Source organism: Lissotriton helveticus, chromosome 4_1 (assembly GCF_964261635.1).
Source record: "Lissotriton helveticus chromosome 4_1, aLisHel1.1, whole genome shotgun sequence".
Classification (NCBI taxonomy): Eukaryota; Metazoa; Chordata; class Amphibia; order Caudata; family Salamandridae; genus Lissotriton; species Lissotriton helveticus.
In genome coordinates this window covers 25,652,767-25,724,855 of record NC_136063.1, presented here as the reverse complement: position 1 = coordinate 25,724,855, position 72,089 = coordinate 25,652,767, and the positions used below count along the sequence as shown (strand labels likewise).

At 42.9% G+C, this 72,089-nt stretch overlaps 1 protein-coding gene across 1 annotated transcript; it reads left to right on the top strand.

The window, feature by feature from the left end:
• Positions 1 to 34,575: 34,575 nt before the first annotated feature.
• Positions 34,576 to 65,663, top strand: LOC144826921 (lymphocyte antigen 6E-like). The gene is made up of 4 exons (XM_078685382.1): positions 34,576 to 34,780; positions 46,293 to 46,412; positions 54,975 to 55,166; positions 65,414 to 65,663. Exons 1-3 carry the CDS (start codon positions 34,729 to 34,731, stop codon positions 55,163 to 55,165), a joined length of 363 nt encoding a protein of 120 aa, XP_078541508.1. The 5' UTR covers positions 34,576 to 34,728; the 3' UTR covers position 55,166; positions 65,414 to 65,663.
• Positions 65,664 to 72,089: the final 6,426 nt, after the last annotated feature.

The following is a 72,089-nucleotide window of genomic DNA, read 5'->3' as shown; positions in this document are numbered from 1 at the left end:
CCTCTCGATGACCAGACAAGTCAACGCCGTCTCCTCATCGTGCTTCAACACCCTGCGTATGCTTCGCAAGATCTTCCGCTGGATCCCGACCGAGACCAGGAAGACTGTCACCCAGGCACTCGTCACCAGCCGACTGGACTACGGAAACGCCCTCTACGCCGGAACCACAGCCAAGCTACAGAAAAGACTCCAGCGCATCCAGAACGCCTCCGCCCGACTCATCCTGGAGGTCCCCAGACGCAGCCACATCTCCAGCCACCTGAGGAACCTGCACTGGCTCCCCGTCGACAAGAGGATCACGTTCCGGCTCCTCACCCACGCACACAAGTCTCTCCACGACCTGGGCCCCAAGTACCTCAACGACCGCCTGACCTACTACACGCCCACCCGCCAGCTACGGTCCACCAGCCTCGCCCTTGCAGCCGTACCACGCATCCGAAGAGCCACCGCCGGAGGAAGATCCTTCTCTTACCTGGCTGCCAAGACTTGGAACTCCCTCCCCATCCACCTTCGGCTGACCCAGGACCATCTCGCCTTCAGGAAACAACTCAAGACCTGGCTGTTCGAGCAGTAGCATACCCCTCCCCCCAAGCGCCTTGAGACCCTCCCGGGTGAGTAGTGCGCTATACAAATTCACAAGCAGATGCCGGACCCCCCAAGCAGACGGTGGAGTCTGCAGAATAAGTGCTTGCCGCTTTTATCGCTTTTGCCGGTACTTCAAACTTCTGCTTGCCGTGATTGAGCAGGAGCCGGAGTGCTGCTTACAGCCATGTAATTAAGCAGGAGCGGCTCCTGCAGTACTTCGGACCAGCAGGTAGTCAATACGGCTACTATTACACCCGTTATCAAATGTATTTCCTCCCCACTGATCTGAGGGGGTTCGCCCATTTGCCGCTCTGAGGCCTCTTTCTAGACACATAGCTTTTAGCTGGATAGCAGCTGCTGTCCACTTTTTAACAACAGGAATTTCAAGTTTAGGGATGCCCCAGCTAATGTCTTGATCAGCCGATAATTCCTGGTCTTCTTGGCCAAGCGGTTCAAAAGTAGTGTTAAAATCTCCGGCCACGATAGCAGCTATTTGGTGTGGAAGATCTTCTAATTGGGAATCAAGGGATGATATAACTTCAGAACTGTGTCCCCGATTTCCCCTCTAGCATAAACAATAAAAATGGCCACCCAGTAGTCATTACTCCATCCTAATTTGACCATCATGATATCATTGTTTGGGGACCATATTTGCTGGATTTTGCAACATAAATTCTGACGTATCCATACCACCAATCCACCTACGGGACGACCTTTGGGTTTTTTAATTGCTGGAATATAGAAATTTAGAAAGCCCACCCGGAAGACAGGGGACACTGCCCAAGACTCTTTCTCCCCTGAGGCGGAAGCTGGGGGAACCTTGCTTTACTCTTTACCTACTTCAATCTCGCAGTATCAGCACGTTTTTGACTAAAAATTACGTGTTTTAAAAACTGTAAAATATTTTAAACAGTACATTTTTAAATTTGTTTGTTCTACCTCGGGGTGAGATTTGCTTCGCCCAGAGGCTGCCCACTCAGCTGGTCGTCACAGCGCGGCTGTAAACAGGTGCTGGGACTTCACCTGACCCTCCTCAGCCGCCATCTTGCAGAGGGAAGGTCAGCGGTGTAGCTGCTCGAGCCCTCCCGCCCTCCCAGGATACTTAAGGGTGGCTCTGTTTGCTCTCGAGTAATTTGCACTCTCTCCCCTGAGGCGGAAGCTGGGGGAACCTTGCTTTACTCTTTACCTACTTCAATCTCGCAGTATCAGCACGTTTTTGACTAAAAATTACGTGTTTTAAAAACTGTAAAATATTTTAATCAGTACATTTTTAAATTTGTTTGTTCTACCTCGGGGTGAGATTTGCTTCGCCCAGAGGCTGCCCACTCAGCTGGCCGTCACAGCGCAGCTGTAACCAGGCGCTGGGACTTCACCTGACCCTCCTCAGCCGCCATCTTGCAGAGGGAAGGTCAGCGGTGTAGCTGCTCGAGCCCTCCCGCCCTCCCAGGATACTTAAGGGTGGCTCTGTTTGCTCTCGAGTAATTTGCACTTTCTCTCCTGAGGCGGAAGCCGGGGGAACCTTGCTTTACTCTTTACCTATTTCAATCTCGCAGTATCAGCACTTTTTGACTAAAAATTACGTGTTTTAAAAACTGTAAAATATTTTAATCAGTACATTTTTAAATTTGTTTGTTCTACCTCGGGGTGAGATTTGCTTCGCCCAGAGGCTGCCCACTCAGCTGGCCGTCACAGCGCAGCTGTAACCAGGCGCTGGGACTACACCTGACCCTCCTCAGCCGCCATCTTGCAGAGGGAAGGTCAGCGGTGTAGCTGCTCGAGCCCTCCCGCCCTCCCAGGATACTTAAGGGTGGCTCTGTTTGCTCTCGAGTAATTTGCACTTTCTCTCCTGAGGCGGAAGCCGGGGGAACCTTGCTTTACTCTTTACCTATTTCAATCTCGCAGTATCAGCACTTTTTGACTAAAAATTACGTGTTTTAAAAACTGTAAAATATTTTAATCAGTACATTTTTAAATTTGTTTGTTCTACCTCGGGGTGAGATTTGCTTCGCCCAGAGGCTGCCCACTCAGCTGGCCGTCACAGCGCGGCTGTAACCAGGCGCTGGGACTTCACCTGACCCTCCTCAGCCGCCATCTTGCAGAGGGAAGGTCAGCGGTGTGGCTGCTCGAGCCCTCCCACCCTCCTCCGCCCAATCATGAATATAATCATTAGACCATCCCATCCGCGCAGCAGGCGGGCGCAGCGGGCGCGCCGGCGGCGCCCGAAGGCGCGCCAAAGGCAAGCCCGTCTGCGCCCGTCCGCGCCTGGACCGGGCCGAGGGCCATGACCCCTGGACCAATTTCCAAAAATCACCATTTGGTCTACACTCACTCTTCCTTGCTCAGTCTCAGACCGCCCATAGACCCGGCTTGTACATTATCAGATCTAACCAGTACTGCAAAGGAAGTTGTATGGTGTTGTCCACATTGCCTACTTACGACATCAACTAACTGTGATAGAATCCACACAAAACTGCATACTAAAGGCATGGATGTCTCGATGACCATGGCCCTCATCAATGCACGATCCCTATGTAAACATAGTCAGGAAATAGCAGATCTCATAAATGATTTTAATCTGGACATCCTTTTTATCACGGAGACGTGGACTGACGACTCGTCAGAACCGGATGTCGTGATTGCCACACCTAGCGGTTATTAAGCCTACAGACAGGATAGACCCAGAAAAAAGGGTGGCGGGATTGCTATCATAGCCAGGGAAAGGTTCGGGGTTATGATCTCACATACCCCGGATACCTCATGTGAGGCCCTAGTGTTTGCAATTAAACTCAGTCCCCTTCAATATTTTAAGGGGTTACTTTTATACCGACCCCCAGGAGCCAGGACTGACTTTCTAGCCAGCTTAAGCACAATTTTGGAGTCTCTCGCGCTCGAGGACTCTATCACGGTGTTGGGCGATATGAATTTTCACTTAGATGATAACAACCATAAAGACACCTTGGCTCTTATTTCAGACATGGAAACCTTGGGGCTTCAACACCTGGTTACATCAGCTACTCATCGGGCGGGACATATCTTAGATGGCATTTTTTCTAATGTTCAGGGCCTCCAGGTATCGGATATTCTACCGATGCCATGGACAGACCACTATGTGGTATTCTGCACTCTGACAATAAATAAACCCTCGAACAAGGCAACCATTCCCTCTGGCCTGGGCTCCTTTAAAGCTTGGCATAATATTAATCAGCCAGACCTAAGAAATCAGCTTGACAGCACACGCCCGTTGATTTCGTCTGACTCTACTATGGCCACACAACTATTCCAGGACTGGTTGGGCCATGCCATTAATCTCCTGGTCCCCACTAAGTCAATATCCAAGAACAGGTCTACTCCAACCGCACCGTGGTATACGGATGAATTAAAACAACAAAAACAACAAAACAGGCATTGTGAAAGGCAATGGAGAAAGACTTATGACCAAGTAAGCAGGACCCGCTATAAAGACTCATTGGCTGTTTATAAAACCATGATTATAAAGGCAAAAAAATCTTTTTACCAGGATCAAATTGAGCAGGCAAAGAACTCCTGCAAAAAATTATACGAAATTACTAGATCCCTTTCAGGCAATATCCCCGACCTGACTCCACCTCCATCCCAAGTTATGTGTGATGCTTTGGCCAACTTTTTCTTTTCTAAAGTCGACGACATCTACCAAGCCTTCACTTTTAAATACACTTTCACCAAGTACGTCACAACAATTCCCTCCGTCCCGAATACACCTTCAGCTGCTTTTTTACCTGTTTCAAACCACTAACTGAAGGCCATATACTAAATATCGTCTCCACAATTAAAACTGGATCCATGCTGGATCCTTGTCCATTCTCGGTTCTCCCTCCGGTGATGGATTCAATCATACCTGTTCTGACGCAAGTATGTAATTCAATCTTGTGCTCTGGGACATATCCGCAGTCCTTAAAATCCACACTGCTCAAACCGCTCCTAAAGAAACCAGGGCTGGAGAAGACTGAGTTAAAAAACTACCGGGCAATTGCCAGCTTGTCTTTTATAGCTAAAGTGGTGGAAAAGGCCATGAATATGCAATTATCAGAGCACATTGAGACACATAGACTGCTGGACGATACTCAGTTCAGATTTCGGAAATACCATGGTACCGAAACCGCCTTAATTAACGCCTCTGATGATGTGCGACTAATAAGAGACCAGGGTGGGACAGCACTTTTGGTACTGCTGGATCTCTCAGCCGCTTTCGACACGGTCGACCACAAGATCTTGGTCGATCGTGTCGAAAAGATGGGCATTTGCCTCACGGCAAGAGACCTCCTCGCCACGTTCCTCTCCGATAGAACCCCTGCCGTCACCCTTGGACCTTACCAATCTGCAAAGCTGATGCTGCCATGTGGGGTACCTCAAGGCTCATCCCTGAGTCCGACACTATTTAATATCTATGTGTCGGACCTTGCCAATGTCATCAAAGCACACGGGATGAGCCTAACCTCATATGCAGACGACACACAATTGGTTATGGCCATTAAGGATGACGGAGGGGAAGTCGCCCAACGCTTCCAAAATGGATTGACAGAGATAGGAGAGTAGATGGCAATAAATTTCCTGAAACTCAACTCAGAAAAAACTGAGGTTGTGATTTTTGGACCTCTCTCACCGAACTGGTCTGCTTTCTGGTGGCCTTCCACATTCGGTGCTCCCCCTAAGCCAGTATCCAAAGTAAGAAACCTGGGAGTCACCTTCGATGATGGCCTAAATTTCATGGACCATGCCAATAAAGTGGCCTCCACAGCCCACCATAAACTACGCATGATCCGGAAAATTAGTCCGTATCTTCCAGCGGCCGCCATTAAAACCTTGGTTAGTTCATTGGTTTTAACATCACTGGATTACTGCAATGGGCTTTTCTTAAACACCCAAATTAGAGTTGTGAGAAAACTGCAGTCTATACAAAATGCGGCAGCACGCCTGCTTTTTGGAATTCCAAAGTTTGTGCCCATCTCGGACGCTATCACACAACTTCACTGGTTTATGATCCACAACAGGATCAAATTTAAGTCACTATGTATAGTCTACAAAGCACTAAACAGGCAAGGTCCGCATTTCTTAACAGAGCAACTGCTGCCATATCAACCTTCTCGTCAGCTTCGATCCTCCAATCGTAACCACTTAGTGGTTCCTCGCGCTAAAACAGTGTCATGGGGTGATCGTTGCTTTATGGTCGCTGCCCCTAAACTTTGGAACACTCTGCCCCAGGACATCAGAACTTGCTCTACACTCCTCCAGTTTCGTAAGAGACTTAAGACGTGGCTGTTCACCCAATAACTTTTAACAAGTAGGTAACCTGTTGGAGCATTTAATATCGATCTGAAGTCTGCAAATTAACCAGCGCCAAGACGCCTTCGGGTATTTGTCGCGCTTTATAAATGGCAATAAATAAATAAAAAATAAATAAATAAAAAGACATATGTCATATTGGTCTATAAATGTGCACCAATCAGGGGAAAGAAGTTTATTACCAATCCCCGCAATATTCCAAGATAATATTGACAAATTCTCCATCGACGTGAGGGATATCATGGCATTACTTAATCTTGTTTTGTCTGGTGGGATCGCAGTCACACTGTCTAATGTCAACCGTGGAACAATAAGAGTGGGGGGTTCGGGGATATCAGAAGCGAGAGCTAAAGTCCTACTCCCAGCACCAGGATCAATGGTGGAGTTTGAGTGAGGCAATAGAAAGATGTCAGGGTCATGGATGTTTTTCTCAGTAGACACTTCATTAGATAAGTTGGCAGGACGCTGAATATTAACCTGATCCAAGGCCATATAATCTTGTGCTTGATGCTCACATACTTGAATATTATATGGGAACCCACCCAAAACGTCACCAGTCTCAGCCTGAAGTCAGTCGCATTCCTCCATGTCGGTTAGGGCTCCAAAACGGTTTCTCACGCCAAAGCCATCTAACAGACCTGGAGTCCCCCTCCCACCTGGGAAACATACAGACAGACAATTTGGCCTAATACTCTTATATTCCCTCATACACTATATCCTGTCATAGAAGAATTCTAGGGTTAGTGGTATAATCGCGGAACTCCTCTGCTGGGGCGGTACTGAGTTTGCCAGGACATTTGGTAATACTCCAGGGTTAGAGAAGTTAATGGCTACACAGTCACCCCCAAATCTTTTCTTGTGGTGACCCACCCAAGAGACCCTTCTAGCCATAATAATTTCCCTGGCAAGTTGCTGGCCTCCACTCCCAGATATCCTCATATTATTAACCAGCCAATGTAGCGCGTTATCAATTAAAGTAACAGATGATTCAACGTGCCCTGGACCCAATTTAGGGACGTTGGCCAGGACTAGAACTAACGGTACAGCCTCTGGTATGAACTGGAAAGATTCTCTCGCTTGATGGAACATGTGCCCATTTAGTGTGGGTGCTTGGGAATTTGGAAAAGGGCCATCTTTCTCTAGATTTGCTTGTAAATTGTTACAATTTTGAGGAGCATTGTTTGTAGCTGCATCCTCACTTAATGCAATGTTCGAGGTGACCGGTTGATGGTCTATAACCTTTGGTGTGGACTCCTGGGCATTCTGCCCCATGGGCGAATCAATCATACTGTGATTCTCCTGGGGTAGTGGGGCTGGGTTAATAGTAAGATTATTTGGGCGTGCTAGGCCACTATTTTGCTCTAGAACCATAACCCTTTCTTCAATAGAAGTAAGCCTGGTAATAATCGGACCCAAGCTTAGATCCAATTTTTCTTTGAATGATTCCCATAGTAAGTAGGGCAAATCCTCCGTGGATGGCTGATTATTAGGGTGTAATTTAATAGATTTAGCCTTAGATCTCAGATTCCTTACCACCCTCTGTTGTTTCACTTTAGTAGATTGTGCCTGGCCCCCAGCTCTAGTACATCTCTTGCTATTCTGCGCAGGTGATGGAGGGTTGGAAGCTATAACTTTGTCAATAGAACCTGTTGTAGATACATTTTGGGGCTGGTCTTGACAGTTTGATAGAGGACTGGGCATCTGGGTTGAATCTACTAGATCTCGAGGGATCCCAGGTGTTAACATTTGTTGCTGGGATGCAGCACCCTCAGGAACGTCATGTACAATAGCTACAATAGTTTGGGCCGGATCTATTGAGAGGCGTCACTCAGTTCATTCAATCTCCTCATATATCAGGCTGGTGACCTTTACTAGATATGAGTCCAGTGTAGCACTCCCCACCCCTCCCTGTTTTGTTTAAGTCCATCAAGTCTCTTCCTATCCATTATTAGGGAATTAATACCAACAGTATCTCTACTTTGTAGAGAATGTCCGTGGGGGGGGTGTAGCCCAGCTTCCTCCGGCCCCCAGACAGCCAGAGAAGGCCCGCCTTTTGTCCGGGCATAGCCCGGCACTGCCCACGTGGGTCCCGCGCTGCGGAGCACCGTTTGCCCTTTTGAGGAGTCCTGGCGCTGCCTGATGACTCCAATGGCAGGACTGGGGCTTCTGGGAGTGGTAGTTTTCTGCTTCACGGCACTCGGCGGACCCGGCAAGTTACTGGCCCCAAGACAACTGGGGGACCAAGCGTCAGCAAAGGAAAATCGATCCCAGCAGGTATGTGCAGGATAACAGGCCAGCGCGTCCTTTGCCATACTCTAACACCTTCCCCCCGAGTCCCACAAGTAGTGAGTAAATGTAAATGTAAATGTAAATGTAGTATACTTGTAAAGCGCACAGCTGGCCCAGCAACGGGGCGTCCCGGCGCTGTATAACTCTGGGGAACCCGTCCTGGCTTTCCCTGTGGGATGGTCCCTTGCTGGGAGTCCCCAAGGTGGAGCCAGGCATCCCCGGAATTGGTGGGGCCGTTGTGGAGATTAGGCAAGCTAATGCCCAGAGTTGCCGAGTGGAACCCCTGATTATAGTAAACACTGAAGCGAGAAATATCGAGTCCGCTGACCAAGGTCCACGACCCTGCCGCGTCGGGAATTGAACCCTGGTCCCGGGCTGACTTCTGCTCTCAGGCCTGCTGCCTCTAACCAGTGAGCCACACTACTCCAGTGGTGACGTCTGCGGTGCTTCAGAATTCTGCTTGCCGCCACATAATTGAGCAGGAGCACTGAGAGACCCCGACACCGCCAGAACCTGCCTACACGAAGGGATGAAAGACGTCGCCGAGTGGATGAAGGACAGCCGCCTGAAACTGAACTCGGACAAGACGGAAGTCCTCATCCTGGGATCTTCGCCCTCCGCCTCGGACGACTCCTCGTGGCCCCCAGCTCTGGGCAGCGCACCCAAGCCAACCGACCACACACGCAACCTGGGCTTCATCCTGGACCCCTCCCTCTCGATGACCAGACAAGTCAACGCCGTCTCCTCATCGTGCTTCAACACCCTGCGTATGCTTCGCAAGATCTTCCGCTGGATCCCGACCGAGACCAGGAAGACTGTCACCCAGGCACTCGTCACCAGCCGACTGGACTACGGAAACGCCCTCTACGCCGGAACCACAGCGAAGCTACAGAAAAGACTCCAGCGCATCCAGAACGCCTCCGCCCGACTCATCCTGGAGGTCCCCAGACGCAGCCACATCTCCAGCCACCTGAGGAACCTGCACTGGCTCCCCGTCGACAAGAGGATCACGTTCCGGCTCCTCACCCACGCACACAAGTCTCTCCACGACCTGGGCCCCAAGTACCTCAACGACCGCCTGACCTACTACACGCCCACCCGCCAGCTACGGTCCACCAGCCTCGCCCTTGCAGCCGTACCACGCATCCGAAGAGCCACCGCCGGAGGAAGATCCTTCTCTTACCTGGCTGCCAAGACTTGGAACTCCCTCCCCATCCACCTTCGGCTGACCCAGGACCATCTCGCCTTCAGGAAACAACTCAAGACCTGGCTGTTCGAGCAGTAGCATACCCCTCCCCCCAAGCGCCTTGAGACCCTCCCGGGTGAGTAGTGCGCTATACAAATTCACAAGCAGATGCCGGACCCCCCAAGCAGACGGTGGAGTCTGCAGAATAAGTGCTTGCCGCTTTTATCGCTTTTGCCGGTACTTCAAACTTCTGCTTGCCGTGATTGAGCAGGAGCCGGAGTGCTGCTTACAGCCATGTAATTAAGCAGGAGCGGCTCCTGCAGTACTTCGGAAAACTGCTTGCCACGTTGCCGTTTTTCACTGCTCTGCCGTTTTTACTGCACTTCTCCCCCTCGCAGCCTCTAGCGCTTTCTCTCCATTAATCAGACTTTCGGCATTGGGAGCTGTGAGCCCTCGGGAGGGCAGGGAAGGAATACCCTGACCCCCTAGGCTCCATGGGGTGACCCACAGTGCCTCCCAGCGAAAAAAGGAAAAAACAGCGGATACATTTGCGATCCTGCAAGACTCTCGTGTGGGGGCCTTGGGGCTTCCTCTGTGGCCTCCAACAATATTATGATATTATGGTGGGTGTGTTGGATTGGCACAAGGGCACCCTCCTTTAATGCACTGCGACCCGGGGAATGGGGTCCCTTGGGTTGAAATCAACCAGGGCCGGGGGACCGCATACACCCCTTAATTATGATGCCGGGCCCTAGGGGATGGGGGGGGCTTACCTCGCCTCCCCATCAAAAGTGTGCCTTACCCCGAGGATGGGGTCCCTGGGGCAGACATAGGCCTGAGAGGGGGCCTGGTGTGCACTCCTTCTACAGACATCTCTGCTCCCCAGGGATAGGGGTCTCAGGAGCTGAAATCATCCCAGTAAAAGGACCACATGCTCTTGTGAGCAGAGAAACACACATTTCTCCTGCCCAGCAGGAGCAAAACAAAATAGCTGCTCCTGATGAGCAGGAGCGATGCTGGCTCTGACAGCATCCAAGATGGGTGCATGCAAGATTCCAGCTGGGGCCACGAGGGCCGTGGGGCTCTTATTGCAGCCCCCAATTCGATTGGCCAGGAGAAGAAAAGGCCCCCCAGGAATAGGTTCTGGGAAGGCGGCCACAGGACCCCTCCCCTTTTAAATGGAATTCAAAATAGGGGACCTATTAAAGGTCAAGGCCCTCCTTCCCTTAACGTATATGTTTTGGTCCAGGGTCGCAAAGGTCACTATTGGCACAGGGTCAAGTCTGATTTGCATATGGCCATGTCTGAACTGGGGTGGTTTGCTGTGCATAAAAACGATGGATTTAGGCCCATATCTCTGTACTGGGGTGAATGTATGACATTGTTCTGCATTCTGTCCATCAACTGTTGTTTTTGCATTTGTCACCCCGAGTGGGCTGGGTATGCTCAGACGTGAGTCCCAGGCTCTCCACACCACTGGAGTCAAGCTATCCAGGCTGATGACGGCTCATAGCTAGAAACCAGTCCTAGGATGCTTGATTCCGGTCCAGGGAAGACATGGCTTGGAAGTTCGGGCTGGACTGATCCATTGAGGCACATGGTCAAGGCTGATTTGCATATGGCCATGTCTGAACTGGGGTGGCTTGGTGAGCAAAAAAACGATGGATTTAGGCCCATATCTCTGTACTGGGGTGAATGTATGACATTGTTCTGCATTCTGTCCATCAACTGTTATTTTTGCATTTGTCACCCAAAGTGGGATGGGTGTGCTCAGACGTGAGTCCCGTGCTCTCCCTGCCACTGGAGTCAAGCTATGCTGGCTGATGATGGCTGATAGCCAGAAACCGGTCCTAGGATGCTTAATTCCGGTCCAGGAAAGACATGCCTTGGCAGTTCAGGCTGGACTGTTCCCATGAGGCACAGGGTCAAGGCCAATTTGCATATGGCCATGTCTGAACTGGGGTGGCAGAGTGGGCTAAAGAACGGTGATGGATTATACCCAGATCTGTTGACTGGGTGTGAGTGTTTGATTGGTTCAGATGCTCCATCCATTACCACCCCCTTTTGTACCGCTTTGTTCGCCATAAGTTGTCAGGGTATGCTCAGACGTGAGTCCCTTGCTCACTTTGCCACTGGATTCAAGCAAGCCTGGCTGAAGACGGCTGCAATGCCATAAACTGGTCCTAGGAAGCTTGTTTCCGGTCCAGGGAAGATATGGCTTGGCAGTTCGGGCTGGACTGTTCCCATGATGCACAGGGTCAGACTGATTTGCATATGGCCATGTCTGAACTGGGGTGGTGGAGTGAGCTAAAGAATGATGATGGGTTAAACCCAGATCAGTTGACTGGGTGTGAGTGTTTGATTTGCTCAAACACTCCGTCCATCACCCCCTTTGGCATTGCTTTGTTCGCCCTAAGTTGGCAGGGTATGCCTAGACGTGGGTCCCTTGCGCACTTTGCCACTGGATTCAAGCTAGCCTTGCTGATTAGCAAGAAACCAGTCCCAAGATGCTTGTTTCCACTTCAGGTAAGACCTCACTTGGCAGGTCGGGCTGGACTGTTCCCATGAGGCACAGGGTCAGACTGATTTGCATATGGCCACGTCTGAACTGGGGTGGTGGAGTGAGCTAAAGAATGATGATGGATTAAACCCAGATCAGTTGACTGGGGGTGAGTGTTTGATTTGCTCAGACGCTCCGTCCATCATCCCCTTTGGTATCGCTTTGTTCGCCCTGAGTTGGCAGGGTATGCTCAGACGTGGGTCGCTGCTCACTTTGCCACTTTATTCGAGCTAGCCTGGCTGATGACGGCAGATTAGTCAGAAACCAGTCCCAGGATGCTTGTTTCCACTTCAGGTAAGACCTCACTTGGCAGATCTCTGAACTGGAGTGAATGTATGACATTGTTCTGCATTTTGTCCATCAACTGTTGTTTTTGAATTTGTCACCCCGAGTGGGACGGGTATGCTCAAACGTGAGTCCTGTGCTCTCCACGCCACTGGAGTCAAACTATCGTGGCTGATGATGGCTGAGAGCTAGAAACCGGTCCTAGGATGCTTGATTCCGGTCCAGGCAAGACATGGCATGGCAGTTCGGGCTGGACTGTTCCCATGAGGCACAGGGTCAAGGCTAATTAGCATATGGCCATGTCTGAACTGGGGTGTCTTGGTGAGCAAAAGAAATGATGGATTTAGTCCCAGATCTCTGTACTGGGGTGAATCTATGACATTGTTCTGCATTCTGTCCATCAACTGTTGTTTTTGCATTTGTCACCCCAAGTGGAGTGCTCAGACGTGAGTCCTGTGCTCTCCACACCACTGGAGTCAAGCTATCCTGGCTGATGACGGCTGATAGCTAGAAACCGGTCCTAGAATGCTTGATTCCGGTCCAGGGAAGACATGGCTTGGCAGTTCTGGCTGGACTGTTCCCATGTGGCACAGGGTCAAGGTTGATTTGCGTATGGCCATGTCTGAACTGGGGTGGCTTGGTGAGCAAAAAAACGATGGATTTAGGCCCAGATCTCTGTACTGGGGTGAATGTATGACTTTGTCCCTCATTCTGTCCATCAACTGTTGTTTTTGCATTAATCACTGTGCAAAACAATGCTGAAATGCGGAATGCAAGCTAACGCAACACACAGCCTCTCAAGGTGCCTGCGACCGCGCAGAGTGCATCTTTATGCAAAGAAGGGCTGAACGACTAGAAAGCGCACTTCCCCAGTGTGGCATCTCTCTTAGTTGGCATGAGAGATAGCTTGAAGTAGTGTCCCCCTCAAAGCCCCACCATGCAATTCCCACAGATCACATACATTAAGTAACAACAGTTAAAATTGTTGAAAGCAAAGGTATTTTCTATTTAAAAATGAGAAAAACACAATAGCAGCCTAATCACATTTATATCTGTATTTGCTGGAGTGGAGCAACGTTGTATTAAGTGTAAAAAAGTTCTTTGCTATGGAGAGCAATCGGTGGATGTGTTTGTGGTTGCTGTTAAAAACCACCATTGTTATTTTTTTTATTTTTGCAATGACTTCCTAATTGCATAATGTTTCCAAAGTTCACTCCATTCATTCTGTCGTTTATTTTTTTCAACACCCAAAAAATACAAAGAAATTATAAAAGAAAAAAAGAAGAAAAATAATGGCTCTTATTAGAACCTCTTATTTGGTAAAAAATAGACACATTTGCATTTGTTGTATGAATTGCGGCAAGTATAATATAAGGAGAAGTGCATGGCTAGTGCATATGTGATTGAATGAGTGCATGTGTAGTGTGTGGGTGACTGGAAGAGTGCATGGGTACTGGCTGGGTGATTGCATGGATGCAGGGGCAGTGCCAGAGTGATTGGAGGAGTGTATGGTTAGTGCCTGCGTTATTGCATAAGTGCGTGGTTACTGGCTGGGTGATTGTATGAATGCATGGATAGTGCTTGGGTGATTGGAGAAGTGCAAGGGAAGTGCCTGGGTGATTGGAGGAGTGCAGGGGTAGGGCCTGGTTGACTATATAAGTGCATGGATAATGGCTGGCTGATTGAAGGTGTGAATGGGCAATGCCTGTGTTTTTGCATGAGTGCATAAATAATGCCTGGGTGATTGCATGTGTGCAGGAGTAATGTCTGGGTAATTGGAGGAGTACATGAATACTGCCTGGCTGATTGGAGGAGTGCAAGGGTAGTGCCCGGGTGAATGGAGGAGTGCATGGCTAATGCTTGGGTGATTGTACTAGTGCAGGGGTAATGTCTGGGTGATTGAAGGAGTGCATAGCTAATACATGTGTCATTGTATGAGTGTAGGGGTAATGTATGTTTGACTGGAGGAGTGCATGGTTAGTGCTTGGGTGATTGGAGGAGTGCAAGGGAAGTGGCTAGCTTATTGCATGACTGCATAGATAGTGCCTGGGTGATTGCATGAGACAAAGGGTAGTGCCTGTGTGATTGAAGGAGTGCATGGTTAATGCCCGGGTGATTGCGAGTGCAGGGATAATGTCTGGGTGATTGGAGGAGTGCATAGCTACTGCCTGACTGATTGAAAGAGTGCATGAGTAATGCCTGGGTGATTACATGTGTGCAGGGATATTGTCTGGGTGATTGGAGGAGTGCATGGCTACTGCCTGAATGATTGAAGTAGTGCATGGGTAATGCTTGGGAGATAGCATGACCGCAAGGGTAGTGCCTGGGAGATTGGAAGAGTGCATTGGTAATGCCTGGGTGCGTGGAGGAGTGCATGAGTAGTGTCTTGGTGGTTGCATGAGTTCAGGGGTAGTGCTTGGATGATTACATGAGTGCATAGGTAGTTCCTGTGTGATTTTATAAGTGTATGGGTACTGACTGTGTGATTCAAGGAATGCTTATGTAATGCCTGGGTGATTGCATGAGTGCAGGGGACATGTCTGGGTGATTCAATGAGTGCATGGGTAGTGCCTGGGTGATTTTATAAGTACATGGGTGCTGCCTGAATGATTGAAGGAGTGCATTGGTAATGCCTAGGTGATTTCATGAGTGCAGAGGGAATGTCTGGTCAATTGGAGTAGTACATGAGTAATGTCTGGATGAATGCATGAGTGCAGGAGTAATTTCTGGGTGGTTGCATGAGTGTAGTGGTAGTGCCTGGGTGATTGGAGGAGTACAGAGGTAGTGCCTGGGTGATTTTAAAAGGGCATGGGTAATGGCTGGGTGATTGGAGGACTGCATGGATAGTGCCTGGGTAATTGGAGGAGTGCAAGAGTAGTGCCTGGGTTATTGTATGAGTGCATACCTAGTGCCTGGGTGATTGTATGAGTAAAAGGGTATGCCTGGGTTATGGCATGAGTGCAAAGGTAGAGCCTGGGCGATTTTATAAGTACATGGGTGCTGCCTGAATGATTGAAGGAGTGCATTGGTAATGCCTAGGTGATTTCATGAGTGCAGAGGGAATGTCTGGTCAATTGGAGTAGTACATGAGTAATGTCTGGATGAATGCATGAGTGCAGGAGTAATTTCTGGGTGGTTGCATGAGTGTAGTGGTAGTGCCTGGGTGATTGGAGGAGTACAGAGGTAGTGCCTGGGTGATTTTAAAAGGGCATGGGTAATGGCTGGGTGATTGGAGGACTGCATGGATAGTGCCTGGGTAATTGGAGGAGTGCAAGAGTAGTGCCTGGGTTATTGTATGAGTGCATACCTAGTGCCTGGGTGATTGTATGAGTAAAAGGGTATGCCTGGGTTATGGCATGAGTGCAAAGGTAGAGCCTGGGCGATTGCATGAGTACAGGCATAGGGCTTGGGTAATTGCATAAATGCATACATAGTGCATGAGTGATTTATTACGTCCAAGCGTACTGGCTGAGTCATTGGAGGAGTGCAGAGAAATCGCCTGGGTGATTGGAGGAGTGCAAGGGTAGTGCCTGGGTAATTGGAGCAGTGCATAGCTAATGCATTGGTGATTGCATGAGTGCATGGGTAATGTCTGGAGGATTAGAAGAGCGCATAAATAATGCCTGGGTGATAACATGAGTTTAGGGGTAATGTCTAGCTGATTGCATGAGTGTAGGGGTGGTACCTGGGTGATTGGAGGAATGCACAGGTAATGCTGGGTGATTGCATGAGTGCAGGGGTAGTGCCTAGGTGATTAGAGCAGTGCATAAGTAGTGCCTGGGTGATTTTATAAGTACATGGGTACTGCCTGAGTGATTGAAGGGGTGCATAGGTGATGCCTAGGTGATGGCATGAGTGCAGGGGTAATGTCTGGAGGATTGGAGGAGGGCATAGGTAGTGCCTGGTTGACTTTATGAGTACATTGGTACTGGCTAGGTGATTGGAGGAGTACAGGGGTAGTGTCTGGATGATTGGAGGAGTACAAGGGTAGTGCCTGGGTGATTTTATAAGTGCATGGGTACTGGCTCGGCATTATTGGGCAATGCTTGATTGATTGAATGAATGCAGGGGTAGTGCCTGGGTGATTGGAGAAGTGCAAGGGTAGTGCCTGGTTGATTATATAAGTGCATAGCTAGTGGCTGGGTGATTGAAGGAGTGCATATGTAATGCCTGGGTGATTGCATGAGTGCAGGCATAGTATGTGGGTGATTGGAGGAGTCCATGGGTACTACCTGAGTGTTTGAAGGAGTGCACGGGTAATGCCTGGGTGATTGCTTGTGTGCAGGGGTAATGTCTGGGTGATTGGAGGAGTGCATGGATACTGCCTGTGTGATTGGAAGAGTGCAAGGGTAGTGCCTGGGTGATTGGAAGAGTGCATAGCTAATACATGGGTGATTGCATCAGTGCAGGGGTAATGTCGGGGTGATTAGAGGAGTGCATATCTAATGCATGTGTGTTTCCATGAGTGCAGGGGTAATGTCTGGGTGACTAGAGGAGTGCATGGTTAGTGCTTGGATGATTGTAGGAGTGCAAGGGTAGTGGCTGGGTTATTGCATGACTGCATAGGTGGTGCCTGGTTGATTGCATGAGCACAAGGGTAGTGCTTATTTGATTATATAAGTGTATGGGTAGGGGCTGGGTGATTGAAGTAGTGCATGGATAATGCCTCAGTGATTGCATGACTGCATGTATAATGTGTGGGTGATTGGGGAGTGCATGTGTAATGACTGCTTGATTGAAGGAGTGCATGGGTAGTGCCTAGGTGATTGCATTAGTACAGGGGTAGTGCCTGAATGATTGGAGGACTGATGGGTAGTGCTTGGGTGATTGCATTAGTGCAGGGGTAGTGGCTGAGTGTCTGTATGACTGCATGGGTACTGCCTGAGTGATTGCATCAGTGCATGGGTACTGCCTGGGTTTTTCAAGAAATGCATGGTTAGTACCTGGGTGATTAGAGAAGTGGATTGGTACTGCCTGGGTGATTGTATGAGTACACAGGTATTTCCGGGGTGATTGAGGGAGTCTGGGTGACTGCATGAATACAGGGAAGTGCCTGGATTGTTGAAGGACTGCATGGGTAGTACCTGAGTGATTGAATGAGTGCAGGGGTAGTGCCTGGGTGATTGAAATACTGTATACATAGTGCGTCAGTGCACAGATGGCTGCATGGGTCGTGACTGGGTGATTGTAGACTTACAACTGAGACATGTGATGGGTTGCTGCTTTAAATTTGACTAGGCCCATATCCTGAGTAGTCACAGAATACTAAAATTGTAGCACAAATGTGAGGTTTATGACAAGGTGCACATTTTTGTACTACAGCTTCACCATTCGATGACTACTGAGGGTGTTGGGGCTACCCAAATATAAAGCATCAAACCTTCACATGAGTCTGTTATGAATCTCACCATATTCCTGAAAGCGTGTATGCATGTGTCTTTACCTTTTACCACTACTACTATGTAAGTTGAAACATACAAATAGAGATATACATCTCTTTTATACGTTTACCATCTTCAGGAGTACAACACATATAAGAATACATATGCAAGTAGAGCCATACATCAATCACAAGACCATTCAGACCTTAAAACTCAACAGACTACAGCTAACATTTTAAACAGAAGATGTATGTGGCATACTTAAAGTCAAGTTTTACACAGACTCTTATAAAGCACCATAGCCACTAATTCCTCACACAACATATCTTAAACATCACTTTTCTGTTCCTGCTTCTTTACAATTCTACTACTACTCAGATGAAGACCCAAACAAAATACAAAGCAGCAACCCTTCACATATCTCTGATGTAAGTCTCCACAAATTTCTAAAAGCATGGATGCATCTGTATATACCTTTCCCTAGTGCCATCATATATAAAAGAAATATACAAATAGATATATACCTGCATTTTATACATCTAGCATCTTCTGATGCATAACACATATAAAACTAAATCTGCAACTACAGACATGCCTCAGTCACAAGACCATACAGACCATAAAACTTAAGAAACAACACTTCTCATTTCAACTAGAGACCTAAAATCGTGTGGTGTATTTCAAGCATACCTTTCCACAGACAAATATAAAACAGCAATGTCTGTGCTGTAAGTCTCACCATATGCCTGAAAGCATGCATGCATACGTTTGTACGCCGCATAGATATAGGTGTCTATGTAGATATTTGAGAAGTGAGGACAGCTTTATTTTTCATCCTCCTGGAGTACGCGATGATCTTAAACTCATGGAAGCAGTCAAATTTGGGTCTCCCTTGGATCTGATCCCCTCAAAATTCATACTGCTAGGGAAAGAAGCAATTGCTCCGGTTCTCACCTATCTTTTGAACTTGTCTTTCAGTTCGGGTCAGGTTCCTAGCAATTGAAAACATGCCATGGTGATACCACTGCTAAAGAAACCTTCCTTAGACCCTGCTCTCCCAGAAAACCTGAGACCTATATCTCTGCTACCCTATGCTGCTAAAATTGCAGAGAAACATTTAAACAGTAAACTGTCCATGTTTCTAGAAGACAGACACGTTCTTGATGAAACACAGTCGGGGTTTTGGCCACAACACTGTACCGAGTCGGCCCTTCTTCTTGCTTCAGAGGCCCTGAAAACCACAGCCGGTGAAGGAAGAACTACTGCACTGATCCTTCTGGACCTGAGTGCTGCTTTTGCCATGGTCTCCCATGGCCTTCTGATGGAACGGTTGTGGGAGGCCTGGTTTGGTGGAGGGACATGGGAGTGGATTAAACATTTTCTGGAGAATAGATCCTTCCAGGTTCTACAACATCATTTTAAATCCAGAGTCTGTCCTCTGTCTCATGGTGTGCCTCAGGGTTTGGCTCTCAGCCCTACTCCTATTTAATATCTACATGCGCCTCCTGCCAGATATTGTACTGAGACATGGGGTAAACCTTGTGTCATTTGCCAATGATACACAGGTGATCGTTACCCTGGAGCAAAAGGAGGCAGGAACGGCATCTGATTTCAAGGTCTGCATGGGGGAACTTGCCAATTGGATTAAGATAGGCTGTCTGCAGTTGAATGCGAGAAATATGGAGGTGATGGTAGTTGGTAAGCAGCCCTCTCTTTGGTCATATTTGTGGTGATGGAGGAGCTGGGACTGACTCTGATCCCTAAGGCTAAGGTCAAGAATCTAGGAGTATGGTTCAAGGACACCCTCTCCTATTCAGAGCAGATATCAGCTGTGGCTGGTGCCTGCTTTGGCATTCTTAAAATGCTGCGAAAAATCCTGGACCTACTCCCATTAAATGTCAAACGTACTATTGTACAGGCCATTGTTAAGTCCCATCTCGATTATTGCAACATCCTGTATTTAGGGGTGACCCAAAAAAATCTGAACATCCTGCAGCAGGTTTAGAACGCTGCAGCCCGGTTAATTCTGAATTGTCCTAGGCGGTCCTCGGTGGTTAGGCCTTAGTGAAATTACACTGGCTCCCCATACAGGCTAGTGTCAACTTTAAGGCCGTGTGTTTTAGCCACAGGATCTTCAACAAGAAAGGTCCAAGCTTTTTGCACCCCTGTATTAGCACGTTTAGACCTGCATGTTACCTAAGGTCCTTGGGCACGGCAAAGTTAATTGTGCATAAGGTTTGGAAGGTACGGGCTGGTGGGGGCTCTTTTGGCTTCCTTGAGGCTGAGGCCTGGAATGACCTACCTGTTGATTTAAGGATTTAAGGATGTGCCGTCTGAGACTTTGTTCCAGAAAAAACGTAAAACGTGGCTCTTCCAGTATCCCCCTGGTGGCCGGAAGTAGGCCTCTGTAGCTGTTCCTTGGGGGACCTAGGCTGTAGGGCGGGTGGGTGGCTCTGGCCAGCTGTCAAGGTACTATTGGTGTTCTAGTGCGGGGACAATAAATGTACACATGAGTCTGTTATAAATCACACCATATTCCTGAAAGCATGTATGCATGTGTCTGTATCTTTTTCTACTACTACCATATATAATTGAAACATACAAATAGAGGTATATATCTCTATTATACGTTTACCATCTTCAGAAGCATAATACAGATAAGAATATATATGCAAGTAAAGACATACACCAATCACAAGACCACGTGGATCTTAAAATTTGAGAAACTGCACTTCACATTTCAAACAGACACCTACATTTATACGTCGTACTTTAAATTTACCATTTCACTAATCTGTTACTAATATGTCTTAAAACTCGCTTTTGTGCTGCAGCTTTACCATTCTGCAACTACGTATGGTGTTGGGCCTAGCCAAATATAAAGCAGTAGTCTATTACATGACTCAAATGTAAGTCCCTCCATATTATTGAAAGCATGCATGGATATGTCTCTACCTTTTGAAAGCATCATCATATCTAAAGGAAATATACAAATAGATGTACACCTATATTTTATATGTCTAGCATCTTTACATGCCTAGCAGACATGAGACTACATGTGCAAGTATATACATACAGCAATCACAAAACCATGCAGACCGTAAACTTATAACGTGACAGACTGCACTTTACATTTCAAAGAGAGACCTACATTTCTGTGGTGTACCTCAAGTATACATTTCTCCAGACTCATAGAAAGTAGCCTAATCACTAGTCCCTCTGCCAACATATCTTAAAACTCACTTCTGTGCTGCAGCTTCACCATTCTACGAATACTCAAAATGTTGCACCTAGCGAAATATAAAGCAGCAACCTATCATATATCTGTGACATATGTCTCACCGTAGTCATAAAACCATGCATGCTTGTATCTGTACCTATTGCCAAAAGCATAACACATATAACAATACATGTACAAGTAGAGGAATACTTCACTCACAAGACCATAAAGGCTTTAAAACTTGACAGACTACACTTAACACTCACCTAAATTTATGCGGCATACTTCAAGTGAAGTTGTTCACAGACTCTAATAAAGTACCATATCACTAATTCCTCACCCAACATATCTTAAATATCAATTTTCTACTGCTGCTGCTTCACTATTCTAGTACTAATCAGGTTTTGAGCATAGCAGCAACCCTTCACATATCTCTGTTGTAAGTCTCTCCATATTTCCTAAAGCATGCATGCCTGTGTCTGTACCTTTTTTTAGTGCCATCATATATAAAAGAAACATACAAATATATGTCTACCTGTATTTTATAAATCTAGCCTCTTCAGACACAACACATACCATAATACATGTGCAAGTAGAGACATACCTCATTCGCAACACCATCCACATCTTCAAACTAGACAGACTACACTTCACATTTAAAACAGACACTTCAAAATATGCAGTATATTTGAAGTGTAGCTTTCCACAGACTCACACAAATTAGCCTAATAATTAATCTCTCAGCAAACATGTCTCAAACCTCACTTTTGTGCTGCAGCTTTACCATTCTACAACTACTCAGAGTATTACACCTAGCCACACATTAAGCAGAAACGCTTCACATGTCTCAACTGTAAGTCTCACCATATTCCTGAAAGCATGCATGCATATGTATGTACCTTTTGCTAGCAGCATCATTTATAAAAGAAATGTACAAATAGATACATACATGTGTTTTATACATCTACTATTTTTAGGTACATAACACACATCATATATCTCCTATTAAAGACTTTCTTCAATCACAACACTTTGCACACCTCACAGATTCACAGAACACACTTTCCATTTCAAGCAAACACCAAAAATGATGTGGTATATTTCAAATGTACCTCTCTAGAGACTTATACAAAGTAGGCTAATCACTAATACCTTACCTTAACATGTTTTATTCCACACTTTTGTGCTACAATTTCACCATTCTACTACTACTACTCACAGTCTTGAGCCTAGCCACATACAAAGCAACAGCACCTCTTTGTTATACATCATGCATCTTCAAATGTATAAGACATATGAGAATATATATACAAGTAGAGACATACTTCAATCACAAGTCCATGCACACCTTAAAACTTGACAGAGTGCACATCCAATTTGAGAGCGACACCTAAAGTTATGCAGTATACTTAAATTTTACATTTCCAAAAACTAATACAAACTACCAAAATCACTAATCCATCTTCCAATATACATATATCACTATACACAATCTATTTCAAACAACATTTAAGTAAAATAAACAAACTACAATACACATCTCTACATTTAATAATATATTTAAAGCATCTCAGTTCTTGAATAATTGGTAAAGTTATTGCCAATCCTTCCAAGAGAATTTCTCGTTTCATCATGTAGATGTGTCTTGAAACCTGTTGTCCTTTTACAAGTGTTAGTTGTAGTAGGTCACCAAATACAATTAAATGTTTTGAACAAAAAGTACATCATAGTTCAATACCCGTTGTATTCTTAAATGTATGAAGGTACGCCTTAGATTCAACACCTTGCCCACTTCATCGATAATGAGAAGCCTCTATTTTTTAACACTCTTGCTACCTCATGGCAATTGTCACCTGATCATTTTAGAAATTCCAGTTGGTTGTCATGTTCCACAGGTAGTATTAGTAGCTGTAGTAGCTGATGAAGAGTAATTCCTTTAATGTTATGTGCAGCTAATCCTGTTGGTGCAGTTAATAGACATGATCAATTTGAATCTGTAGTCTTTTGTAGGTAACTGGTGAGTACTCTAAGGAGGAAATATTGTCCAGTTCCACCTTTACCACTTGTGTACAGTAGAACTGGCTTAAATGAAGAACAGTGACACTCTTTCTTCTCATGCAGGTATTCAAACTGTATTTCATCTTTAACTTCATTAAAAAAATCTTGTTGTTCTTTTTTCAATTGCCGCAGCAGCTGTTTTAGGTCCTCAGTTCCAGCTCTTTCATGCTGAATTGCACTATCCACTTCATTTATAGCAATAGCTGCTTAATTTTGAATAATTTCTTCTCCATAAGAATCTTGATTTCTTGGTGCTGAACCTTGGCTCCTTTGAGAACTGTCCTTGGCTATTTCAGCAGCAATTATTTCCTCCTGTGAAAGCTCATCTCTCAACTTTTAAAGATAATTTGGAAATACTGAGCACTCCTCAGTGTCTTTGACAGCATTGAAAGAATCTTCATACCAATCATATTGCCCAGGTAATTCTTATGCTGAACACAGTGGCCTAAACAACTGCAAATTGCCAGGTAGAAAAAAAATTTCTTTGGTTTTTGGAAACTCAGCTTTCAGTTGTTGATTAGATTTCCTTTTGTATGTCTTAACAAACATCCACCACATCCAAGAAGTGCATATCTTCTTTCTTTTATGTTTTCAGAAGCATTACCTATATATGTATAGTGCTGAAATATCTCATATAAACATATGTTTTCAAGATATCTACTTCTTCAATGGAGTATGTATTTAGCACGTAAGTTTTCAGAATGTCTCTACTCTCAGGTTCAAATTCTGCAAGATATTTGATTTCTGGGAAAGACTGTAATAATCTGTTAAGACTTTTTGCAAGCCCTAGGCACACCCATAAAATTCCTCTTGACTTCCAGAATAAACTAGCTGAACTGAGCTTAACCTGGCCAAAGATTCATATGACCCTATTTGTCTGTGGGAAAGGATTTTCAAACTACAACTTCACAATTCCTTTTTAAGACTTTTTTCAGCTGAAATCTCCTCCCACATCTCTTTTACCTCTATCTTCTCTGACTTTGTTATATATGAAGTGACGTAGCGAGCAACATCAATAGAATTGTCTGCAACAAACTGTAGATCCATATTTGTATTCCACATATTCAGAATGACATGGTTGAAGTCATTATTGTACTTGGAAGCCTCTGTTATTATTTGGTTGAATGTATTTTTGGGTGATTTAAATATAAGGGTGTGTCTAACTGCTAACAAAAAGCTGTTTACTCTTCCTTGTGAGGTAAAAGGTTGTGGAAATCCAAAACACCATCTTGCGTAAAATTTCCCTTTGGATCTGTATTCTCAATGACAGCATTTTCCACACGTATGATTTTGGAATCGTACAACTTGTTGTCTTAAGATCTTGTCACCAGTGTCGTTTGGAAATGCACAAGTTACTTATTGCTCCATGAAAGACAACACAGACTTATCACTATCCGTTCCAAATGTTGAGGCTTTCTTTACTCATAGCAGCATGTGAATATGTGGAGTGCCTCGAGCTTGGTACATTTTGTGCCAAAATAAATCAGTCACTTCACCAAGAGGATTATTCTTGTTGCAGATAAAACCTTCATTACTTGAAGTCTGTGGCTTAAATATCTGCACACAGTTGCAGGGTCCAATGTGCAAAGTACTCCTGATGTCTTCAAATGGATGTCTTTAAATCAGTTCATCTCAAGCATTCTCAGCATAACCGAATTTTAGAAACCATGTAGGTGAGGGTACATTTTTAAACATGCATTTCAACTAACCCCACATTGACATGCCATGAGATTAATCATTTTTTATTCCAGCTGTTCATCTTTTTCATGAGTTTTCTCAACAATTTCTCTTGCTTATAGATTTTGAAGATTTACAGCTGTTTTCAAAATGTGATTTATGGCATAAGACAATGCAGACAAGTCACTTTGAAATAGTAAATGAAACATATAAGGAATACAAGGACAAAATCAAAGGTCCTCTGAATATAGTCTTGTAGATCTGACTCATTCCCTGGTATTTACATAGGCTGATCATCATATCTGCCACCTTCTCCAGTAGGAAAGAAATGTGGGAAACAGTGAGCGTCTAAACTTTTTTTTCCAAACAAATAAAGGACATCCTTTTGCTTCTTTTTGCTGATATAGATCAATAGCATCACCAACAATTTCTTTACAATGTAGGGGATGGATGGTATAATATTCATACATTTCTTCTACTCTAGATTCATCCCCTGTTTCTATCTGACCTGTTGATGATGATGAGTTGTCCTCATATGTGTGATTTCTTGAATATCTACATTTCTGTAATTTTATACCAGAAATAAAGTTGCCTTTTTAAATTTAGTAACATCTACTAACTCTTACTATATTCATTTTACTCTTAGTATAGACACAATTTACTAGAATTAAAAGTCCCTCTTCCAAATTTGACTATACTCCTATAGTTTCAATATTGTGCTTAGAATCTAATGGCAAGCATACAACCCTAACTTTTCAGACGTTTCTAGAGCTCAGGTGGAGGTAATTTTCCGGTCTTAAGCTCAATACGAACTATAGCTTGAAATAAATGTATTCATTGTATTAGTATTGGTTCATAAACATTCAACTATTCTGGGATAGGTACTACTTCTAAGCTTTTGTGTACAGCTCTAGCATTTTTTCCCATTTAACTTATTATAAATGTAATTACATATTTTGTCCGGTGGGCAAATCAAACCATTCCTCTACAAATAAGTAAAAAGCAAACATATGCCACTCATCATTAGTTTTGTTTTCAATTTTAATGTACAAATCAACATCATGAATTTGACTTTAACAGTGAGTGCATCAACAACATATACAAACACATTTTGGTTGCTCAGAACCCTCTGTCAAAACTACCAACACTGATACCTATATCCTGTTCCTCAAATCCTATTGTTACAAACTCTTCATTTTTCCTACACTCCAATTCAGGACTATAAAAACAAAACTGTACACTATCACAAAGCTTTTCTACCTCTACTACAGTGCCATGCAAATGAGCTCTATACATGTCTCCTAAACATAGAGCAGAAGTTTTAACATAGTAAACCTTTCTAACAAAATGTCTCATTTTTCAGTGGTGTACACAACATTCTGAAATGGTGAAAGCTGCTTTGACACAATTTATTTTGATAAACAGACTAGTGAGTGCCTTTGTAGATTAGTATGCTTTCTTACTTTGCATGGATCTTATCCTTGCAAAGTTGCTATGTTCTGCTTTAATCTTCTGCGAGGCAACATACAGAGGAAATGTCTGAATATATTAATTGATTATTTCTGAATACTACAAACACTAATACAATTATTTTCATACACAGGGGATGGCTACGCATCCCTTTCACCTCTTCAGCAATCCCTTCCTCCACATTTCTAGGTATCATTACTTCTTTTGCAACAGGAGTACCTTTTTTCATCTCATAATATCATCAAGATGAATCATGCACTAATCTGTTGTGTTGCAGTTAGCCCTCTTCATTGAAGAAAGGCTTAGTACTCAAAGCATGTGTCTATTCACTAAAACTTTGAACATGTTACTTCTATTATTGGAGTCTCTTCTTTTGACTCTGTCTCTTCATAGACAAGAATATTTTGTCCAGTGTATTCCTTCTGTTTCAAATCAAGATAAATAGCTTCCTCTTCAGAGCAAATGCCTTATCAACCATACCTTCAACATATTCCTTTTGCCTGATAGTTTGTGTTCCTCTTTTATACTTCTTCATAAGTGCTATGAAGTTGTGAAATACTCTAATATGGTACATTCTAACTCTGACTTCCTTGAACTGTGTCTGCCTTCTGGTTGAAGTCTCTCCTATTTGTGACCATTTTTGTGTACTTGTTTTTGCACTGTTTCCAGTCGTGCACATACAAATTCAAATTTTTAGAAATGTATTTGTCCTCTTACCAATAGTTTTTTTCTCTTAGGCCACCTTTTCTGCATTTTGCCTTTTATGTTTCTCAGTTCTGAGGAGATGGTGTGTTTGTTGCTACTTCTTTCTTCTCTGGTGTTTTGTTGGCATTGTTACTCTCTGTAGTTAACTAGTTTTTAAGTCAGAAAACAAAAAACAAAAAATGTGAAGTACATCTACCTGATAATTTTGAAGTATGAGATTATATTTATTAACATTTTAAACATTAGATTGTATGAGAGCATATAGCTCAAATCTTCAGACTACATGTGTTACCATTTAATCACATAGCAACGTCCACTACCGCCTAGCTGCAGAGTACCTCAGTGGTAACTTATACGTGGTAGAAGAGCACTTTATGCCTAGTATAGGAGTTTTAAATCTGACAGCTTGACTAGCTGTAAAAAAACATGCACTGGCTCTAGTCTAGCAGGTCGGAAACATGATAGCAGGGCAACTTGTCTACACGTTAGAGTAGAAAATGTTACACCTAATATAAAAGGTAATGTTCTTCAAAAAACTCCTATAGAACTGACCGGTGAACCCAACCGTGACACCATTTCATTCAATAACTTGGTCACATCCTCCCTTGACACTATAGCCCCTATAAAAACTTTAAAATTGACTAGAAACAAAACGACGGCCTCCTGGTTTACTCCTGAACTCTGTATTGAGAAGAGTTTATGCATGAAGCTCAAGCGGATCTGGCGGAAAACCTATAATACTGAGTCCAAAAATGCTTATAGAATAGCAATTAAACACTTTCATAGATCTAAGCTTCAGTCCATTAGCGAATACACCGCAGTTCAAATTAAATCTGCCAATAATTCTGCAAAATAAATTTTTAAGTTTTTCCACGATTTTACTAAACCTGAGTCAATGCATAGCAACATAGTACCTTCTGCCACTCTCTGCGATGGCTTCTCAGTTTTCTTTCAAGACAAAATACAAACTATTTACTTCTCCTTTCCCACAGGGGAACCACCTGCCTCACCTCTCCCCTCCTCTCCCCTTCTTCATACTTGGTCTGAATTCAGATCTTTTAGCCTGGAGGCTTCCCTCAGTCAGTTAGAAAAAACAAAATCCAGCTCTCTACTAGACCCATTTCCAGCTAGGCTTTTTAAACTTCTGGCCCCACTATTGAACCTAAATCTCAATTTACTCTGGAATTCTTCTTTGATTACCGGTATCCATCCTACAGTCTGGAAAACTGCACTTGTTCAACCTATCCTGAAGAAGGAAGATGAAGATCCGACTGAATTGAAAAACTTCAGGCCCATCTGCCTCTTGCCAGCACTGGCCAAAATTCTGGAATTGGAAGTACAGAAACAGTTATCTGAACATCTTGAATCCAACAAACTTCTCCATGACTACCAGTCTGGCTTCAGGGTAGGTTACAGCACTGAGACAGTGCTGCTGGAAATAACTTAGACTGTCCGGGAGACCTTAGACAAGGGCCACTGTGCTTTGATTGTGCTGTTAGATTTGTCATCAGCATTCGATACTGTGTCACACATGATCCTGCTTGACAGACTAAGATAACTGGGAGTGAAAGGGACCACCTTATCGTTGTTTGGCTCCTTTCTGGAAGACCGGTCCCAGAAAGTACTGCTGCATCCTCTCATCTCATCTTCGCGCCCCATAGTCTGTGGAGTTCCCCAGGGCTCGGCCTTGAGCCCAACTCTTTTTAATGTCTATCTTTCCCCGCTGGCCCCGCTCATTGAACAACATGGGGTAAGTGTCATATGCTGATGACACTCAGCTCGTGTTCTCCTTTAAGGATATGTCCAAGGCAGCATTCTCTAACCTCAGACATTGTGTGGTCGATATTTCAGCATGGGTGACGGAGAACTGTCTGAGGTTGAATACCGATAAAACTGAGGTTTTATTCTTCAATCAGCCATCTCCGCCTCACTTGGACTTATGGTGGCCACCTGAGCTCAACCCCCCACCTCACCCTGTGCATTCTGCCAGGAACCTGAGGTTCAAGTTTGACTCCGCCCTCTCATGCAAGAATCAGATTAGCTATGTCTCCTCTACTTGTTTCTGGAAAATGAAGTCACTACGGAGATTCCTCAATTTTTTACCCATGGACTGAAGAAAGACAGTAGTTCATGCACTCATTTCGTCTCAGTTAGACTACGCCAATTGTCTGTACTTGGGTCTACCTGACTACTTGATCAGAAAGTTACAGACTTCTACAAAATGCGTCCGCCAGGCTCATTAGAAATATCCTAACACAACACCACATATCCCCTCATCTACGGAGCCTACACTGGCTGACAGTAAAGAGGAGGGTAAAATTCAAGGCGCTAACTCTTGCCTACAAGGCAATTAAAGAAAGGGGCAACCTCTACTTGAGGAAAAGACTCTGCAACGACCATCAGTCGAGGAATCTAAGATCTAACCGCCAAGTACTACCTGTTACTCCTCGCATCAAAAGAGCCAGATTTGGTGGCCGGTCCTTTACGGAAATCACTGCCCAGCTATGGAATTCCTTACCCGAGTTCACAAGGAAGGCCAATTCAGAATCTGACTTCTGTAAACTACTTAAAACCTGGGTTTTTAGTCTCCTCTAACACTTGTAACGCTCAGTAGCCTGCTTCCTCCTCCTGTACTCCGCACCTAGCGCCGGGACACCTCCGATGGAGGTAGCTGTGCGCTCTATAAACTTCTAAATAAATAAGTAAAATGTCCGTTCTTGAGCCCATAACCGAATTAATGTCTCAGCCAGTATGAATGCTTGTGGATAAATGGTGCGTCTGTTATTCACCTATCTGATCCTCTACAACAGAATGAAATAGAATGCATGGTTTGCGTAGCAGGTGAGTTAGTGAGTATTGGGTTTTTGAAGTGTGTGTACCACTACCTCCCTTAGCTCTAGATATATATTAGTTGTACATGTCTCGATGAGTGAATCTTTAGGTGCTTCTATCACTATTTGACTGAGTGATTTTTGTGTCTTCTTGCTTTTTTAATTACGCATGACATATATTTAGTGCTGACTTATATTTAGTTATGTCTTGTGTTACGGGTTTAAAATAGGAAGGTTGGCGTAGGGCTAAACCGTAAAAGGCCCAAAACATGATACAATGGCTACTTCCCTTCATGTTAGACTCGAAACGTGTCAGTTTTTTAGTATATATGTGAATGAATATCTCACTTTGTATCTGCTGCTGTCACAATGTATTTGAGTTTCTCTGTAAATGAATGCCAATGTGGCTAACCTCTATATTTCTCTAAATGTATCTCTAAGGAACTGAATGTTTGCATCCTGGATGTGTTAGTCAGTGTTAGGTTTCTTACGTGTGTGTGTGCAACTGCTTAAGAGAAAACTTATATACAGCACAACAACACTTTTTGTATTGTGTAGACATGTGAAAGTTGGCTTAGCACTAAAACTATTTGCTAAGCCTAAACTGTATAAGGCCCACAAGAGTACTTCTCTAGATGGCAGATATAAAAGTATCAGTTCTTTAGCAGATATGTGAATTAGTCTCTCAGTCCCTATATATATGTGAATTAGTCTCTCAGTCCCTATATATTGCGTGATTGCATTTGCATGTTACTTTCATGTTAAATGACTATATGTTTTCATAACTTGTGTGATTCTCAGAATATGTCTATAAGGCATGCATGGTGTTCATGTAACTGCCTTAATTAGCGCTATATAGATATCATGTGTACCTCTCTATAACAGTGAATGTTTAGGTGCTTGTATCACTATGTCAGTGGGTGTTTTACTACCAGTCTGCTTTCCTACTGAGTTGTGTCAAGGAAAGGTCTGGCTGGCAGGGTGTTGAGTTTGTATGAGCGCATATAGCTCAATGAATCTTCAGACTGCATGTGTTACCTTTTGAGCACATAACAGCCTGAACTATGGCCTAGCTACAGGCTACCTCAGTACTGACTTATATATAGCAAAATATCAGTTTATACCTTTTGTAGGAGTTTAAAATATGAAGGATGGGCCACAACAAATACTGTATCCGCATTGTAAACACTACAAGGCACAAAACATGATGCAAGGGCTTGTTCTGTGCATGTTAGACTTGAAAGAGTCAATTCTTTAGCAGCTATGTGAATGAATATCTCAGCCATATCTGCGGCTGTCATTGAATGTGCATGTATGTTTATGGGTAAATTAATGCCTCTGTACTAAATTCCAACGATGTAGATAAATCCAAGTTAATTGAGAAAAGTTTTAATCTTCTGGAGCACAGTACTTCTTACAGTCAGGTTCACAAGTAGAATCAAGAATACAGTTCTGAGTGATGTCATACACAACTGTAAGGCATGTGCCATAATTAAAGGATTACAATATGCATAAAAGGGAAACATATTTAAAAGGGAAATACACAGAATGAAGGATAGAACACTCTGTTTGTGAACTCAAAGGATATCCAAATCTGTCTGTAAGGAGCTACATGGTCTGCCTCCTGGATGTGTTAGTGTGTATTCGGTTTTTGGGTGTGAGTGCAACTGTCTCCATTAGAACTACATGCATGTCACCTGGGCCTGTCTATATCAGTGAATCTTTAGATGCATTTGTCACTCTGTCAACAGGTGTTTTACTGCCTGTCTACTTTCCTACTAAGGTGCGTCAGATTAAACTCTGACGGACAGGGTTGATGTATAATGAGGAACTTGAGTTTTTATGTGTGCGTAGAGCTCACTGAATCTTCAGAGCACATGTGTTACCTTTTAAGCACATACAAGCCTGCCCTACGGTGTAGGTACAGCTTACTTCAGTGCTAACTTATATCTAGTAAAAGATTACGTTATGTCTTGTGAAGCAGCTTAAATTATAAATATTGGGACAGAAGTAAAACTGCACCAGACGTTAAACGGTACAAGGACCAACATATGATGCAAGGGCTACTTGTGTACATGTTAGTCTTGAAAGTATCAGTTCTTTAGCAGATATCTGAATGAATGTATCAGTTATATCTGTGGCTCTCATTCCATGTGCATGTAACTTTGCAGTACATCAGAGCTTTTCTTCATAATCTCTAAGGTTATCTAAATGTGTCTGTAATGGACCTTGATGTGTTAGTGAATATTAGGTTGTTTAGGTGTGTGTGCAACTGTCTTCATTAGCACTCCATAGATATCACTTGTGCCGGTCTACGTCAGTGAATCTCTAAATGCTCTGTCACTATGTCTGTTGGAGTTTTAGTGCATGTCTGCTTTCCTACTAAGCCATGTCAGAATAAATTCCAGTTAGCAAACTGGGTGTGTAATAGGGCATATGAGTTTGAATGAACCCATATAGCTCAGTCAAACTTCAGAGTATATCTTTTACCTTTAAACACATACCAGCCTGCCCTACGGCGTAGGTACACCCGACCTCAGTACTGACTTATATGTGGTAGAAGATCAGTTTATGCATTGTGTACAACTTTAAAATATGAACATTGACCTAGGAGTAAAACTCCATCGATACACTAAACTGTACAAGGCACAAGAAAAGATGCACAAGCTACTTCTGTGCATTTTAATGCTTGAACGTGTCAGTTATTAGCAGATATGTAAATGAGTGTCTCATTCCTTATCTAGGGCTGTGATTGCATATATATATAAGTTTGATTGTAAGCTGTATTGTTGTCCAAATCTGTCTGTAAGGGGGTGGCATGTTAGGTAATTTAGTGTGTCTGCTTTTCTATGGAGCTTTATCAGTCTGAATATAAATGTACAGGAATTTATAAAGCGCAAATCACCGAGCAGTTTCTAAGCGCTTGCTTAGCGAACCCGTCCTGATATTCCCCTGTGAGATAAGCCCAGCAGGGTATCCGCAAGGTGAAAGCCAGGCATCCCGCCGCGAGGGGCCCTTGTGGAGATTAAGCAAGCTATTGCCCAGAGTCGCAGAGTGTGAACCCGTGAATCGAGTAGGCACCGGAGCGAGAATTGTCGAGTCCATGGACATTTTAGGACTCAAGACCCCACCGAGCCGGGAATTGAACCCTGGTCCCGGGCTGACCTCTGCTTCCAGGTCTGCCTCCTCTAACCAGTGAGCCACACTTCTCTGGGTAGCATAGTGCATGTATAATTGAGAACATGGTATGCAGGACTACATATACCTCAGTGAATCTTTGGAGTAAATGTGTTCTAGCCAAGTCCCAAGATGGCTGCCAACACTTCATGGTTGAAGTGTTGACAGCCAATCAAATTTTAGTAGGATTTGCAAATCCACCTCAAGGACTCGCATCACCAGGTATCTCTATTTTTTAAAGATAGATATCTCAAAAACTACTGAATGGATTTACTCAAAATCACAAAAACCACACTTTCTGGACCAACATCTAGCTTTCTGCCAAATTTGGTTTCATTCTGTTCTGCAGTTCTCACTGTAGTTGAGTTAAAAAAACGAAAAATCCCTATAGACTTAAAATTGGGAAAACGCATTTTGAGACCCCCCTTTTTTCTTGGCCCCTCCTTGGCGGATCACCCCGATACGTTCAACCCTGCAGCTGAACTTTTGTTCAGTGAAGATTTGGTGGAGATTCCTCAAGTGCTCCAAAGTTATTGGCAAGACAAAAAACACTTTTCTTATAGAAACATTGGTTCTACCTATAACTACCTATTGGCGACCAGTAGGATGGACAGATGGATGGATGAATGGCAAACACAAGGAGATGATGGATGGTGAGCTGAAACTTTTCAGTCATTCACCTCCAGTAACTTTTAGATCTGGGTTGAATCCATTATCGTTCTCTAGCTCAGTTCGGACCCAGCCATATGCAAATCAGACTTGAACCTGTTTGTCATGGAAACAGTCCAACCGGAACTGTCAAGCCAGTTCTTCCCTGGACCGGAAGCATGCATATTGGGGCTGGTTTTGGGGTAACACCCCTCATCAGCCAGGCTAGCTTGAATACAGTGGCAAAGTGAGCAAGGGACCTATATCTGGGCATACCCTGCCAACTTAGGGTGAACAAAGCAAACACAAGGAGATGATGGGCAGAGTGCTGAAACTTTTCAGACACTCACGCTCAGTCACTGTTAGATCTGGGTTTAATCCATCATGATTCTTTAGCTCACTTTGCCAGCCCCGTTCAGACCCAGCCACATGCAAATCAGACTTCACCCTGTTGGTCATGGGAAAAAGTCCAGCCCAAACTGGCGAGCCAGGTCTTTCCTGGACTGGTAGAAAAGCATCTTGGAACTGGTTTCAGGGTAACACCCCTCATCAGCCAGGCCAGCTTCAATCCAGTGGCAAAGTGAGCAAGGGACCCAAGTCTGGGCATACCCTGCCAACTTAGGGTGAACAAAGCAAACACAAGAAGATGATGGAAGGAACGCTGAAACTTTTCAGACCCCCCAGCAAGAGTGGTGATCGGACACTCATCATCCCATCCGCTACATCACCAAAAGCAAGAGCCCAGGTGCATGTGCCCAAAGTGTTCTAAGGACTCGTGCTTGTACCCATGGCTACCTACTAAGTGGAAATGTGAATCTTTACTTAATTACAGGCCTAAATATCTCCTTCTTTGTTAAAGATACGCAGAAATTTGAGTGGGACAGTATTTCCTTGTCATGGTATTGTATTCCCACACCTGCTTTGTGTGCCTGAGTTTTTTTTGCACACAAAGGTAGTATGACAGTGAAGAAAAAATTTGACTTTTGTAATTAATATCTTTGGCATTTTTTAAGATAAGACATTGTCTATGGGGGGCCATATGATTGAAAATGTGAACAATAGTGTCAAAGTAAGAAACGCGTGTGTTTTGTGAACATTCGTTGTCAAGAACTACATTTACACAACACTGTGATGCTATATAAGGGCAGCACAGATCTCCATCAGGCAGAGGCACCATATGAGGCATAGGCATCACATATGAAACTGATACACAGACATTGCACACAGAACTCACACACTGATATCACAAACAGGCATCACACAGAAACATCAAGCACAGGTAACACACAGACATCCAGCACCTTTTCTTCCGATTCACTGCTCCATCACTTTAAAGGATGAAGGCTGTCTGGGGGTGTCTTCTGGCTGCTGTCCTCCTTGTTGGCACAGGTAAGACTTCCAATAAATGACACATATGGATTTAAACCTGTGTGTGGCTTTAAATAACTGGTCACCTGTAGATTCTCTTGTTTGAGACTGTGCATGGCTGGTTACAAGTGAATCCACATGTGTAGAGTAAACTGTGTACACCTAGGCATCTTTAAATCTACCTGTGTGAGGCTGTTCATGCTTGATCACCTTTCAGTCTACCTGGGTGGGGCTTTACATGTCTGATCACCTTTTGGTACTGCTGAACGGGGCTGTGTATGACTGGTTATATCTGAATGTGGCTGGCAAGCTGTGAATAACTAGTCATTTTTAAATCTACCTGTGAGAGGCTGTTCATCACTGGCCATATTTTGATATTCCTATTGAGTCTGTACATGCCTGGTCACCTTTGGTTCAACATGTATGGGGCAGAGAATGCCTAGTCAGCTTTGGATCTGCGTGAATGATGCTGTGCATGCATGATCATCTTTGGATCTACCTGTATGGAGCTGTGTATGAGCGGTCATCTTTAGATCTACCTGTGTGAGCTATATATGCCTGATCACTTTTAGATGTACCTGTGTGGGGCTGGGCATGAGTGGTCATCTTTAGATCTACATAGGGCGGCTGTACATGCATGATCACTTGTAGATCTAACTGTGCAGGGGGTTGTGCATGACTTGTCACATTTGGCTGCACTTGTGTGGTGCTGTGTATGACCAGTCCTCTTTAAATCTACCTGTATGGGGTGTACATACATGGTCACTTGCAGATCTAACTGTGGGGGTGGGGCTGTGCATGACTGGTTACCTTTGAATGATCCTGTGTTGGTCTGTGTATTACTGGGCAGCTTTAGATTTATCTGCATGTACTGTGCAGAAATGTTCACTTGCAGATCTAACTTTAGGGGGGATGCGCATGACTAGTCATGTACTTGTGTGGGGTTGCACAGGCCTGATCATCTTCAGATCCACCTAAGTGAGGCTGTGAATGACTGTTCACCAGTAGATGCACCTGTGTGGGTTGTGCATGACTGATCACATTTAGATATTGTGTATGGGGGCAGGGTCTATGCATGACTTGTCAACTTTAGTTCAGGTAGTGAGTTTTGAGTGGAGCCCATCACTATGAGGGCGCTCAGCCTGTGATGTAAACAGCTCTTTTCCTCTTAACTCAAGTGTGAAGGAGGCTTCAATAAAATCTAGGGGAAGGAGGAATATAATATTAAGAGAAATAAAAGGTCTGTCAGAGAGTGAAACCAGAAAGGATGCATCACACAAAAGTTGAGATGTGAATAGTGGGCACCATGCTTCCACACTAAATATTGAATTTGCTTGTGTGGTAGAAAAGTGGCCTTCCATGTGTAGTGATGAAGACCAAGGTGAGGAGTTTAAGCAGGGTCCTCTTCTGCTCTACTTATCCTTCTTGGAAAGGAGTAGGTCTGTGCATGTGCAGCACTGTCATGCCAGGATTAGATAGAATAGTACTCATGTAAAGTCAGAATCAAGGAGTTAATGGGGCTTTGGCAGAGCCAGAATGGGGAGTCTAGACTGGTTTGCCCTATTGTCAGGAGTTCAAAGGAGTTTTTCCAGCCGCCATGATTGGAAGTAGATGTGGCTCATTAGTGTTGTAGCGTACACATGTCTTAGGATAATGGGGGCACAAGAGCAGGGACAGCGATATAAAGTGGGGATGTGTGGAATGCATTTATAGATCAGGGGGAGGCAGTGCCAGTTGGCTGAAGACAGTGAGATACTTCTTAGAGATTGGGTGGAGCAGAACACCAAGGGCTAGTTCAACCGCTTGCTGGTCCAGCGATTTGCATTAAAGAAAGGCTGTGGTAAAATTGGAGCTATTGTTACAGGAAGTGCCAACTTAACAACAGTCTTCCAGCTTAATATCATATCAATTGAGGTGAAATGTTTTGAAATGTGTACCTTACACAACAAGTGTTTGACCGCTTTTAGTGAGAAATATTTATTATCAAACATGCACTGTTCTGCAATTTCATGTAGTTTCAGAACTAAGTGCCAGATTTACAAAGCAGTTTTTAAGTCGCTAATGCTCAGATGTGCTGTTGGTGACAGAAAAACTGCTGATAGTGATGCACTCACTGGATCACTGAAATAATATCGAGGGACAGAATATCGACCATCAAAAATATCGTTGACAAAATATCGACAGTCAAAATATCGAGTTTCTATCTACAAACAGGTAAGTACAAAAATATCGAGTTAAAAATATCGTTTACAAAAATATAGTTGTAAAACATTATCGTATTTACTAAAAACAGTGTTAAATTAAATTAATATTAATAATTAAATACTAAAATATACTTTAAATTACTTAAATTAACTTATAATAATTAAATAATTAATGAAAGTTAAATACATATTTTTTTATTTCATATTTATTAAAACATATATATATATAGTAACAAAATATAATAAAATAATACCCAAAAACTGAAAACTGACCCTGAACCCTAAAAATACCCCTTTACCCAAAAACTCAAAACTGACCCTGAACCCTAAAAATACCCCTTTACCCAAAAACTGAAAACTGACCCTAAACCCTAAAAATACCCCTTTACCCAAAAACTGAAAACTGACCCTGAACCCTAAAAATACCCCTTTACCCAAAAACTGAAAACTGACCCTGAACCCTAAAAATACCCCTTTACCCAAAAACCCAAAACTGACCCTGAACCCTAAAAATACCCCTTTACCCAAAAACCCAAAACTGACCCTGAACCCTAAAAATAAAAACGAATTTTTTTACTATCTATATTATATACTTACATATTTTCACTTTCTATATTATTTACAGTCGATATTACTTCACTTACCTTAAAAACGATATTTTGGCTGTCTATATTCTGTCCTGTCGATATTTTGTCCAAACGATATTTTTGGCTCGATATTCTGTCCAAACGATATTTTGGAGTCGATATTATGTCTGTGCACCATGCACTAAACCCATTTCAGGATTGCTGTAGGTGTCCCTTTCAAATAGGGATTTCTATCCATACAGAACAATGATTTAGGACTCAATTAGCAGTTCTAAACCATTTATACATTGATGACCTGTACTCACTCCAAAAACTGAAGGGTATGCCCTCCACCCCACTTTGTGAATGTTAAAAAAAAGTTTGTCGGGGACCATTGGCACCACTGCAAACTCCTGAATAAAAAAAACTAAAAACCATATATTTTTAAATGCAACCTGGAATCCACATTTTTTTTAAAGTACTTTATTGAAATGTAGTTACAGACACGGTGGTCATAATGAGTTGTGATTTGTGACCAAACTCATTAATAATAATGAAGTTGGTCAGATTCTGACCCGTTATGATTCACTATTTTTTTTTTAATTCTCTTCAAACTAAGAGTTTATTTTTAGGCAAATCTATCAATTAAATACGCATATTCTTACAATTATTTTTATTAATAAACAAACATGTACATTATCACTTTGGTTGAAGGGATGACTGTAGATTATGAATGTATCAGGGGGTTCAAATTTAGCAATAGAACCCCTCTCCTTGTGGACAGTGTAGCCAAATTGTGGCCTCACATTGTTGATTACCGCACTGGAGGGGGCCGCGGTAGCTGAGGCTGAAGTTTCTACCCACACTCTAGCCCCACCAAGTCGTTCCTTGTTTTGCACTCAGAAATACCCAACCAAATCCCCCTTCGCTGGCACTGCTTTGGCAGCCTAGCACCAATGTCAGCACCCTTGCACCATAGTGCAAGGTTGCCTCCATTGCATGCACAAAAGCAATCTTAAGAGGCATTTTCAGAATGCAGCACACATAGAAAGAGGAAACACAAGGAGAAATAAGCAGATTTCACCTCATTGTGCCTCACCTCGGAAGGCATTTGGATTTAGCACTTCCACAGGTTTACATCACTAAGTAAATCTGGGACAGCTTCAAATTCCATGGGTGTTGCATGGGAAAACCCACTGCAACACCCATGGAACGCCTCTCAGGTGCAGAGTAAGACAACGCAGCGATTTGCGCTGCGGCGCCTTATTCATGATGTACGAGACCACTCAAAGCCATGCAGTGTGTTTTTTTTAGCTTCTGAAATTGAAATGAGAGCCCTGCGTAAAGCATGTACCACTTTACGTGGTGCAAAAACTATGTGGGGCTCCCTTAAATAAGCCCCAGAGTATCTTGTCCCACTTAATTAATAGAGACCCATAGGAATGAATGGAAAGGCATTTGCAATTTGCGATTACTAAATTGGTAATCACAAATTTCGAATGCAATTTCAATGGTGATTGTGGGCCAAAAGGCGACCCTGATGCACCCCCAAAAATGTCATGTGTGTACATGTGGCACACACACATGCCCTAAGGACTTGTGTATGCACCACATGGCACTTGGAAAAATGCAGGGAACCGCAAATTGTGATTCCCTAACAGCATTCGCAAAATAGGTAATCACATAAATTGCGATTACCTATTTGGCAAATGTCTTTTGGGATGATAAATCCCAAAAGGCTTTTTAACATTCACAAACGGGCTGATTCTGTGAATCAACCTGTTTGCGACCGGTAAAAGCCTTGATACATCTGGACCTTAGAGCCTGCATTCATCAATGAGGAAAATCTACCCTTACCCTCCTTGACTTATCAGCTGCTTTCGACAAAGTTAACTGGAAAGTACTACTAAATCACAGAAAGAGCATAGGAATAAAGGACTCCCCGCTGGCTACACTCAAAGCATTCCTTAAAGGCAGAGAACAAGCAGTCCTACCTAAATGATTCATTTCCATCCCCTTCTCCCTGCCTTGTGGTGTCCCGCAGGGTTCGTCGCTCAGCCCGACTCTTATTAACACTAATGTTACACCCCTTGCTAGTCTGATGCGCTCCTTTGGCTTCTCCTTGGTTTCATTTGCCGATGACACACAAATCATTGCATCAATCTCCAATGACCTTTATAAAACAGTTGTTATATTCCATGGCTGCATGGAGGAAGTGGAGAGGTGGATGAGGCTAAACAACCTGAAATGAAATGTTGGAAGGTTGGTGATGGCTTTGCTGATCTCTTCCACTGTGATTTTGCCCTCTAGGAGTTTTCTGCCATCTTCAGAGAGGTACAACAGGTGGAGCCAGTTGAGTAATCTATCCTTCTCTTTGTGGTCTCTTCTCACTGATGCTGTGACTATAAAATACTAAACAAGTGTTTTACCAGCAATGAGAGCCTTGTATAGACTCTTATCTTGATTGTTTTGAAATTGTTCCAACCAAGATTTGCAGGGCTACACAAGTCGGTGTCCTGCTTATCATCACAAGAGTACATGCTATAACCTCGTCTATGTCTCCATTTGTCTCCCCAGAGTTTGACAACAGGGGGTCTCTCCCATTAACTCGCCATTTTAAGCATTGCTTTTGATGAAACTCTGTGAGTTGTTTTTTCACTGCATAGCAAGTGTGTGGGCATCAATGGTACATTAAACTTCGGTCCAACAAAGTACGATTCTCTGTGTAAGTCTACAGATAAAATATCCCATTACTATATGGCACGTTCACATTTTTGGAAGTATTGGATATTCATGATAAACCGTTTGGTTTATGCTATATACCTAGGTGGTATTTAAAAAACATTGCACGTGGAATCCTATGAGAGAGAACCACGAATGTCTGAACAAAATCACACATGAGCTACCTCAGCATGACTAATCCTACACCTATGTGTCTGTGCTTTCCCCTACAGATAGACAAATGTCCGTTGCTCAGGGATACCCTCCTCTTGAAAATTCCAAATTCCAATTATAACCTACTCTGGTACAGATGGTAAATACAATAATTGGGATCTGATTGGTCCTGAAAAATGCTGGTATGATCCAACAGTGTGGGGCACTTTTAGCACGGCTGAAACATGTCGACACTTAGGCAGTAAGAAGGGGTGAAGGGACTCTTAAATTTCTCCGATCACCACCATCCTTCATGTTTTTAGACCTGGACGGTGGGTCCAGGAATAAATTGTTGCACTTAGACACCACCGAGCAAGTTTTATACCTTTGCTGCATATTTGTTGCATATTGACATATCATTTCTTTTTTCTGTGTGTGTTGTCTTCCCCTCCCTTTTGCTCCGCCCCAGGTGTTGGTCTGCACATGGCTGTATTGTAAGCAAGCCCAATGATGAAGCATGTCACAATTTTGTGAGTGAGGGCAGTATTTTCACACAGAGCATCTGCCACCTTTTATTCACTTCTCGCTACTCCTCCTTGTGTGTTATATTTCTTTTTGTTTCTCAGCAACAAACCCCCAAAGCTGGGGTTGATTACTAAGAACTTCCACACTGCCAGCGGTGATGCCTAAGAGGGTGTCCCCCCTGCAAGTATGGCCCACTGATTATTTTTTGTGAGTGGATCCAATATGCCTCATACTGGAGGACCTGGGCAGGGAAAATCAGCATAGGGAGGCCATCTCTAATATGGCATCCATTCCAACTATTATATTCCTGAGAAATATGTCAGATTGACCAATGGGTGAAGGTTTTGAAGTCAGATCAACCATGCGCCAGCGGAACCTTGAGTTTGATGCAGTTAGACCCTTAATAGTTCATAGAGGGTGCCTCCCTCCCCAAGTCTCAAATTAAATCAATAATATATAGTAAAATATGTTCTTTGTCTTTTTACTACATTTCTTTTTATATTTCAAACATCTAAAACATTATGGTGCATTTATGCCATGTTCTTTCTATACAAAACTGTATAAAGTAAAGTAGAACACATGAATGATAAATAAAGAAATTAATAAAAGTGACAACTGCTTTCATTTGTGATGACCAGTACCCCAAAATAATATTTTCTTCTTGTTCTATTCCTCCTATTGTTCTTGGGTCCTCCTAGGTCAATACAAGAAGTCCAGCTAGTACCGGGGAAAGCTTCTATTTCAGAAGATAGACTACATTTTAAATTACCCCTAACAGTATTCAAACTACATTGCAAACCTTTGCTAAAATACTAGCATTTATCAAAAGGAAAGTTTTCAGACATCTGTTTTTCAAATCTAACATTTCAAACTTTATCAATGGGAACAGGTTTCATACTATCGATTGCATTTCAAAATCCCAATTCTGTGTGGGTTGTAGTCAGTCCTACCTAATTCATATTTATAAGAGAGCTCGCAAATTGCAATTCAAAGCACAGGGAAAGTAGTCTATAAGGGTCAGCAGACCACAGTGCCTCTGACTGCTATTAAATAAATAATACCATTTTGTAATAGCAGCCTGATTTTTTAAAAATATGTTACAACCCTAACTTAGGAGTTGGCAACTTTTCAATGGCTTGCATCGGTGATTCTGGCTGCAGCTCATAGCAAAGGGACATTTGGAAGAAACTGTGACAATATGCCCCTTTAAAACTGCCATTCAGTAACAAAGCACACACCCATCATGGATATCTTTCCTCCTATCATTGTGAATAATATTCTTTTCAGACTGAATGTTTATAACTATGTGAAACTTTAATGAACACAGGCTCAGGGAAGGCCCACAGGAGAATCATCACAGCTTGAGCAGGGGTGGCGAGCCCAGCTGCACGAGGCTCTTATATGTTGATATCACATAACATTAATAGAGGGTCAGATGACCCAGAGCGGAAGCACCACCGAGAGCACCATGCGTCTCTTATATGTTAATATCACATACAATTCATACAGGCTGAGGGGGACACACAGCAGAAGCACCACAGAGAGCACCATGCGTCTCTTATATTTTAATATCACATATAATTCATACAGGCTGAGGGAGGCCTAGAGCAGAAGCACCACAGAGAGCGCCATGTGTCCCTTATATGTTAATATGACATACAATTCATACAGGCTGAGAGAGGGGCCACAGCAGAAGCACCACAGAGAGCACCGTGCGTCTCTTATATGTTAATATCACATACAGTTCATACAGGCTGAGAGAGGTCTCACAGCAAAAGCAACAAAGAGAGCACCATGCGTCTCTTATATGTTAATATCACATACCGTTCATACAGGCTGAGAGAGGGCCCACAGCAGAAGCACCACAGAGAGCACTGTGCATCTCTTATACGTTAATATCAGATACAATTCATACAGGCTGAGGGACGACCCACAGCAGAAGCACCACAGAGAGCACCATGCGTCTCTTATATGTTAATATCACATACAATTCATACAGGCTGAGGGGGACACACAGCAGAAGCACCACAGAGAGCACCATGCGTCTCTTATATGTTAATATCACATACAATTCATACAGGCTGAGGGGGACACACAGCAGAAGCACCACAGAGAGCACCATGCGTCTCTTATATGTTAATATCACATACAATTCATACAGGCTGAGGGGGGACTCACAGCAGAAGCACCACAGAGAGCACCGTGCGTCTCTTATATGTTAATATCACATACAGTTCATACAGGCTGAGAGAGGGCCCACAGCAAAAGCAACACAGAGAGCACCATGCGTCTCTTATATGTTAATATCACATACAGTTCATACAGGCTGAGAGAGGGCCCACAGCAGACGCACCACAGAGAGCACCATGCATCACTTATATGTTAAAATCACATACAATTCATACAGGCTGTCACATACAATTCATACAGGCTGAGGGAGGACCCACAGCAGAAACAACAGAGGGAGCACCATGCGTCTCTTATATGTTAATATCACATACAGTTCATACAGGCTGAGAGAGGGCCCACCGCAGAAGCACCAGAGAGAGCACCATGCGTCTCTTATATGGTAATATCACATACAATTCATACAGGCTGAGGGAGGACCCACAGCAGAAGCACCACAGAGAGCACCATGTGTCTCTGATATGTTAATATCACATACAATTCATACAGGCTGAGGGGGGACCCACAGCAGAAACACCACAGAGAGCACCATGCATCTCTTATATGTTAATATCACATACAATTCATACAGGCTGAGGCAGGACCCACAGCAGAAGCACCACAGAGAGCACAATGTGTCTCTGATATGTTAATATCACATACAATTCATACAGGCTGAGGGGGGACACACAGCAGAAGCACCACAGAGAGCACCGTGCGTCTCTTATATGTTAATATCACGAACAATTCATACAGGCTGAGGGAGGACCCACAGCAGAAGCACCCACAGAGAGCACCATGTGTCTCTGATATGTTAATATCACATACAATTCATACAGGCTGAGGGAGGACCCACAGCAGAAACAACAGAGGGAGCACCATGCGTCTCTTATATGTTAATATCACATACAGTTCATACAGGCTGAGAGAGGACCCAGAGCAGAAACACCACAGAGAGCACCATGTGTCTGTTATATGTTAATATCACTACAATTCATACAGGCTGAGGGAGGACCCACAGCAGAAGCAACAGAGGGAGCATCATCCGTCTCTTATATGTTAATATCACATACAATTCATACAGGCTGAGGGAGGCCACAGCAGAAGCACCACAGAGAGCACCATGTGTCTCTTATATGTTGATATCATATACAATCATACAGAATGAGAGCAGACCCACAGCATAAGCTCCACAGAGTGCAAAATGCGTCTCTTATATTTTAATATCACATACAAATCATACAGGCTGAGAGAGGACCCACAGCAGAAGCACCACAGAGAGCACCATGTGTCCCTTTTATGTTAATATGACATACAATTCATACAGTCTGAGGGGGCCCACAGCAAAAGCAACACAGAGAGCACCATGCATCTCTTATATGTTAATATCGCATACAATTCATACAGGCTGAGGGAGGACCACAGCAGAAGCACCACAGAGAGCACCATGCATCTCTTATATGTTAATATCACATACAATTTATACAGGCTGAGGGGGACACACAGCATAAGCACCACAGAGAGCACCATGCGTCACTTATATGTTAATATCACATACAATTTATACAGGCTGAGGGTGACACACAGCAGAAGCACCACAGAGAGCACCATGCGTCACTTATATGTTAATATCACATACAATCTATACAGGCTGAGGGGGACACACAGCAGAAGCACCACAGAGAGCACCATGCATCACTTATATCTTAATATCACATACAATTTATACAGGCTGAAGGGGACACACAGCAGAAGCACCACAGGGAGCACCATGTGTCTCTTATATGTAATATCACATACAATTCATACAGGCTGAGGGAGGCCACAGCAGAAGCACCACAGAGAGCACCATGTGTCTCTGATATGTTAATATCACATACAATTCATACCGGCTGAGGAGAGGCCATAGCAGAAGCATCACAGAGAGCACCATGTGTCTCTTATATGTTAATATCACATACAATTCATACAGGCTGAGGGGGGACCCACAGCAGAAGCACCACAGGGAGCACCATGTGTCTCTTATATGTTAATATCACATACTATTCATACAGGCTGAGGGAGGACCCACAGCAGAAGCACCACAGAGAGCACCATGCGTGTCTTATATGTTAATATCACATACAATTCATACAGGCTGAGGGAGGAGCCACAGCAGAAGCACCACAGAGAGCACCATGTGTCTCTTATATGTAATATCACATACAGTTCATACAGGCTGAGGGGGGACCCACAGCAGAAGCACCACAGGGAGCACCATGTGTCTCTTATATGTTAATATCACATACTATTCATACAGGCTGAGGGAGGACCCACAGCAGAAGCACCACAGAGAGCACCATGCGTGTCTTATATGTTAATATCACATACAATTCATACAGGCTGAGGGAGGAGCCACAGCAGAAGCACCACAGGGAGCACCATGTGTCTCTTAGATGTTAATATCACATACTATTCATACAGGCTGAGGGAGGACCCACAGCAGAAGCACCACAGAGAGCACCATGCGTGTCTTATATGTTAATATCACATACAATTCATACAGGCTGAGGGAGGACCCACAGCAGAAGCACCACAGAGAGCACCATGGGTCTCTTATTTTTAATATCACATACAATTCACACAGGCTGAGGAAGGACCCACAGCAGAAGCACCACCGAGAGCACCATGTGTCTCTTATATGTTAATATCACATACAATTCATACAGGCTGAGGGAGGACCCACAGCAGAAGCACCACCGAGAGCACCATGCGTCTCTTATAGGTTAATATCACATAAAATTCATACAGGCTGTCACATACAATTCATACAGGCTGAGGGAGGACCCACAGCAGAAGCACCACCGAGAGCACCATGCGTCTCTTATAGGTTAATATCACATACAATTCATACAGGCTGAGGGAAGGCCACAGCAGAAGCACCACAGAGAGCACCATGTGTCTCTTATTCGTTAATATCACATACAATTCATACAGGCTGAAAGAGAACACACAGCAGAAGCACCACAGAGAGCACCATGCGTCTCTAATATGTTAATATCAGGTACATATCATAGAGGCTGAGGGAGGACCCAGAGCTGAAATACCAGCCTGTGAAAGGCTCAGATGGAACATACAGACACTCTTTCATGGCCTCAGAGTGAGAGAAAGTGGTCAGTGAATGTGATCCGCCTCTTACCAGTTGTTTTTCTTCCTCAGGTCATGCCTTGAAATGTTACTTATGTTCTGGGTCAGTGACCAACGCAAACTGCAAGACGTCCTCCACGTGCCCCACGGGATCTGCCTCTTACTGCAAGAGCGTCTACGCATCTGGCTCAGGTAAGGAAGGCTGACCTCTCGGGTGCAAATGCTGTTCTGAGATGAGGCATTCCACCCCACTCGGGTATTTCCAACAATACTCAGCCTTGCATCTGTATTCAGATTCCAGGGAATTCGGAAATATTCAATGTGGTGTTAATGCAAAAATGTGTATTGTATGCAAGGACATATCTTTTTAAATAATGTGAGTGGGGGGTGTAAGTCAGAGAATTTCAAACAAGCAACATTTGGTACCCACTGAATGGACAGGCTGAGGGGTGAGGGGTGATAAATGGCAAATTGGACGACATTACTTGTGAGTATGTGTGTTTGACATGTGTGACTACGTCCGCAAGTGGAGGTCACAATGACCACAGCTGGGCAGTGAGTGACAGACCAGGGCCCATCAGCATCCCAGCCTGGGACACTGATGGTGGGGGCATAAAAGGGAACTATAAAACTGTGTCATTCATTTCATAAATCGTCACCTGCTAAAGGATTTCAGCATTTACCAAGTGCCAATGCATGCTTACTGTTGGGGTTACATATTTCTCAATGATGGCACATGCAAAAAAGAAATAGAACAAAGGTGTCTTTTTTAGAAAAAAGATAACGAATGAACACTCTATGCTGAGTCATTGCTACACGTTGAAGCCCAGCATAAACCTTCAACAATAACTGTTACCCAGTCGGTGTCATAGGAGAACCACTCATATGAAGTCTGAGCTTACATAATCATAAAAAATATGGACATGTGTGCAAGAAATTGGTTTAATATTTGGGGTGGGCAACTATTGAGAAATAGTCACAACCCTGGTCAAGATGAACCCTCAGTTCACTAAATTAATCTGAGCTCAGCCCCCTAGTAGCTAAGGCAGAGAACCAGCAGAGGTATTGCAGAGCAAGGTCTAAAGTATTTATGCAATACCCAAACTGTAATACATTCAAAATACAAAACAATACAAATCTCAAACTGAAATAGAAATATAGAGTAATATTTAATAAACAGAATCACAGAAAGGGAATAGAGGCAATAGTAGATATGTATTTTAAGTGGCAATTTTTGCGAGACAAAGTAAAGCGCCAGTGATACTCTGTAATTGTGGGAGATCGGGAACAAGGTGCAATTTCTGGCCAACCACAATGGAGAAAGTGTTGGATATCCCAAGTGTACTGGTCCCAGTGAATTTCTGGAAGAAAAAAAGTTAGAAAAAGTCCCATTGGTCTGAAGGAAAGTTTTTGACAAGTTTCACAACTTTTTTCTGCTGTCCAAGCAGCCAAGGTGTCCTCAGAGGAGGCAAATAGAGAGACACAGAGTGTTAGGCATAGGTCAAGAGCAGGCTACAGTCCAGGGCCAGTTGCCACTGGTCAGCTGCTTAAAATGAAGAATAAAACTTGTCTCCCTGTAGCCACACAGGAGGTCAGCCAACTGACCTTGTGGCCCATTGCTTTACCAAGGGTACAAAAGGGAGCAGGTCCAATCCTAAAAGGCTCCTTTCAGGTCACAGTCAGCATGTGCTCTCTTCTTCTGCTCTTCGGAAGGTCCAGTAAGTGTTCTGTCCAGGTGCCTTGGAGTGTCACATTTATGTCTGTCACCAGCTATGTGGTGGAGATGACTCATGGGCACACCCTCACCAATGGGTAAACATTCTCAGGGCCAACCATGCCCAAATGTTCTTAGTTCCTGTTTCCCTTATTGCAATCAGGCCCAAAATGCCAGGTTCCTGAGCATTTTCAAGATGGCAAAAGTCTTCGCCAGACTCTATTTGAGCTCTGAACTCTGATGGCTGGGGGTGTCGGATGAACTGTACCATGGTAAATCCACAACAAAGCGTGACACAGAAGTCTGGTAGGAGAAAATGAGGACATATAAATAATGAAAGAAGGTAAACACAACAATTGTCTTGCATCCTGTTCTCTACCTTTCATTTGTACCACTGTGTTACATATAATTCGACATAGAACTGAGCAGGGTCTGACAATGTGGAGTCACAAGATGCACAGAAACCCCACCCTGACTATTCTGTGTCATTCAGAGGAGTATCTGCTCATTAATGCAGACTATTGCTTGCTCCTGGAAAGCATTTCAAAATTGTTCTCTCCTATTCAAAGTAGAGCACTGGTTAGGAGGAGCTGTAGAGCTGATTAGCCTCCTGGATCTTTGGATAGGGAAAAGGTGACTTTTTAAAAGTCTCTTTTTAAATATTTCTTAAAAATCCAACCTCACCATTGAATTAGATTTTTAATAACTATTAAAAATAGTTCTGTATATATTTTTTCAAGCTGGTCCCATTCCTGAGATGCAGAATTAATATTTTAATATGTGCACACGTTTTCTACATAGCTATACCTGCCTGAGTGAAATTAGCTTTTGGGGCCTTATGTCTGTGGCAACATGATAACATTCATTTTTTACATATCTAACTTTTAAATACATTGCACCCTAACTTCTGTCTAAAGGCTCACAGAAAAGTTAAATAAACAATTCAAGGAATAGCCAATCTCTCCATATTTTAGGGGAAAGGGAACATGCACGGTTACTGGAGAGCACTGCCACAGGGTGCATAGCCTAAAGTCCATCAATAAAATAAGGTCCAACAAGGGCAAAGCATCTTGAGTGTTGTGGCCACTCACCTGAAAGGCAATATGTCTGCAGTGGCAATAAATGCTCCCCTGACTTCAAGCTACACATCTTTACACTACTGGGTGGTATAGGAGTCTTGGGAGTTGTCCTCAAAGGGAAAGGGGATTGGAAGAGAGAAACACTTCTACACCATGACGCCTAGTACAGCCTTGCTCCCAATTCTCCAGGATGCAATGAGGCAGTGGTCCAGGATTCTATGGAAGTTAATACAAAACACTCTATTAGTTTGCGCTCACTCTCGGGGGCTAGATGCAACACTATGCAACATTAGAGGGTCTGTGCTCCTTGTTCTCATGTAATCAGACTTCAGCAAATGCATAAAACATGATTAATCCGCTACGGGCTGCAATACATCATTGCAGCTTTTCATGGGTTCTTGTCCAACATTACTAGGCAAGTATGGAGATTAGACAAACACTTTACAAGTTAACACAATACGAAAAATCAGCTTTAACATTGAAATATTGATCTAGCCATGTTGTCAGTGGATGAAACAGCACAGTGGGTTGCTGTACTATCAGCAGCAGTAACATGGGAAACCCCGAAGGTTTGATACGCACTTTACCCTCCCATAAAATAATGGAAGCAGGGCATTGGGTTACATGACAAAAGATTGTAGGAATGTGTAGTATTATGTGGTGATGCTAGTAATGCTTCAACATGTAATACTTTCACAAACCCCAAACAACAGTCCTTGGATTCACAATAATAAACCCCTAGCTCTGTCCTGGTAGCGTGGAAAAGAGCAGTCAAGATTTACTAGAGGAACATGTGGTAAGTATTTCAGAGTACCAACATGGGCAATACGTAATTGATGGGACTTGAAAGACATCTGACACCAGTTTATAAAAGTAAAGCAGATTTTTTTTTTTATTTAGACACCAAAACAAATTTGATTAGATAGACATAACCAGAGTAATGAATTTTAGAAGCAACATAAAATCAGGGCAATTATAATACAGTGAAATATTACTATTGCGGTCAGTGGTAAAAACAAATGAACCCAAACTGCAGCATACTTTTGTTTACTGACAGGACGCAGGTCCTAAGCAGAGGCTTAATTTGGGTCCCTCTCACCATCTATGGATTGGAAGAATAGTACCCCGTGAGGAGATGACTGCCATAAATTGCACAATACAAATATTGTGATCACGCTACATTATATGTTAAGCCCTGATGAAGTTCCTAGACATCCAGGAACGAAACGTGTTGGCTGATTTTTGAGAACAAGTTTTTTCTTGTGCAACTTTTTGGGTTAATAAAGAAAGACTTTTTCTTTTACTGGTGCACCTTCCTTTTGAATATTTTAATGGTAAAAACCTCTACTGACAATTGTGAGTTCTGGCTTGCCTTTTGGACTGGGGAGAGGCAGCTGGAATTCTGACGAAGGAGCAGTACAGAATTTGTGAGTGGCTGGGCACAATGGAGCAATGCTTAAACCTGTACTTTGTGATAAGCAAGTTCACCATTGCTAAGCAGGGCTTCATGGACCTGTCCTGTGCCTTCAACAGAGTGGTTAGGTCAAGTTTATGGAGACACTGACTGAACTGGGGGTTGATGGCAATCTGATCCTGATCTTAGGAGGCTTCCATTACAATCTCTCTGCAACAGTGAGGTATGGTCCTTTTGGCAAGAGGAATTTAAAATTGGACGTGAGGTACTTAAGGGGTTGATATTGGCACCACTGATGTTCCTAATATATATTAATGACGTAGGTCCAGTCTTGTCTGTCAGAGTTACAGATGCCCCCTCTATAGCTGGAAAAAAGCCTCTGTGTTTTTATATGCCGATGACACATGTTTGCTGGCTAGATGAGGAGCATCAATTTACAAGGTCAGCCTATGCCCCTCATCCCTGAATTTGCCTATTTGGGGGTATTTTTTTTATCCGAATGGGAATTGTGGATGTTGCATTTTCACTGTAAGGTGAATCGTTACTGGTTCTATTGAGTTTGCTTTTAGTTTGGCTTGACGCATCAGGAAAAAGCCTCTGGGCCGCCTTTTGGAGATCTATAGGAGAAAGTGCCTTCCTATTTTGACATATGGTGTTCAATGTGGGGCTCTGTAAAGTCTACGTCCCTTCAAGGTGTGCAAAACAGAGTATTAAGGAGCCTTCTGGTGGTCCCACCTACTTGTTTCACCTACAACTTTTCTATCAGCCTGAAAGGATGGCAAAGCAAGACATGGCCTTGTTTAAACAAAATAGACACATTATTAGAGAAGTGAATGAGTCCTCCAAAACCACAGTTAGAGGGCACGCTGCTCTGCAGGCGACTCTGGGAATGGCACCATTTCTGACTGGTTTGACTCCTCATGGGTGAGAAAGCTACTAACACGATTCTGTTTTCGTTTTGTGGGATGGCTTTTGAGGTTCCAAGCGATACAATATGAGGTGCTAAGCATCGCGGTATGCCCTTGCGATGAACTATATGTAATGCCAGCCTTAACCTCTGTACATACAGATTGTCTTCAGAAGCTACTCTGCCAATGCTCTCCCAGCTACTGTGGGTCATATTATCAAGAAAGGCGATACATTATCGGCGCTTTTATTGGCAGGAAACTGCCGTTAAAGCGGCGATAATGGGCTTGATAATATGCCCTTGTGAATTCTCATAGAAGCTCAGGTTAACACCAGAACCTGGGCTTCTATGGGAATTTACAAGGGCCTATTATGAAGCCCATTATCGCCGCTTTAGTGGCAGTTTCCTGCCAATAAAAGCGGCGATAATGTATCGCCCTTTCTTGATAATATGGCTGTTTTTTTTTTATTAAACCACCTTGTACCGGTTTTGACAAACGCCACTTGCATTTTTATTTTTTTCAAGGCAAATTCATATCCATGCAACAGACTACATTTAATGATATCATCCTGGGTGTGCGGACAACATGCAGAATTGTTTGAAAATCCACTACTGCATTTATAAAAATGATTCCTCAATATCAGATATCAAAATATTGTTGATCTCTGTCAATGTATTAATATTGATTTGCAAATTAGGTAAGCAAAGCAAAGTGGCTAAACCTCACCTGGGGGTCGATTCCGATTCGGGAAAAAAAACGTCCGTACGATTTGTATCCGGAGCCCTCTCCGTACGAATCGTACCCGTCCGTCCGAGTTGCGAAGTATGATCCGTATTCCGTGAATCCGTCTGAATCGTCGTGATCCGTACGTATTGCAAGGCTGAAACCATGAACCGTACGACTCGTACACATACCGTACGACTCGTACACATGCCGTACGACCCGATGAGTACGATCCGGACCGGGGTATGAGGACGCGATTCGTACGGTCCACGTCAGGTAAGGGCGAGTCGTACGGAAAAGCACACAAACACATACACACCGTACGGTCCGTACCCCCATAATCACAGGGGTACGCACCGTACCCCAGCGATCATGGAGTGTACGAGCCGTACCCCCATTGTACGATCGGTGTACGAGCCGTACCCCATGTACAATCGGTGTACGAGCCGTACACCCATCGTACAATGGGGGTACGGCTCGTACACCGTACGTACAATGGGGGGTACTGCATTTATAAAAATGATTCCTCAATATCAGATATCAAAATATTGTTGATCTCTGTCAATGTATTAATATTGATTTGCAAATTAGGTAAGCAAAGCAAAGTGGCTAAACCTCACCTGGGGGTCGATTCCGATTCGGGAAAAAAAACGTCCGTACGATTTGTATCCGGAGCCCTCTCCGTACGAATCGTACCCGTCCGTCCGAGTTGCGAAGTATGATCCGTATTCCGTGAATCCGTCTGAATCGTCGTGATCCGTACGTATTGCAAGGCTGAAACCATGAACCGTACGACTCGTACACATACCGTACGACTCGTACACATGCCGTACGACCCGATGAGTACGATCCGGACCGGGGTATGAGGACGCGATTCGTACGGTCCACGTCAGGTAAGGGCGAGTCGTACGGAAAAGCACACAAACACATACACACCGTACGGTCCGTACCCCCATAATCGCAGGGGTACGCACCGTACCCCAGCGATCATGGAGTGTACGAGCCGTACCCCCATTGTACGATCGGTGTACGAGCCGTACCCCATGTACAATCGGTGTACGAGCCGTACACCCATCGTACAATGGGGGTACGGCTCGTACACCGTACGTACAATGGGGGGTATGGCTCGTACACCGATCGTACATGGGGTACGACTCGTACACCGATGTACAATGGGGGTACGGCTCGTACACCGATCGTACAATGGGGGTATGGCTCGTACACTGATCGTACAATGGGGGTACGGCTCGTACACCGATCGTACATGGGGTACGGCTCGTACACCGATCGTACAATGGGGGTACGGCTCGTACACCGATCGAACATGGGGTACGGCTCGTACACCGATCGTACAATGGGGGAACGGCTCGTACACCGATCGTACAATGGGGGTACGGCTTGTACACCGATCGAACAATGGGGGTAAGGCTCGTACGGGGGGCGTTCCGTACCTGTATCGTCGTGAACTCTGCTTTTACGGCTGTTTTCATCTCCCGTAGAAAAAGGGTTGTACGGTGCGTACCCGACACGTATCGTACTTGCTGGGTCGTAAAACCCAGCCATGAACCGTACAGATGTCGCGTACAGCGGGTTCCGAGGGAGAATCGTACGGAGAATAGAGTCATACGGTGTCTTGTACGACTCGTACGGAGTACGGCTCCTGGTATGAATCGTACTTCGTCGTACCTACGGGACGTTTACAGGTACGATTCGTACGGCAAAAAAATGCTCCGTACAACGATTCGGAGCACTTTTTACCGGATCGGAATCGACCCCCTGGTGTGATTTGTGGGACTTGGTTTAGATGTAGATGACATTACTATAGAAGGGCTCTCAGAAGTTTCCAAAGTCCTCTTTCACAGATCTGTGTTGTAATTGGCAGACAAATGATTTGTGCAGCAGAGAGGTTGGCCACATTTTCATCAGGACAAGGTAAATATGAAAACCTGACCTAATAAAACATGTCATGGATGTAAGAATATAGGAAAATCACATCCCTGACTATTATTCTATCATTGTCAGTGATTTCTAAAAATACTATCCAGCCAAAGATTTACAGCTCATATCCTGAACCTCTTCACATTTGCCATCAATGAGGTGAGTTAATTTGGGCCCCTCCCTGGGAAAGAATGTGTATAGGACTCACAGGATGTGCAGTGTAAGCAGAAAGGTTTTGTATTATAGGGTGAAAGGGGTTTCCCTTTAGATGTGGAATGTAGGTAATGCGTTTGATACTGTGGATGAGATGTGTTCAGCTTAGCAAAGGTCAGAGCTATTCCTACCTTTGTTGAGAGCTAACTGAGGATCATGGTGAAATGAGCTTGTGTTTAGAGTGAGTGAGTGTTATATTTAGAAGTGAGTGAGGACCATAGTGGTGTGTACTCACAGACCTTGACTGGAAGAGCGCTCAGGCTACGAAGGGTCTGAGCTGAATAGAGGTTTATTGAGAGATATTTGAAAGCCACAGCAATGTGACCTCCTATGAGTGAGGAAATGCTCAGTTGAAGAAGGGTCTGAGCTGATTATTTGGAGGAGGTGATTGTACACAACAGTGGTGTGTACTCACAGACTTTGATTCTAAGAAGAGTCTCAGCTGTAGAGAGGTTTATCGAGAGACATTTGAGAGCCACAGCAATGTGACCTCTTACATTGAGTGAGGAAAAGCTCAGTTGAAGAAGGGTCTAATCTGAGTATTTGTAGGTGGAAACGCCCACCAGAGAAATGTAGAAACAAAGGTGGCACTGGAGACCAAGCAGAATCTGTCTGATAACCCAAGATTAAGATATGGGATTGACTGTCTTCTATGGGTTCTCAGAGTCGGTCAACTTCCTATGTTTCTCCATTAATTGACTCTCAATACTGAGACCAGGTGAGGTCTTTGAGTACATTTTGAATAATCCTTTTACTTCTCCACAGGAATTGCAAACATCTACAAGACTTGCGAGTCTTCCTGTTCGCCAGGATCGGACTCTTTTCTAGGTGTGACAACTACTACTACCTGCTGCTCCAGTGACGAGTGCAACGGAGCGAACAGTGTGAAGATCAGCTACACGCTGCTCTCCCTGGCAGCGGCCATCAGCGCCCTCGTGGTCAGAGCTGTGCTTTGAGGTGAGGATCTTGGAATGGTTTACCTTTCACAACCTCACCTGGTATACAGGTGGGGCACCTAAATCATGGGGGCTTTCAGATATGTGGAGCCCTCCAGTATTAGGTGGCTGGGCCTTTTTTGTCAATATCCAAGAGGTGTAAGCGACTTCTTTTTCCATGTGTCAGCATCTTTATTAATGGATAATCATTGTTCAATTCCATAGTGAAACACAGGCCCCAGTTAGGAGCTGAGCATGTGGGCGCATGTGTCAATCCAGATATGTATGAGTGAATTGCCACTAAAAGCAGCAATATTAGAGTCATCTTAAAAAAGGACCTGTTTCTCTGGGTTCTCCTCAATTAATAAGGAAAGAAAACAACCTCCTGTCTCAGTGATATGCTCAGCTCTCTTTCTCATGCAGATGTGTCAAAGAGACACTAAACCTCAATGTCTGAGGCCATGCTCTACTGCCCCTACAAACCTTAGAAAGCTCTACTGATTCTAGAAACCTCTTAAAGAAACACTAACCTTCTACATCTGAGCTCGGCTGAATTCTGTTTATCCTAGAAACCTTCTAAAGAAACATTAACCTTATAAATCTGAGCTTGGCTGGGCTCTACAGATTCTAGAAACCTTCTAAAGAAACAGTAACCTTCTACATTTGAGCTCTACTGATCCTCGAAACCTCTTAAAAAAGCACTAACCTTTTACACCAGAGCTCGGCTGAACTCCACAGATCATACAATCCTCTGAAAGACACACCGACTCATTTCAGAACTCTGCTCGATCATGAAAGAATCACCCACCTATCACTGAGCTCTGCTGCTCCCTCCTACTCCCCCAAGTCTCAAAGTGACACATTCTATCTGTGAGCTCAGCTTAGCTTCCCTGCACTTTGAAACCTCTTAAAGTGATACCTATCTTTATCTCTCGAGTCTGCTCTGATCTCCTGCTCTTACAAACCTCTTAAGGAGACTCTTAGGGGCACATGCATCAAGGTAGGATTTTGTGAGTCCTTAAATGCGAATATTGAGGAATTGCAATTAAGGACTCACAAAAGCCTATGGATGTAGGAATCGCTATAAAAATAGCAATTCCTAAACATTCCTTAGTTGCGACTCGCATTCCTACAGGGCCATAGGAATGAATGGTAAATTGTGCATGCAATTTCAAGGGTGCACGGGTGCCAAAATAACACCCTGTTGCACCCCTGAAATTGTAATCTGAACACATGTTTTGCACATACATGCCCCAAGGGCATGTGTGAATGTAACCAGGAACTTTGAGAAATGAGCTTTAGTGCATTTCTCAAGGTTTTTGCAAATTACCATCAAGTTCAAAGTGATGGTAATATGTGACCCCTATTCGCGATTTCATCATGCCTTGCATTCAGGGAATCACAATTTGTGATTCCCTAAAAGCAATCGCAATTAAGTAACCGCTATTTTTGCGATTTCGCTAATTGCAATTTTTGCTTTTGGGATAATGCATCCCAAATCCAAAAATATGGGTCACAAAGGGCAGATTTTGTTTGAAGTATTTGGCCATAAGTAATTTCAAAGCTCTCTTCTGCAATACTATTTCTGAGTTTTGCTGAGCTCTGCTTCTCCTCTATCTCTCAGTTCTACTCTGAACACTGACTCCTAGGCATTGCTTACTGAGCAAATAACCTTCAAACTAAGGGCTCGGTTCAGCTCTCCTCCTTTGATGAAATTCTTAAGGTGACAGTAATCTTTGAACTCTTAACTCTGCTCAGCCCTCTTACACCTACAAATCTCTCAAAGCGCCACTAATCCAATGCCCTTCTTTTCACATTGTTTGGTTCCCTTTCACCTTATTCTCAAACCTTGCCTTAAGTCCTAACATGTACCTGTCAGTGCCAACAAGGAGCTCCTTGAAGTCAACCTGAACTCCATGTCTGAGAGTTGCCATTCATGTTTGCTTTGGGTGCACAGTCCCTTATCCATTCTTGATGGTTTTTTCTTGTCTGTACTTGGAATTGAATCTAATCGTTATCACCACAATGAGATGGTGTGAGGACATGGTGTGGTTGTGCGACTTCACTCTTTAATAATGACATGTGGCACTATTCTGCCCCCTCTCAACATGGCAGAACTATTGTCTCAGTGTGTGGAGCTCCCTAGCCCAACCATAGGTGTGGCTACCTGGGGGCTACACTCCCCTTGAGAAACCGGTTTGACAATGACGTCTCCCTCTCTGTCCAAGATGCCTGCAAGTCTGCCTAAACAAAATAGCAGCCCCTCCTTAGTGTCAATACCATTTGCCCTTGAAAGAAAGCTTCTCCTTTGAAGCTCACCTTTTGGGCTCACACCCACTCTACCCATCCTACCAAGAGGAGATCACACCTCCCACCACAGTAGGCACCTTATTCCACTTCCTGTTGGTCGTTCACACCTCTCCCTAGGAGGGCAGAAGCTGTGGGCAAACGTGAATAGTACTAAAAACATTGGGAAACAAAGTGTCAACTTTTAAAGTTGCCCTTTGCATAATAGATACCATAAATTCGACATGATGAACAAGGTTTAAGGCAATGATTTTTTTAATACTTTGGAGTATCTAATAAAGCATTACCATCTGGAAGTAAGCATTGCTGAGGTGCCAGCATGTAACTCTGTACTCGCCAACGGGACTGCTAGCCTTGCCATAGTAAACTTCAATGCAGGGGTTTTACTGAGAGGACATGTAAAGTGAATAAAATGCATCTTTCTTTTTAATGTAATGCCCTCCGCCTGTAGTGCTCAATAGGCTTGATGTAGAGGTGACTTACAGCTATTAAAAAGGAATGTCTGGACCTTGATTGAAATGGTAAAGTTGAGTTAGCAGTTTAAATACCAATCAGCCAGTCTGTAATGGCGGCTGAGAGTCATTGTCTCACTCGTGGTGGCACTACCAGTACTTCAGTCCATGAGGGACACTTAACATACAGGGCCTAGTTACACCCGGTACCATTTACTGTGGACTTATAAATAATTTAACGTATACCGATTAGGTGAAGTCAATCAACCATATACCTCATAAGGGTCAGAGCAGTAGCTCTGAGGTCTGATATCCACCTTCCCTTCACTTTAAACTTTGCTTTTATATCATATAAAATTATGGAAATGTTCCTATTTCAGACCATTGTAGTGGTTGAGCTTGTATGGCTTTAGTCACGATACATGTACTCTACATAGCGCCCTGATGAAGGTTGCATTATCCATCTAAGTGTGTCAACTTTGCTCTATTTCTTCTCTTTTTGAGCGTTAATATAATTTTCAGAGTCAATTGACATTTGTACTGTCCTTCAAACAAAAAAAGACAATATTGATTTATATGCATATCCATGCTCTTTGATGTCAATAGAATATTGGCCAAGTGATATTATATCTGAACACCCTTGTTTTTAATGTCTGGAATGTATTGGTTCTCTTACTACCTGTGGCCATGACTGACTTGAACTTTGAGGAGATGGCTGTGTTGTTTCAGGTCTGATTTTGACTAGGTAGAAAGCTCATATAATAGCTGTATATTTGAGTGAAAATAGATCAATGTAAAATCTCATTAATCTATAGTATATATATAAACAGTACTGGTCTGACTAAAGGCTCTAAATATTTAAGGAATTTTCCTTGTTTGAAATCTTTTGGCTAAGCCATTGTTGTATTTTATTGTGAATGTTATTTCCCCTGGGTTGCTTCTCCTCATTCATTTTTCAGGGGCCCTCTTCTGTCCTAGTTTTGCAAACACTTCTTGACCCATAGCACTCTCCCCTTGAGGCTCAGCTGTCCATGAAACCTAATAGTGAGGAAGGAAGTACCTAAGATAGAAATGTTGCCCCTGCTGAAGACAGTATGGGCACTGGATTTAGGGGTGCTGGGTGTGTCGAAGCACCCCCAAAATATCCATGCTGGAGTTTCAGAAGGTAAATGAGCACTAGAGATGTCTTTAAATTTGCTTTTTGTCTTCCCACATTTCTTGAGTGGTCAAAGACAGTGGTAGACTGAAGCGGGGTAGCCTCACAAACAGATCCTTGGGAGCAGATTGGAAATAATCCTGCAAAACGTATAGAAAGTAGTCGTCTCACATGCTCGATCGCATTAAAGAACTAGTGGGGCGCCATAAGTGCAACATAAGGATAGGATCAAATGAAATGGGGCGTCTGGCATACAGCGTCTAGCCGAATCCTAGGAGCTGAGAAAGGTGTTAGCCATCTCACGGAGGGGCGGCCAAGAGGGGTGAATACAATAAATTGTAAATTATACCAAACGCACATACCCATTGATCTCAATTTCAAGGTATGAGGGCTGAGTGATTAGTGGTATTGTGTGCTACCATCCCAATATGTACCCATTGACACTTCTGGATTGATCACAGAAACCCCGCCCACTGCTGCCCGGTAGTGCCAGTGTGAGAGGAAGGTAAACAGAACCCGTCACCGGCATATTTATATCCACACTGTTGCATTGACTAATATTAGCTCCACCAACAGCATTATCCATCCAAGGTGCGCTCTCAGTCCACCTGTTTAATTAGTTTGCTTTTAAAGTTCTCTTGGACATGATAACAACTGATGTAATGTTGGTGAGGGTCAATCCCTTTGGTAGCATTTTAGGAGGCTAGTCAGTCTGGACTCTGCTCGAGCAAATACTAATAAATAACTTGGTCAGTATTCTCTACTGTCTGACCGACTCTTCATTTGTGTGGAAGGCTGAGAGGTGGTCGCAAGTGACCCGGTGGGCCCATAATCGGGTCACTTCCTTCTAAAAAAGGACGATTGGAACATAGGGCAAGATTTACTAAGCCCCTGGATTGCCCTTGAGTCATGCAAGGCGATGCAAGGCATGGATGTAAGGTGTGCAGTGTCACCTTGTGTGGCTATGTGTGGCTATGTGTGGCGTAGTTGATCCAGAGTATGCATGGTAGTGCAAATCACTGTCTTGAATTAGTCTGCTTTGAGAAGGCCTTCTAGGACTGAAGCATGGTGTTCCTATGAATCCACCCATGGATTTTGCCGCATTCACAGATTTATGAATACTTGTGAACCTGGGAATGTGTCAAAATGCTGCGCTGTCGTGTAGTTCCTATAAAAACTTATATAGCATCTGTGCGTTCGGACAACATACACTTTATGACTGGTGTCAGACTGATTCGAAACACCCCCACCAGATAAGTTGGCTTTCTGTATCAGGTAGTTCACAGTGCCACTAGAATCTCCTCATATCAAGGAGAGAATAGTTCTTGGCAACCAACGAACAGGACAACTCTGATCCCTTAGGACCGTGGAAACAATACATTACCTTTCACTCTGTCACTCGTGCTTACTTATTATATCTCCGAGATGGATCACTGACTTAATATCGAGGGACAAAATATAGACTACCAAAAATATCGATGCCAAAATATCGAAGGACAAAATATCGAATTCCTATCTACAAGCAGGTAAGTACAAAAATATTGAATCCAAGATATCGTTTAAAAATATATACTTTGTAAAAATATTGAATTTCTTAAAAATAATGTAAAAAAACATTAAAAATTAATAACTAAAATATACCTAAACATACCTAAATAACCTTAAAAATATTAAATAATTAATGTAGGTTATAAAAAAAAATACAATAGTATTTGTTAAAAGATATATATATATATTAACATAATCTTAATACAAATTATACAATATTATTACCATAGGATAGCGGGAGTGTAAAAATTACTATTCCCACTCCAGAGAGTGCAACAGTAGACAAAGCGTTGGATAGCGTAGGGGTAAGAATTACTATTCCCACTCCAGTGAGTGCAACAGCAGGGAAAGCGTTGAATAGCATAGGGGTAAAAATTACTATTCCCACTCCAGAGAGTGCAACAGTAGGGAAAGCGTTGCATAGCGTAGGGGTAAAAATTACTATTCCCACTCCAGAGAGTGCAACAGGTGGGAAAGAGTTGGATAGCGTAGGGGTAAACATTACTATTCCCACTCCAGTGAGTGCAACAGTAGGGAAAGCGTTGGATAGCGTTGGGGTAAAAATGACTATTCCCACTGCAGAGAGTGCAACAGTATGGAAAGTGTTGGATAGCGTAGGGGTAAAAATTACTATTCCCACTCCAGTGAGTGCAACAGTAGGGAAAGCGTTGGATAGCGTAGGGGTAAAAATTACTATTCCCACTCCAGTGAGTGCAACAGTAGGGAAAGCGTTGGATAGCGTAGGCGTAACAATTACTATTCCCACTCCAGAGAGTGAAACAGTAGGGAAGGCGTTGGATAGCGTAGGGGTAAACACTACTATTCCCACTCCAGAGAGAGCAACAGTAGGGAAAGCGTTTGATAACGTAGGGGTAAAAATTACTATTCCCACTCCAGAGAGTGCAACAGTAGGGAAAGCGTTGGATAGCGTAGGGGTAAAAATTACTATTCCCACTCTAGTGAGTTTAATAGTAGAGAAAGTAAATATTTAATATATTAATAAATGTAAATTAAATATTAATGCCAATAAAAAATTAATTAAAAGTAAATACCAATTTAATACAATATAATAATTAATCAATTTAAAACAAATATTAATTATTAAAATTCATTACCTATAAATACAAATTAATTACCAATTACAAATTAATTAACAATGTATTCAAAATAAAAGCCAATAAATAAATTAACTTATTTAATTAATTATAAATAAATTACTTCCCACCCTATTCCCCTATAAACCCACAACCCGCTACAGAAAATAAATTAATATAATTCACATAATTAACAATTAATCAATTAAGAAAAATTAATTAGCAATTAAGAATTAATTAATTAACAATTACAAATTAATTAACAATGTATTCAAAATAAATACCAATAAATAAATTAACATATTTAATTAAATATAACTAAATTACTTCCCACCCTATTCCCCTATAAACCCACAACCCACTACAGAATTAAATTATGCAAAAATTTAATAAAATAAAATTAATTACTTAAATTAAATTACAAAAAAATATACACTTTTCACACATATACTAACATACAAAGCACTTTAATAAATTCGATATTATTACAAATTTGATCATTTTAATAACCTATATTATATACTTCGATATTTTGACTTTCTATATTTTTACGATCGATATTACATTACTTACCTTAAAAATGATATTTTTGATGACTATATTCTGTCCATTCGATATTTTGTCCATTCTATATTTTGGAGTCGATATTTGTGTAATTCGATATTTTGGACTCGATATTTTGTCCATATACCCTCCGAGATATACACAGAATACACAGTCTGGGCGATTTCAATAAGTATTTATTGAACAGTTGTTATTCTGGTGTAAAATAGATGAGCTGCCACAACTGTCAGACAGTAACAGATATTGATTATTAGAATCAGTATGAAAGTAAAAGGATAAATCTCTACCATCTTAAGATAATCATGAATACATACGAGTATATAACATACATGACAATAAAAGTGCATACTCCTACGATGCCTCCCGAACTAGATGTACTAAGTGTACCTAGAATGTTTGTAGATGTTAAGCCAAGACTCCCTCTAGGATAAATTCACCCCCATTACCTGAATATGGAGACTGTGGGACCCGTCTTGGTCTCGGGTTGGACTCCCCATACGGGACATTAGACCACCGCAAGCTGGAGTGTCTGAATGCAAGCTCAGCGTCTCGCGTCAGTGTGTCGGCCGGCAAGATGTGATGTATATATACCCAAAGGACTCCCCGGGGGTTCTAGCTCACTGTATTACTTTGTTGTACTTAGGATGACATCGGGAGTGGACTTTGTACATAGATATTATACAGGAGATGTTCGCACTGCTGTGCTTCCAAGAATCCTCATGCATAATATATGAGGATTTTTTCAGGGAAAATCCTAGGTTCTGAATGCAGTGTCATATCTAGGCAACAGGTCAGTCCCTAAGAACCGTTATGTATATAATATATGGAAGAATTAAGGTGAAGAGTCACAATGTTACTTGAGCCTATTTTAGGGTACCTAGTTGAAATATAACAGCACCTTCCCAACAGAGATATGATGGACAGAAATATCTTTATTTCTCCGTATTATTTCTTCTTTGTATATGCACAACATTCAGAAGCACACGTAGAAAGAGGAAAATGCCTCACAGGATTGTGCACCTTCCTGCACAAAAACAATTTTGTCTGTAAGGCAGGGACCCATGCATTGGTGCACAGGTGTCTGCATTGCAGCACGACAGCACACAGTTCACGAGGGCCAGGGGATAGCAGGAATGAGTCATTTTCTTAGTGGATATGGCACTTTCCTGCTTTCTCTCTGTCATACAGTTCAGCAAGTTGTCTGCTGTGTTTTGTGACATTTTGATAAATCTGACCCATAAATATTAAACATTTCTACCTCTTGGTCATGGCTCAGTGCTAGTAGTAAGGGCCAGTCCAGTGCTCGTCGATCAGGGCCAGGCCTACAGGGATAGACTCCACTTGCAGGCTGCGTCTGCTCTGGGGCACAGGAGGGCCTGAAAACTCCAACATGCTGACCGCGGCGACAGTGATGAATCAATGGGGTACAGCAAGCTTCAGAATGAGGGTGCATGCGCGTACAGCCCTTATGACTCTTGGGGACTGTTTATACCCTACAAGGGCATTTGTGTATGGTTTGGACTTCCCTCTTTCCCAAAACATGAGTCAGTATCTATCTAGGAGCCTCTTCCTTGCTTTTTAGTGGCTTAAGACACTGGAATAAGTGTGATGAGTTACTAATCCCACCAGGTGCCATTTCGAACCCGAGGGCGGTTTATTGCTGGAGCAGGGTGTGTTACACTGGCACTGGTCAAGGATCTCCAGGTTGATGGAATGACCTCCATAAATATCTATGTCTCGTTAAGTGTGTGAAGAGGTGTCAAGTGTGCTGATGAGGCATTTAAAGTACATACCTGCAGCAATGCAAGAAATACGGGGGTCCTTTTCATAATTCCTTTTTAAATTCTGCAGCTGCTTTTGGATTTGGTTTTGGGGACCGGGGGAGCCAATGGAGTTCCATCAGGATGGGGGTAATGTGGACAAGTTCAACATAAGGCATTAAGTGCAAGTGCTAGGCTGGAAGAGTACAAGAGAGGAAACTGTTTCATTTCTTTAGAAGAGAGACCTGCTACCAGAAAGTATGAGGTTAGTAATCCAGATTTGTAGTCACGAAGGGGATAGCTAGAACTGATGTCATCTGGAGTTAGAAGGAGGATAGAATGCATTTTCAGTGATCTGGTGAAGTATGTGACGGGCCGGTAGTTCGAGAAGTTATCAAGATTTAATGTAGAGTTTTCAGGAGTAGGAGGATCTGGTTTGTCTTGAGGGCTCCTAGGAAGACGTCCCCTAGACTTTGAAAGATTAATATAACCAAATGTGGTTATTCACAGTGCTACAAATTTAAGAAACTGCAATAACATGCATTGCTAATATTATACCCCCAAGAATCAGCTCCACATGTTTTAAATGTTTGAATGTATGTTTATTCATTGTAAATTTTCTCTCTCCCCAATGTGGCAAAGCATCTTAATATCGTCATTGGGTGAGCAGCCATGACAACACGGGCATTACCCCGCGCTGCCATTACGACGCTGCTTTTACAACGCAAGTCATTACAATGACTTGCGCTGGAGGGCGCTGTTGGAAAAGGAATAGTTTAATTTTCTACTCCAACACCTTCCCTACTGTAACATGGGCTGGAGTTGGAATAGAATATTAAACTATTCCACTATCCAGTGCCTACAGCGCAAGTCGTTGTAACGACTTGCGTTGTAAAAGCAGCGTCATAACGGCTGCGCGGGGTAAAAGCCCGCGTTGTCATGTCATACATCCTTGTCATTGTGTTCATGTTTTAGAACAATCATCACATTGTAATGAATATTGTTAAGTATATCCATCTGTGTCTAAATCCAAAAGACCACCCCAAGAGAGACATTTGGTCTGTATGTATAGCCTGCAACATTCATTGTTTGTTGTCTAATGTGTGAGAATAAATTAAGAAGCTTTGCCACCCCCTTTTAAAAAAATATATTTTGTATAAGTGATAAAAAGAGATATATTTCTATTAAACGCTTGGTACATTAAGTTGTTCCTTATAATTGTTCCATCTTAGGTCTGATTTGATTTGCATCTGACCAGATTGCTGCCTAGTGATTCCAGTGTGGCAATTGCTTTCATTATGACACAGTGAAAATTTGTTTTAAAAATCAACATAGAATTTCATTTTAGTCATTCAAAATATGACAATGTTATTACTTCTTTTCACTAGGTGCAATGCAGCAGGTCAAAGCGGTGGTATTACCTCTGTCACCAGCATTCATAAAGAAGGGAAATTGAGGAGAAAAGCATGAAAAATAAGATTGAAGACCCCCGTTCTACACGTTTAAATATAAAACATGAATGCTGACTACCTCACACACTTAATCAATCTGACAACAGACTTCATCTCACCTTGTACTTATACAATAAATGATAATATAAATGTATTCTAATTCTGTAATTGATGAATAAATATAAAGGCTTCCCAAGCTGTGTGGTGTTTATTGGACTGCAAGTTCAGTGGAATTAAACCATGAGTTCCAGTCCTGCTCCTTCTGTGACAGTGCTGGGTTTACCAGTGCTGCTTCAATATCATCAAATGCTCTCTGTGTGATCTTTGCCATAGTATTTACCACTTAAAGTGTGATTACTTTGTCCTACCAATAGCACAGACCATTTATATAGCTCACTCTGAAGACTGAACTGTAACTAGGTACAATTGTTCATACAACCAATATTGTTGGTATTCATTTTATCAGCCCTGGAATGTTGAATGGCTGACTCAATCCTGCTGGGACTTAGGCAATGATCTACATTTCTCTTCATCTGGCAATTAAGAACTGAAAAACAGCATCCTAGTCATTTTCCTCCTTGGTCTCCTGAAGACTATCCTGAAACTAGTATTGACAAAACCGGTAGTTGTTGCCTTGGCAAGCTGGAGCTATGCTTTTTTTTTTTTTCAGTTTTTATATTTTTATTGCATGCATGTCGCACAAATTAAAAAGAAAACTTACAAGTCCTTAAACCTGGTGGCAAATGCTTGAAATCAACAATTTTACTTTTGAAACCATCCATACAATTTTAGTGGAACAGTATGGGTGCTTACTGACAGGTACTAGGAAGAAGTATGGATTTTTTTATTTTTTTCATGAACACCAAAGGAAATTATGATCTTGATGAGCACCACCATGGTTTTGATTTGGCTTACCCTGAAAAAATTGTTTAAACAAGAGTGACCAAAAATAATGTAAGAACAAATATAAAGAATGGAAAGAAAAAAGGATCAGCAAAGCATAGGCACACAAGCCCGGACAAGATTTTTTAGGCAGATGTGCACTTTTGTGCAAGCAGATTGCAGTCTCTCACAGAAAAGTGAGCCAATGGCTGATGGGGGCTGACACACTTTCCCTTGGTGCATGCCATTGTGTATGGAAGCAGAATGTAAATGTCAGTGATACAGTGTGTGTGACTGGGGTCAGCTTGATTATGTCAGCGTCGTAATAGTGCGATGCTGTGTGGTGAGGATGGTGCACCAACTACAGCACCAATCTGTGATGGAAGGTTGCGGTAATTCAGTTGTACACAAGGTGAAGCTTGAAGTAGCTTTATTCACGAACAGGTGCTGCGCAGCAACTCAGCCTTACGAAGTCCACAAAACCGTTACATCTTTTTAAAACACGTTCCACTCAGAACATTGAGTAAGAACACAAAGGCAGAATTCCAGAAAGACTAGAACATAACATTACATTATCCTCTCTTCTTTAATAAAAAGAATATAAAAAGAAACAAAAAGAAAAGCAAGAAAACATTTGCATGATAAGAAAACATTTGCAGGTTAAAAAGACTAAAATACTTAACGATACCTTGCTGGTACAGAACGCTGACAACAACTCCTTCGTAGACCCTCAGGATGAGGAGAGTGAGAAGGAGACAATTCATCTGCGAACATAGTATCAGAAGACAAGGAGTCACTTCCACTAGAAGCGGAACTTAAAGTAGAACTCGTATTTCTGACACATTCATTAGCTTTGACAATTCTGCCAATATTCCACCAATTCTTCATGTTAACCCTCACAGCATTACCACACACTTTATCAATAACAAAAGTTTCAGAGAATTTGCCACTGCCTTTGGTGGTATGTACAGGTGACTTAATACGAATTCTATCACCAACAGAAAACTGTTGAGCCACAACTTTTTTCCGAGAGTCAAAATCAAGTTTCTGTTTGGACTGGGACCTCGTAACAGTACTTCTAACAATCTCATCCACATTGCTCAGGGAGTTTAACTTTACCCAACGTGACATCCAGCCAGGACAAATCTTAGAACAAGGTTTTCTCCCACGTAACAATTCATAAGGAGAAACCTTGGTAGAGGAATGTGGTGTGGTACGATAGAACCACAACATGGATCTGACCGCATTGGGAACATGACAACGTTGAGCGATAGCCCATTGAACGCAGTTATTCAAGACTCTGTTCATGCGTTCCACTAAACCGTTAGTCTGGGTGATAGAGAGCGCTCTTCAAATGATTGATCCGACACTGACTCTAGAAAGTGTTAAACTCTTGGGTAACAAATTGAACACCGTTATCGCTCACTATAGTAGAAGGAAAACCCTCCCGTAGAAAAAGATCTTTTAAAAAGTCAATGACATTCTTGGAATTGGGGTCACCAACAAAACGTACCTCCGGCCATTTAGAATAATAGTCGACAGTGACTATGGCAAATCTTGAAGAGGAAGGGAGCAAATGAAAAGGCCCAACCAAATCAATACCTATTTTCTCCCAGGGTCTGTCAGGAAGAACAATAGGTTGCAAAGGAGGAGAGTGTACCTTCAAACTCTTCTCAGCACTCGAACAAATCACACACTCCTCAACAACCGTATCAATATCCTGATCCATATGGCGCCACCAGAAGTGCTCCCTAACCCTTCTCTTAGTTAGAGTTTTACCAAGGTGACCTTCGTGTGCACCTTTGACAATTCTGTTCCTGAGGTCAACAGGGGGAATCAGTCTATCGCCACGCATCAATAATCCTCCTTCAATAGAAAGTTCATCAGAAACCTTCACAAATGTTTGCAGAGAAATATGAGCATTTTTCTCTCTAGGCCAACCCCCGTCACACATCTCATAACTTCATTAAGAAGAACATCTTTTGATAGATGTTCCCTCCATTCAGCTTCACAAATGGAAAACATAACATCCATATCAACCGAAGCAACGAAACAGTCTTCTTCATCATAGTCTTCTTCAACATCATTCTCACTACCAGTATCGATGGGATTCCTAGAAAAATATTCAGCCCTAGTATTTTTGCTACCAGGAATGTATGTTACATCAAAGTCATATTGAAGTAACTTAGTAGAAAGTCTAGCTATCCTTGGTGAATGCTCTTTCACTCTAACGCCAGAAAGAATGGAAACTAATGGGCTGTGATCAGTCCTTAACCGGAAATGCTTACCCCAGATATAGGGGTTAAACTTCCTTATCGCCCACCAGCACGCTAAAAGTTCTTTCTCAATTACTGCAAAGTTGGATTCTGAACCATGAAGAACTCTTGAAGCATAACCCAAGGTTTGTTCAACTCCATCCACTTCCTGAGTTAGAATAGCACCTAAGCCTAACCCAATAGCATCCACAGTAATCGTACACATGGCATTGGGATTGAAGGGTTTCAACACTTTTGAACTCACTAATTGTTGTTTAATCCAAGTAAAGACTGTCTCACAACGAACATCCCAAACAAAAGGAACATCCCTTTTGAGCATGTTTGACAATGGTTGTACCTTAGTAGCATAGTCCGGTATAAAACGAGAATAAAATTCACACAAACCAATAAAAGATTTCAACCCACTTTTATCCTTAGGAGGTGAGCTATCCACAATGGCTTTAACTAAACCAGGTCTTGGCTCCACACCATTTTCCGACAACACATGGCCAAGATATTCTACTTTCCGTGCTCTGAATATACACTTTTCCTTCTTCAAGACTACCCCAGCATTACATAACGCCTCTAAAACTTTTCTCAAAATCTCGTCATGCACTTCACAGGTGATCCCGTGAATCAAAACATCGTCCTGGAAGACGACAACCCCCTCGATGATTTTTAATATATTAGACATGATCCTTTGGAAAACTGCTGCCGCAGAGGCCAACCCAAAGGGCATGCGGCAGTATTGGAAAGAACCCATGGGGGATACAAAAGCAGTGAAGTGCCGGGATGCAGGATCTAAGACTACCTGGTGGTACGCAGACACTAAGTCTAATTTGTTGAACCATTTAGACCCATTAATGAGCGACAACATGTCAGGAATTTTTGGAAGAGGAAAGGAATCTATCCAAATGCTCTTATTCAGACTGCTTAAATCAACACAGACGCAAAGTTCGCCATTTTTCTTCTTAGCGACAACTAATGGAGAGAGCCAAAGTGAAGATTCGATGGGTTCAATTATCCCTTTTTTACAAAGACGTTTCAATTCTGCTTCCAGTTGTTCTCTTACACTAAATGGGACATTCCTCAATCTGTGCTTAACAGGGATGACATTGTCTTTTACTCTAATGGTGTGCATGAATCCCTTAACCTCCCCTAACCTGTTGCCAAAAACAGTGGGAAAAGTCTCAACTAACTTGTCAACAAAATCATCAGTGTGCACAACAGAAATAGGATCTCTTTTGTGCCAGGTCGAAGAACCATTTTAAACAATCCCTGATGGAACCTACCGAGAATGTTTAACCCTTTGATAGAAACATCAATTTTACCAAAGATTTTCCTCCCTCTAAATTCAAGAGAGTCCTCAAAATACCCCTTGAGCTCTATCCTCCTACCTTCATAATTGACAGGGGATCTGTCAGGAGGAAAAAGTTTACGGTCACCCCACATCTCTTCAAAAAGTTCTTGGGTCAATATGGTTATTGTTATATTCTGACTTATTAGTATTTCCCTTTTAATCTATCCCTGTACATATTTCCCTTTTAATAGAATTTTATTCTATGTTGCACATGCACACTGTCCATGTAGTTCCATTTAGAATTGTTATGATCTGAAATGAGATACTGAGTTTGTCAACTGGAAGGTTGGAAGTACTGTGCTGCAGCTGAATAAATCCTGAATTCATCTATATATCATTGGATTATACATTATTTATTACAGTTATCCTCGCTCCTGAGTCTACTAACAAGCAGACAACCTTATCACCAATACCGATATCAGTGAAAGGGTCAACACATTCAACTTCCGAATCAGTCTCACAGTGCAAATTCCCCACAATCGCAACCATATCTCTTAGATCATCCTGAATACTCGAAGTATCATCTTGATTGTATTCAGAAACATATGCGACAGAAGATGAATTGCCTGAATTACTCCACTGTTTGTTAGACTGTACTTGTGACACATTGCGTTTAACATTCTGACACACTTTTGCGAAATGACCTAATTTTCCACACAAACTGCACGTGACGTTTCTAGCTGGGCACGGACGTCCAGATTTAAAATGTGGAAAGTTACCACATTTAAAACAAATTTTACTTTGTTTGAAAAACTTATTATCTGCACGCCCCCCAGGATTAACTTTAGCCTCTTGTACTCTCACAACATTGACACTATCTTCCTTAGAAATAGAAGGAGAACATTTTGCATCAAGTTCTTTGACAGACAGTTTTGAAAACTCAATACTTTTAGCCACACGTACAGTTTCTTCAAGTGACGGATTACCCAAAGAGAGTAATTTCTGCTGGATACCTTTGTCTAGACACTTACAAATGTATTGATCTCTGATCATCTGATCTCTAAAATTTTCAAATTCACATTCTGCACTTTCCCCTTGTTTCTGTTCACGCTTATAAAATTTGTGTCTGACTACAACCACACTAGGCTGAATGTCAAAACGTAATTCTAGCAACTTGACTGTTTCTGCATAGTCATCTAGGTCCTCTTCCTCAGGAGGGCGGACCAAAGGAGGTAAGTGTTTGAAGATTGAACGACCTTCAAACCCAAGACTGTTTAATAAAAGGTATTTTTTTTCTCTCAGCTCTATACCTAGAAGCCCCAATAGCTCCGAGATAAGTGGTAAAGGCATCGAACCACTTTTTCCAACTAATAGGTGGTTCACCTGGGAGATCAAGGAAAGGGGGTGGAGGAGAAACAGCTTGCATGCTCATGCTTCAGGAAAATGTTAACAAAGTATAAGTACAGTTAAAATATGATTAGTGTAGACCTCCTTTCGAGAGCAAACCCTATAACGTCAGTAAAACAAAAAAAAACAATGAGAACATCTTTATGACATTTCGAGGTAACAGATCAAACACCTCAATTGACAAGTGCGTATTTACTGCTTTACGCTCTTAACACACAGCAGTTGTGTGTATCACAGTGAAGGCAGAGTCACAAAAAGTGTGTTTAAATAAAAACCTGTTCATTTTCCAGGCGCTCGTATTATGTTGCAGGTGCGTGCATCACCGTGAAATTAGTATCGAGATACACGCTTTTCAAAGAAGTAAGATGATCGACTTCTGACGCGTGAAGATAGATTCTTTCAGTCACGTGATGATACGCTCATCAGATAAGTACTTTCAGTCGCATGAGGATACGCTCTTCACTTTATTTAAAATTGGATCGTAATATGACGTTGCGTTGTAAGAGATGTAGTGCGTTCCAAGTACAACAAAATGGTAACCAGGCACTCATTCAACGCTGAGTTGCAAGTAAACACGTTGCGTTCCACTCTTCGCTGTGACGTCACAAGTAATTTACATCCAAGATGGCTCCCGTGAATTAGTTAGTATGCTAACTCCAGGCTACACGTCACATGAACTGGCATTCAATACCAAGTACAATAGCTGCTGCCGTACAATCGATAGGAGTACCTTATATATCCAACGCCGAAAACCAGAAATTCCTCATGC

Bases quoted from the DNA above. Each gene is read 5' to 3' on its own strand.
- LOC144826921 (XM_078685382.1), top strand. From the start codon at position 34,729: ATGAAGGCTGTCTGGGGGTGTCTTCTGGCTGCTGTCCTCCTTGTTGGC. The intron at 34,781-46,292 runs GTAAGACTTCCA...TTTCTTCCTCAG, and splicing joins TGTCCTCCTTGTTGGCACAG to GTCATGCCTTGAAATGTTAC. The intron at 46,413-54,974 runs GTAAGGAAGGCT...ACTTCTCCACAG, and splicing joins CGTCTACGCATCTGGCTCAG to GAATTGCAAACATCTACAAG.